Source organism: Triticum urartu, chromosome 7A (assembly GCF_056163025.1).
Source record: "Triticum urartu cultivar PI428250 chromosome 7A, HENAU_Tu73, whole genome shotgun sequence".
Lineage (NCBI taxonomy): Eukaryota > Viridiplantae > Streptophyta > Magnoliopsida > Poales > Poaceae > Triticum > Triticum urartu.
In genome coordinates, this window is record NC_141879.1 from 96,380,700 (window position 1) to 96,451,733 (window position 71,034).

Sequence of the window (71,034 nt, forward strand, 5' to 3'; positions counted from 1 at the left end):
AACACCCTCGATGCGACTATATCTCCCACGTGTCGAGGCACGACTTAGAGGCATAATCGCATTGAAGGCATATGTCACAAGTCAGGTAATCATCACAAACATTCCATGTAACATAGATAATAAAAGGGATAACATAGTTGGCTTACACTCGCCACGTCAATCAAGTACATAAATAACATACATCATCCAAACACTCATGGCCCGACTACGGCGCCAAAATGAAAGATAACCCAACAAGCGACATGGTCCCGATCACCCCCAACTGGGCACCACTACTGATCATCAGGAAAGGAAACATAGTAACGTTGAGAGTCCTCGTCGAACTCCCACTTGAGCTCGTACGCGTCACCTGGAGCGGAATCACCTGGACCTGCATCTGGTGTAATAGTAATCTGTGAGCCACAGGGACTCAGCAATCTCGCACCCTCGCGATCAAGACTATTTAAGCTTAATAGGAAGGGTAAGGTAAATATATGTGGAGCTGCAGCAAGCGACTAGCATATATGGTGGCTAACTTATTCGCAAAAGAGAGCGAGAAGAGGAGGCAAAGCGCGAGCGAGAAACTAGAGAGCAACCTGCGCAAGCATTACTCCAACACCGTGTCCACTTCCCGGACTCCGTCGAGAAGGGGCCATCACGGTAACACACACGGTTGATTCATTTTAATTAAATTAGGGTTCAAGTTATCTACAACCGGACATTAACAAATTCCCATCTGCCCATAACCGCAGGCACGGCTTTCGAAAGTTCAATCCCTGCAGGGGAGTCCCAACTTAGCCCATGACAAGCTCTCACGGTCAACGAAGGAATAGACCTCCTCCCAAGACGTTCCGATCAGACTCGATATCTCGGTACAACAAGACATTTCGACAGGTTAAAACAAGACCAGCAACACCGCCCAAATGTGCCGACAAATCCCGATAGGAGCTGCACATATCTCTTTCTCAGGGCACACTCAGATTGTCTTAGGTATGGGTAGGCCAGCCCAGAGTTGCCCCTGGTGGCCACCGGCAGCTGACAGGTGGACCAACACTCAGAGGAGCACTGGCCCGGGGGGGTTTAAATAAGATGACCCTCGGGCTCCAGAAACCCAAGGGAAAAAGAGGCTAGGTGGCAAATGGTAAAACCAAGGTTGGGCATTGCTGGAAAAGCTTTAATCAAGGCGAACTATCAAGGGGTTCCCATTATAACCCAACCGCGTGAGGAACGCAAAATCCGGGAACATAACACCGATATGACGGAAACTAGGGCGGCAAGAGTGGAACAAAACACTAGGCGAGAGGCCGAGCCTTCCACCCTTTACCAAGTATATAGGTGCATTAAGATAACAAGATAATATGATGATAACCCAACAATTAAATAAATGTTCCAACAAGGAACGGCCTCCAATCTTCACCTGCAACTAGCAACGCTATAAGAGGGGCTGAGCAAAGCGGTAACATAGCCAATCAATGGTTTGCTAGGACGTGGTGGGTTAGAGGTTTGACATGGGAATTTGGGAGGCTGACAAGCAAATGGTAGGCATCGTAGCATTGGCATAGCAAAAGAGCGAGCAAACTAGCATAGCAAAGATAGTAGTGATTTCGAGGGTATGATCATCTTGCCTGCAAAGCTGTCAAAGTTGACTGGATCCTCGAAAGCAAACTCAACAGGCTCCTCGTTAGCGAACTCGTCTCCCGGCTCTACCCAAACAAGACAAACAAGCAACAAGGATACAATCAACCACGTGCAAACTCAAACAACACGATGCAAAGATGATATGCTATGCGGGATGCGATGCGGGATGCATATGCAAGATATGACAGGAAATGCATGAACCTGGCCTCAACTTGGAAATCCAAGTGTGCCACTGGAAAGATGAGATGAAATCTCTTGAAAACGATATAAAGAACGCCGGAATCGGAGTTACGGTTTGGAAATGGCAAACGATTCAAATATGACACCGGTCTGCGATTTACAGCAAGTAGGCATCTAAATGCAATGAGATGAACATGCTACAGCACTCAAACAAGGCATAAAAATACATGGCAGTGAAGCATTCAAGATGCTTAACAAAAGTCTAGCACTGAGCCATGGCCAATTCATCCATTAACAGGTTCAAACAAGCATGGCAAAAACGCAAATGGTAAACAGATCTCAGACTTAGTGAAATTAACACTTGTCTGGAATTTCAGACCAAGTAGCTCTCTTCGGAGCAACAAAACAACATGCTACATGACCTGAACATGACAAAGTAAAACATGGCATGGAGCTACTCAAATAGCTTAAAAAAAGTCCCTTAGTGACCTTGAGCCAAAAGGGATCATAAAATATACTAACAAGCACACGAACATCGCAAAAACATAATCAGTTTTCAGACTTAGTGAAAACTGGCACATGCTGAAACATAACTCAAGTAGGCATGTTTACGAGCTCGATGCACTCACTACGGTGCAAGTCATGGCAATACAAGCATACATCCATCAAGAACACATAAAATGCAAGCTAGACATGGCAAGAACAATGGCATAGCATGCGCGGATCAACTACAACAACATCGGCAAAATCACAAACAAGTTGACGATCTTCCCAGATTCACAAAGTAGCAAAAGTAGAGCTCGATTGACTCAAGCTAGGGTGCTCCATAATTGCAAACAAAGACATGGATAGATAGAGCACTATAAGATTAACAAAACTCCTTTACTGATCATCCTCAAAAGAGGCACGGATCACTAGGAAACAACATGAACATAAGGCATCATGAGATAAACGATCCCATGACTTAGTGAAATTACTGTCCCTGAAAACAGAATTACCGAGTGCACCACTTTGCAAGCTTGCACTAGTCACCACACACATCACAAAAATGCATGGGTTGCACCTCTGGAAAGATGACAAAACCCTTAACAAAACATATGTAGAACTCAGGGCATATCATGCACACAATAATCATGGCAAAAATGACAAATGTGTAAGATGGAGTAGCAGATCTGACAACTAACTCAAGTAGCCTCCTTATAACAGCATTTCGGGCATCAAGATGAACTCAAATGAAAATGATGCAATGGAATGGAATGATGTACTCTCTGAGACAACATTTTGATATGCTATATGCATGAATCGGAGCTACGGATGCAAAGTTACGAGGCCTCGAACAGGAGCATATGGACTGAAAATTTAGGGACTTAGAGAAAAAAAACAACCCCAGATCTAGGGTTTACTCTAGCCGCCGGGTTGCACTGTAGCAGATCGAACGTCGCTGGAGTTCGTCGCCGGAGATGGGGGCGCCGGTGGCCGGACTTGGCGAGGGGGAGGAGGAGGCGGCCGAATCTGGTCCCTGGGACGGCGGAGGAGCTCCGGGAGCTCCGGGCGGCAAGGTGGGGCGGCGCTGGTGCGGCGGAGCGGCGACCGGTGCGGCGGAGCGGCTCGCCGACGACGTGGTTCCCGGGCGGCGCGCGGGCGGCGAGGTGGAGGAGGCGGCGGGGCGACGCGGAAGGAGGCGGCGCGGGCGACTCGGGCCGCGGGGGCTCTCCCCGGGCCGAGCGGGCCGGAGCGGAGGCGGGTGGCGGCGCACCACATGGCACCACGCCACTGGCTGCGGGCGGCGGCGGCGATTCGTCCGGTTGGAAACGGACGTGTCCGGTGACGGCGGGGGCGATTTCTAGGGTTTCGGGGGAGAAGGAGATCCGAAATTTCGGGGGTCCTATTTATAGGCATAGGAGGAGTTAGGAGAGTCCAAATGAGGTGCGGTTTTCGGCCACGCGATCGTGATCGAACGCTCTAGATGATGGAGCGGGTTTTGGGTCAAATTGGAGGGGTGTTGGGCTGCAACACACACGAGGCCTTTATGGTCCCTCGGTTAACCGTTGGAGTATCAAACGAAGTCTAAATGATACGAAACTTGACAGGCGGTCTACCGGTAGTAAACCAAGGCCGCTTGACAAGTCTCGGTCCAATCCGGAAATGTTTAATCCCCACACACGAAAGAAAGGTAGAAATGACCACCGGAGGAGAACGAAGTGCCGGAATGCAAAACGGACAACGGGGAAAATGCTCGAATGCATGAGATGAACACGTATGCAAATGCAATGCACATGATGACATGATATGAGATGCATGACAACGATAACAACACACGGAGACAAAAAAACCCAAACCTGAGAAAATAAAATAACTTAACGCCGGAAACGGCAAGAGTTGGAGTACAAATTGGGAAAATCATATCCGGGGTGTTACAGCATCCATCGGCCTTGAAGGTCAGAACCGGACATTGTTGAAGGTCTGAGGCGCCCGGAATCTGGAGCCTAGGGTGTTGGAACTCGAGGCGACGGGCGAACTTGTTTTGGGATTGGAGAAAAGGAGTAAGGCCCTGGTCTCTTTATAAGAGGTTGAATACCGGGAGCCCTCCCCGTAACCGTTTGGGACTCGCCTTTAATCGAGAAAACATGCTAACGGGCACGATTGGGTTACCCACGTCTGTATTGATGAGAATCCCGTAAAAGGGGGGCACACGATCTCTGCTTTGACAAGACGTGCCAAGGAAACCGCCTCGCAAAACACGCTGAGGTGGAAAAGTGAAAACGATTCGAGTGAAGGACTTGGCTGTAGTGTGATGACGCACTGCGGAATACGTCAGCAGATTTGATTTGTGTTAATATTATTCTCTCTACGGCAATATGTGGAAGCTTATTTTGCAGAGCCGGACACTACTCTTGGTGTTTACAATCTTCTATGAAGGACTTGGAGGAGGAACCCGCCTTGCAATGCCGAAGACAATTTGCGCGCCGGACTCGTCGTCATTGAAGCCTGGTTCAGGGGCTACTGAGGGAGTCCTGGATTAGGGGGTGTTCGGGTAGCCGGACTATACCTTCAGCCGGACTCCTGGACTATGAAGATACAAGATTGAAGACTTCATCCCGTGTCCGGATGGGACTTTCCTTGGCGTGGAAGGCAAGCTTGGCGATGCGGATATTCAAGATCTCCTACCATTGTAACCGACTCTATGTAACCCTAACCCTATCAGGTGTCTATATAAACCGGAGGGTTGTAGTCCGTAGGCAATCAACTCCATACACAACAATCATACCATAGGCTAGCTTCTAGGGTTTAGCCTCCTTGATCTCGTGGTAGATCTACTCTTGTACTACCCATATCATCAATATTAATCAAGCAGGACGTAGGGTTTTACCTCCATCAAGAGGGCCCGAACCTGGGTAAAACATCGTGTTCCCTGCCTCCTGTTACCATCCGGCCTAGACGCACAGTTCGGGACCCCCTACCCGAGATCCGCCGGTTTTGACACCGCCAGCGACCCTTGCCGGGAACAACGACTCCCTTGCCGGGAGTGGGCCGACTCGGTCGTGGGCCTCGTCAAGGCCCACGACTTTCTTCCTTACGGACTATATAAGAAGTCTCTGGCCAGTGAAGTAACCTAGTTTGGTTCACTCATTCCCTCTCGCGTGACCTAGCCGTCATCTACTGTTCCTCACTCTGTGCTGCCTCCGGCGATCCCATCCCGACGACCGCGTGCACGGCTGGTCGGGAGAGCAGGTGCCTCCGGAACCCTGTCGTTCGAGATCCTGCCCGGGAGAACGGCAATAAGGTTTTTGGGGAGCGTCTCGACGCGACTGCTCCTGATCCGTCCCCAACTCTGTTCGCCTCTGCTTCCACTACTTCCTCTGCATCGACACCATGGCCGACGACGCCGCCGCTAAGAAGAAGGCCACGAACGACGCTGAGGCTGCTGCTGCAGCCGCCGCGTTGGCCTGGCCAACCGGAGGGTATGATCTGTTCATCCCTCGTTTACTCGTATTTATGCTAGCCGTATATGTGTTGCTCATAGAAGGTTCGGTTCTATGTTCTGCACGCGCTAGTATGCTTAGGTATCGCTGTGAGATGCATACCTTTTATGCCATACTTACTGTTTACTCGTGGATTAGTCTAATCAGAAAAGTGCTAATATTTTCAACAAATATTTCATGTGTGATAGCTGCATTTGGACCAAACATCCCGACCTATACTCCGCCCGGGGTGGCCCAACCTAAACCAACCAATGCGAGATTGGCAGCGTGGAGAGGAAAGCGGCTACATTTCATGGCACGACGACGGAGGGAGAAGGCGTGAATCGATAGTAGGGGCAAAAAAGAAGGGAAGGGCTCGACAATTTACAGTCGCGGAGTTAGCCCAAAAGATGACGACCCATGTTGTAAACCAGAAGGCGGAAACAAAAGAGTAAGTTCGCGCCAACTCCTGTTCCACGAAAGCCACTAATCAGCGAGTACTCCTTTAGGAGCCCCTGTAAGAGTCAGTTTTAGTGGGCTGTGAGCGCGCCACTTAGCCGCCGCCACATGTCGCGCTCTGAACGCTTCCTTCAAATTTTGTTCTTTTTTCTGTATGTTTTTTCGACTTTTAGACTTTTCGGTTTTCCCTCGGTTTTTCTTTGGTTTTGGACCAAAAAAATTTGGCAACAAAGTGCATTATGTTTTTTTCCTGCGAGAGCACAAATTTACTTCTCGTGGAGGCACGGATTTGCTTTCGCGAGAGACACAGTCGTGTCTTTTAGAAAAAGAAAAAAATAAGTATTTTATTTCCTTTTGGAGAGGCACGGATTTACTTCTTGTGAAGGCATGGATTTTCTTCTGCGAGACACACAATCGTGCCTCTTGAAAAATGAAAAAAATGTGTTTTTGTTTTTTTCGTGAGAGGCACAGGTTTACTTCTCATATATGAAAAGATTCGCGAGAGGAACAGATTTGCTTCCACGAGAGGCACATCCAAAAAGGAAAAGATGTCTTTTAAAAAAACTTCAGGGAGAGGCACTAATTTACTTCTCATGTATAAACAAATTTGCTTTTGCAAGAGGTATAATCGTGCCTATCGTAAAAAAAAAGAGCTTTCTTTTTCTTTTTTTTCCGCGAGAGGCACAGGCTTACTCTCTCTGTTCCATAATACTCCGCGAGAGGCACATGTTTTTTTTTTTGAAAAAAGTTCGTCGAAACCTATCAACATGGAATCAAGTTTTGAAAATCTCAACGCGAGGAATCCAACGGTGAAAATAGTTTGAAATTTGAACACACGGTTTAAGAGATAAAACATTGAAATAAACGAATCTACAAAAAAAAACTCACAGGTTACGACAAGTGGCGCACATGTAGTGCGCCACTTGTCTCAATCTAACGAGGTGTGAGCCACCTTTGCAAAGAGTATTTCTTGATTAGTGATTTCGTTGCTCCGCGCTTAAGCACCCTCTTTTTTTCCTTTTCCTTTTCCTTTTTTAAAGAAGCGCCAGTTTTAGTTTTTTTTTGAGTAATCTCGCAAACTTTATTGAATCAAAGTAATGTCCATAGGTACAATAGTTGGGTCATGAGGATTGCCCAACCAAACATGCCCACCTAAGGAAAGATTACATGCATACTTTGCGAGATTGTGTGCCTCAAAATTGAAGTTTCTACACTCAAATAAAAACTTGCAAGAAGAAAAACTAGAGCTACAAGCTAATATTTCATGTGTGATAGCTGCATTTGGACCAAACGTCCCCTGATTGATATCCTTGACTACACCTTGGCAGTCGGAGGCAATAACCACGGCCTGAGCTTGAAGATCTTCTGCAAGTGCTATCCCCGGTTGACCTTGGGCATGGCCCGTTTAGGCCCCGTTCGGAGCAAAGGATATTAAAACGTAGGAATTTGACAAACCGTAGGAATGGGAAAGGAGAAGAAGAGCGAAACAGAGGATCTAGAAAGCGTAGGAAGCTTGAGAAAAATGAGTTCGGATCGCTGTAGGGAAAACACAGGAGGCAGCTTATGCATGGGCTGTGAAGCATAGATTAAAGTATATTTTATTCGGCGTACAATGCCTTACCTCCAAACTGAAGCAGGCACACAAAGGTATTACTATATTTTACTTGGATCCTCCATGCCGAACGCAGTTCATGGTATTTCCTTCGTTTTGGATTCCTGTGACTTTTCCTTTAAATTCCCGCAAACCGAACAGGCCCTTAACTTCTTTTTTTTATCATTCCCTCAATACGCATGCGTGGCGACTCTATCACGCTTAGTGCGAGTGCCTTTCCGTCTAGCAGAAGGTTTTGCCCCTGCGCTGTAGCTACTGGCCTGACCCACTTTCATCGGTTTTTTTCCTTCGCTGGGACTCGCTCGATCGAGCTGGTTGGTTCGTTCACCTCTCTGGGTGGGTTGGTTGCTGAATAGTTCGTTCCGTTTTCCTTTTTTTTTCCAAAAAAAATAACCTTTTCGTTTTTCTTTGTTAGTTCATGGGTTTTTGGTTTTGTCTTTTCTTTGCTTTTTTTAATCCGTTTTCTTCATTTTTTCTTGGTTTTATTAGGCTTTCTTTTCCTTTCCTTTATTTCTTTCTTAGAAGTTTTTCTATTTTTCTTAGTTTTCAGCATTTTTCTTTGTTTCTTTCTCAGTTTTCTCAGTTTTCATTTTTTTGAATTAGTTCCTTCGGGTTTTGCTTTTTTTTATATAGAAAGACTGTAAGGGAACCCCCTACAGTATAATTGGTGCAACAAACTTAAATTGCGAGTATCATGCCTTAAATCTGGGTGGGTGGAAAGGCATCAGCCCCTTCCCACCACTAGGCTATGCATTAGTCTGCGTTTTAGTTTTTTTAGTTTTCTTTGATTTTCTTTTGGGGGGGTTCCTTTTTTTAGTTTTCTTTGCTTTTTCTTTTGGGGTTTTTTGTTGAGTTTCTTCATTTTTCTTTGTTTTTATCGTTTTCACAGGTTTCTTTTTAGAACACATGTTTCATTTTTGTCAGTACACATTCAATATTTTTTGTATATATCTAAAACATTTTTCACATGCACGTTAACATTTTGAAATACCCCCCCCCCCCATCCAGAATTACTCTTAGATTTGTCTACATATGAATGTATCTAGACACGTTAGTGTTAGATATATTTGTATCTACACAAATTTAAGACAACTAATTTAGGACATAGGTAATACATGATTAACATATTTTGAGAACTTCTATTATTTGACCTTTTCCATACACATGTGCATCTTATGTATATATCAACATATTTTTCTAATACACATTTAACATTTTTGAAATACAAGATTAAGATATTTGTAATACATGGTCAACATTTTTCTATACGCATTTAATATTTTTTCAAATGCTTTATGGCCATTTCTCAAATACAAGATTGACATTTTCTTATTATGAGGTCAACATTTCTTCTATTCGCATTTAAAAAAATTCAAGTGCTTGATTTACATTTTTTAGTATACATGAGAAACATTTTCTCTATACACATTTACCATTTTCCAAATGCTTGGTTAACATTTTTTAAAATGTTTATATAAAGTGTTTTTTGTAATATATCTATAATGTTTGGAAGGATAAGTAAAACTAAAATAAAGCAAAAAAAACGAAAATGAGAAAATGAAAAACAAATGAGGTTGCGGCCTCCAGCGCTCCTGGGCTGGCCCATCTTGCGCTCCACCTTCACGTGAGGCTTCCCTACGTCTCGCTCTAACCATAACGCAGTTCTTTTCAGCCAGTCCTACCGGTTTTCGAAAACTTCTTAAAGGTAGAGGTTCCACCGGTTTTTTCTAGAATTATTTTCCTTTGTTTTTCTTCTTCTTATTTGTTCTTTTCTTTTTGTTTTTCATTTTCTCCCTTTTTGTGGATTTCTTTTCTAATTCATGATTTTTCCCCAAATTTATGGACTTTTATTTCAAATTTGTGAATTTTTCGCCCGTGAATTTGTTTTCAGATTCATGAACTTTTTTTGAGTGCATTCAATTTTAGGTCTGAATTTTTTTCAACTTCGTGAACTTTGTTTTCAAACTTCATGGTATTTTTTAAAGTTCCACAAAGTTTTCTCAAATCTCGTGAACTTTTTCAAATTTCCTGACCTTTACATTTGAACTATTTCCAAATTTGTTAACTTTTTTCTATTTCATTTAGTTTCTCCAATTTTTGCAAACTTTTTTCGAATTTGTGAAGTTTTTTCAAATATCGTGATCTTATTTAAAAACAAACTTTTTCCCAATTTTCATGAACTTTTTTAAAATTTTGATTTTTTAATTATTCAAACTTCTTTGTTCAACTTTTTTAGAACTTAATGGTTGGTGATCAACCCATCAATAGGCGGCGGTCAAAGGTTGAGTCAAATCCGTGAATTTTTTTCTTTGTAGAATTTATGATTTTTTATATGTTTACATCTTACGAAACAAGATCCTGTTTTTTCTTTTAGCGAACAGTAATGGGACGGCCTGCAAGCACACACGTGAGCGCCAGGTTGCGCAAGTAGCGCTTAAGGCACTAAAGAGAGGCTCTCTGCGTTGGCACCATATTGCCCTCATCTCGTCTTCTCGAACTCATGAAAAATCGAACACGGCGGCCGACGGGATCCGCGCCACCTTTCCCCGCTGGCATGGCCGGAGAGAATTAGGAATGTTTGGCATCGAGGATGGAACGTGAAGGATTCTAGGATGGCCATGTCAGGCGCATGCCGGTGATGCGCTAATTGGCCTTTTCACTATTTATTGTAGGATGGCCATGTCTGGGTTCAAGTCTTACACTCGATATTGGTGTTTGCATTATTCCTGGATTTATTTTAGGCTTCCGGCGATGTGCATTCAATGGGAGGAGAATTTTCAGTCGACTACGAGACGTCTGTGGTGACTTCGTAAAATCTCAAGATGTTATGCCGGCTCAGTCACTTGGAGGTGCTCAACTGCTCATAAGGTAGGGTGTGCATGTGTGCGTTCATAGAGAGTGAATGTATGCTCGTGTATGTCAGTGACTTCAATTGTACCGTGTTAAAAAAAAGACTGGTATGAACAACAGTCGGTGAATTGTGCCATTCACACAGGGGAGGGCTTACTCCTACATTTTTCAGAATCCAGCGAAGCAAAGAAGCCCAAAGGTGCAGGTACCCATTTAAAAAGTTAAAAAATATCCAATTTTGTTAATCAATAGTCATTCTTGGATTAGAAGATTTTTCTTCATAGTGAAAAAGTAGAATGAGAAAGCTAATGAACCTTAAATCCACCCTCGGAATTTACAAAGTCGACGGATTTTCCTTTTGCTACGCTCTGCACGTGCAACCTCGGGGATTTTGCTAGTTCAATGTGGAAACAGGGCCTTTATGTCCAACAAAAAAATTTAGACACGATGCAACCGATCCACTGATTCAGCCACGTCATTCAAAACCATGAACATGTGCAGAAACAACCCAATCCATGTGCAGAAACAACGCATTGGATCCTATCTATACAATGGCATCCTTTCCTCCCAAGTTTCTTTCTCAAACAGATCACAGTGCTCTGTCTCCAGTGTACAAACAAAAGCAAATACTCCGGATATGCATCGCAATATAAATAGGCAAGGTGCTTTCCGTTGGAGAAATACATCGACAACTGAAACCAATCAGATATATTTACATTGCATAGCCTGAAACCTCATGTATAAAGTCGACGCATTCAGCACAAGCTTGCTAAGCTGCTGTAAATGATGAGGAAGTGAATGCACTATCTAGTCGACAAAGGACTTGACCAAACACGTATCTGAAACTCGTATCGCAGGCAGAGGTTGCAGATTTGAAGTCCCTCCAATTTAGCGTTCTATATTTTATTACTGGAGCAAGGAGAAATCTTCAGAGATTTACTCTGTTCAGCTTCACCAGTCCAGCGTATTGCACAGAATTTCTGGTAGCAATAGATATCAAACGAAATTTTCAGGGAACTGACCAATACTCATTGACCAGAGATCAATTCAGGGATTATTGTATATCTTCAGGCATAACACTTTTTCCTAAGAGCTGATTTATCAAGTGAGCAATCAAAATCTGCAGTCTCTTCTAAATATCTGTGTTCGATGTGTGTGACCGGTACTCCTCGACCAGCTTGCGAAAGAGAGATCCTTCAGTTTCCATGAGCTTTGTAGGTTTGTCATACTCCACTGCTTTCCCTGGAAGTGTTCATATATAACTCATTAGTATGGGAAAGATCCAGAATACATTTCGCTTCAACTACAGTTTGTACATTCCATATTAATTTCGGGTCAATAAGACGATGAGTTCTACAAACAGGTCACTGTATGTTTCTTATAAATTGCTGGTAAGAGAAACATACCGTCGCTCATTGCAAGTACCAGATCGCAGTCCATAACTGTTGGTATACGGTGGGCCACTGTAATAACAGTGGAATATTTGAATTCTGTTCGGATCGTTTTCTGAAGGATAGCATCTGTTGCATTGTCTATAGAGGCTGTCGCTTCATCAAGAACCAAGATGCGGCATCTTCTCAGAAGTGCGCGTCCCAGACAGAAGAGCTGCCTTTGGCCCATACTCCAGTTCGACCCGTCTTGCACAACTATTATAGCCAGATCTTGATCAATACTATGAATGAGATAGTTCCAAGCATCATGCTAGCAATAGGATATAGCTTGTCTAGGACTACTAACTTTTTCACATATTTATTGTCAGGTGTATTTTCGTACCTATTTTGAATTTCTGAAATCACTAGTTAGAGCAAAGTGCTGTTTACGAATTTACTCCCTCTGTAATAATTAACAAATGAACTACAGAAACAACAAAATTTGATGAAGTGAAGTTTCCTACCATGTGAATCCAATCCCTGTTCCTTCTCCCGGACAGCTTCAAAAAGTTGACATTTGTCAAGAACCTGCAGCATAATAATTAACAAACAGAGTAACCACTTTAGTGATTCCTTTTGAAATCTGTCATAAACTCAGAAAGGGGAGCACTAAGCATTAAGAGGTGCGAGATAGCTTCAAGATGTGTGGCTCTACACTCCTACCAGGCCATCACCCTTGTTTGAGTACTGCTCAACTAAAATTTGGGTGCCCAGTTCTTCAATCAGTGAAAAATTGTCTAGTTCCTCCTAGGAAATCCAGTTTTTCTATGAGAAAGGCTGCTTGTCATTTCAGATTCCTGTAATTCAATTTATCCGCCCAATTTTTGTTAATGTCCTGAACTTTCTGAAACTGTTAGGTATATATTAAAGTAAATGATCTGAATTGCGACAGTGCTAAAAGAGGACTGCCTCATGATTAAACATTACATCAGGTTCTTTTGTTGTGATACCTTGTCATCATAATATTATCTGATCACTGGGCAAGATGACAAAAAGCAACATCATTAGCTGTGTAGAACCTTACCTCCCATATTTGTTCATCTGAGAACTGCCCAAGAGGATCTAGATTGTATCTTATTGTACCTTGAAAAAGTGTTGGATCTTGTGGAATGATACCCAAACGCGAACGCAGGTCATGCAAGCCTATCGTACTGATGTCCACAGAGTCTATAATTACTTTCCCTTCGGTAGGTTCAACAAGACGAAACAATGCACCAATTAACGTTGTCTTGCCACTTCCTGTTCGACCAACTATACCAATCTTATCTCCACCTTCAAACTTGCAAGTGATTCCGTGTAGTACAAGTGGAAGATCTATCCTATACCTGATCTGTCAAATGAAAATCAATTGCATACATTTGTAAGAAGTGTTAATAGGATTTTTTTGCCTTGTAAGATGTACGTGTAAATATTTATATCTGATTACCTTCAAATCCCTAATATCCACATTACCATTCTGGGGCCAATCTTGTAATGGTCGATTTTCTTCAACAACTTCTGCTGCTTCACTTTGTATGTCCATGTACTGGTTCACCCGCTCGACCGATATTATTTGATTCCCGAGGTTGCATTGGAATTGAATAGAGGCAACAAACATTATATTTAGGGAAAGACCATAGGACAATGCCATTCCCACAAAACCTTTGAAGGCACGAAAGCGAGGAATTAGTTCTACTATTTTTAATGTTAATGCAATTGGAATTAATTCTACTATGATAGTATCAAATACTTTATTTAGTTAATTTCGACACATGAGCATTAGGACTAAAACTGCATCTTCATAAAAGATACAATCCTATACATAAAATCGTCAGAACAAGTGTAGCTTGAGAACATACAGTGTTTTATACTCACCTTATTCAGACTGGCAGAATGCAGCAAATATATTTTTCTTGTAACGATAAACATTATTACCTTAGTTCATAAATACAAGGCGTTATAAAAAGCATTCAATCAAAGATTTATAACTTTGACTACTAGTATTATATAAGTAAGAAGTATTTGGACTGGTAGGTCAAAATACTATCATTAAATTTTTCATCGATAATATTTTCATACTCCCTCCGTCTAGGTGTGTAAGTCATCTTACGAAAACCAAATATTCCCAAAACACTAAGGCGCGGTGCATTAACTTTTACCTCGTTTCTTGTTTCTTGACATATCAACCAATAAGAGATGATGAGTGTGTATGCTTTTAATGACTTGAGACTTCCAAACACGACATGCAATGGTTAGTTCATTGCATGCAATGCTATTAATTAGCAAATAAACATTAAGGTCTCTCGTTTTCCCCTCCTCCTTGGTCACGGTGCACAACCTAAGATGACTTACTCACCTAGACGGAGGAAGTACTATAATTCTCTTCTAGTTTTCTACAAACATATACATATAAAAAGTACTGTTCAAATAAATTTGTGAGACACCCATGTCCTGTGTGAAACGTCATCTATTTACGAGTGGAGTCAATGAAAAGGTAGCAATATTTACATGTCAATGCATCTAACATCTAACACCTTTTACAAATCAGATGCAAGCAACAATGCCCATAGAATGAGCTGGCTACTCCACTTTGTCCAAATATTTCAATCACCATGGTGTTCATATAATTGCTTACCAGGGCTAAGGGTTCCTTGAGGAAGAAGGGCCATGACGAAGGCCGAAAAAGAAAGAACTGCGGCGGTCATTATCTCCAGTCGTTGAATCAACCATTCAGTTGCTGCAAAATTATAGAAATATGGACTGGCATTCTTGTCAACAAGATCCAAATTCTTAGCAAAGAAACGATCTTCTTCCTCAAAGGCCCTTATTGTTATAGCCCCTGAAATCGATTCACCTAAGTGATTTGCTAGAGCAGACATGGTAGTACCATTGATCCGCATCAATTCCTTGGCCGACGCTAGATAGTACCTCTGCATGAGCAAACATAACAGGTTTCGGTTAATGAGAACACCAAACTGTAGGCTCATTCACTCTCGGACGAAAATAGCAGCACAGAACATCAATTGGTGATTGAAATCGAATAATCCTACACATCAGCCTTAGCCACACAAAAACAAAGTCATACCAACTACCTGCAACCAAATTGCCAAAACTATCATTGGCACGGATACGGACAGAACTTGCCATGTAATAACAACCAATACCCCTAGATTGCCATATGCGATCAAGCTGCCACCAAGGCTAAGCGCAAAGGCAAATGGAATATCAAGGTCAACAATACACAAATCTGAAGAGACCTGCAGTAGAAGAAAAAAGGAACGAGTTAATCTATCGTAAGAAAAATCTCTGGGTGTAACACATAACTGAAATTTATTGTATTTTTGATTCATTTAGAATTCCTACCCGGCTAAGAACCCTTCCTAGAGGAGTAGAATCAAAAAAGGACATTGGTGCTCGGAACAATGAATTGAGCAATTGGGAAAATAAGGATCTTGATGCATGCATCCCGAGAACCACGACTAGCAAAGATCTTGATAGCAAGAAGAACATTGTGCAAACTCCGATAATAATGTACACGGAAATTAATTTCAGCGCACTAACATGAGGATTTTGGACATTAGCAGCCATCCACCAATTCTGTAATATTTGCCCAGCTACAAAAAATGTGTGGGAAATCATAGACAAAGAGAAATACAGGAGGCCTTTGTTCTGGCACAGGTAAAGCATATAAGGCTTAACTCCTGCATCCCCTGTTTCTCTTTCCTCTTTCTTGATCAGTTGATCTGCCGGTGATGGTTTCACAGATTCTGTATATCCACTTCCATGAATACCATATGTCTCCTTTATTGATACTCCCTCTGTAAACTAATATAAGAGCGTTTAGAATACTAAAATAGTGATCTAAACGCTCTTATATTAGTTTACAGAGGGAGTACTTCCTTAGATCTTTGAGTGGGTTTGCTGTTATTAAGATCCGAAACACCAATAGTATCATTATCGGCACTTACAAGGTCTTTAAATTCTTTACAATCTGCCAATAGATCTTGGTAAGGTGCAGACCGAATAACCTCTCCATGTGACATAAACTGCCAAGAATCATCAGTAGTTTTAGATGACATTAACAATTAAATAAAGTTAATTACAGAGAAATAGCTATATCTTCGAAGTGGACAGAGGTACCAAAATGGAGTCAAATACAGGTAGAAAATCCACTTGGTGCGTCACCAAAAGAACAGTCTTCTCTGATAGAGCACTCATGACATATTCCTGTTAGAAAGAGCTTCGTAAAACAGTTCATGGTCAAATAGAAATAGAATCTGCATCTGCTGATATCATCCTTACATTGAAAAGACTTGTGGATGTATGGGCATCAACAGCACTGAAAGGGTCATCAAGAAGATAAATTTCTGCATTTTGGTATAGTGCACGAGCAAGCTGGACCCGCTGCTTCTGACCACCACTAAGATTTACCCCTCTCTCCCCAATTTGAGAACAATCTCCATATGGCAACATCTCAAGGTCCTTGACCAACGAGCACCTCGTGAGTGTGTTGTGGTATCTTTCCTCATCCATCGACGATCCAAAGAGAATATTGTCTCGCACAGTTCCTGATTGGATCCATGCATTCTGAGAAACATATGCCATTTTCCCGCAGACTTGGATCTGGAAATTTTATGCAAAGATCATGAATTTGATATAAGGCTGTCAAAAAATGAATTGATTAACATACTTCATGTTAGCAAATATAGTCAAGCATAATTTTCATAAATTCCGAACCGAACATGATGCTTGTCAACAGGATATGTTTCTGTCCGAACATGGCATCTATTTCATTAACATATGAAGTTAGTAAAAAATCATACCATGCCTTCAGTTTTGGGGACCTCTCCGAGTACAGCAGCCAAAAGTGTCGACTTTCCTGATCCTACCTCTCCACAAATTGCAATCTTTTCTCCACCTTTGACTATCAGATTTATATTCTTTAGAGTATGTTTTGATGAGCTGTCATCCCATGAGAAGCTACACGAATTCATCGCTATAGGGTAATCAATGCCAACATAATATTTCTTCCTAACTTGCCCGTTTAGCTCAGGTGCATCAAGAAACTTTGATATCCGAGTGAACGCAACCTTAGATTGTATCACGGCTGCAATAACTTCTGGTACTAACCTTATTGGCTCTTGCACAAGATGTAGAGTTGCCACAAAGGTGAAGACATTGCTAGCATCAAGAGGGATTTTCAAAAGATAGCATGTCAGAAAGGTCGCTGCCGAAACCAGAACAGGTGAAGACCAGAACATGAAAATGTTGTATGCCCTCCTAAGCTGGAATGCTGACAACCACTTGTACTCAACCTTTCTCAACCCCTCAATGACCTTCTTGAAGTGAGATTCCCATGCATAAAGTTTCAAGACCTTCATATGAACTAATGACTCAGACATGGCCTTCAATCTCACATCTTGTGCTTCCATAAGTTTGCTCTTAGATTTGTGTTGCAGCCTGGCCAATGGAACGTTGGACAGTACGGTCATAACGATAACAACCAAAGATGAAATCATTGCAGCACCAACCACATCATATAGAATTGCCAGAGAAATGCAAATCTGAACACTTGTTGTCCATGTTTGATGGAACCAGTATGGGGATTCCCCAATCCGATACGCATCGATGATCACATAGTTCATAATATTTCCAGAAGAGTGCTTCATTTTTGCTGCATTTGATAGCTTCTGTTGTTTCTTATAAATAGCCGCTGACAGGAGTGACCTCACCTGCAGTCCTAATCTCCTAGTGCGGAAATACCACTGTCTCTGTGACAACGATTCACAGCATTTGCAGACGAACAGTAATGCAGCAAGCACATAACCTTCATGTTTAAAGGTCCCTTTCCCAAGTGATACATTGATGAATGCCTTCAGAATTATCGGGCCAGCAGACACAGTGAGAACCTTGAGCAAAGCAAAGAAACCTGAGACCAAGATGGCACACGTGTGACAGGAAACAATAGTCCAGAAGAATGATGGTGTGGCTGGAGATGGCGACAGGTTCTTGCCATTCAGCTTCTCCATGAGCATCGAATACTGGTTGCATGCTCGATCTGTGGAGCCTAGAAGTGGCATGTCTTTGTCCTCAAGGGGTTTCTTGTAGCCCATCTTCATTAGAGGATTCAACCACCAAAATGACATCTTGCTGAAAAACCCTGCTTTAGCAAAGGGACTCACCTGACTCTCAGAGTCAGCTAGCTCATCGCCTGAAAAAACCTGCTTTATTAGAAAACGCAGCAGTAGCGATGTAGCTTGCTATGTAAGTTGAGGAAGTTGAGGAGAGAATTTACTTGTGAGGGAACCCATCTGTGAGTGCAATTTGTGTTGCTCCCAGGTGGATAAGCTCCAGTTGCAACCCTGCACCAATCATGAACAGGGGACTATTTAGGACTTAAGACAGAAGAGATACTCTTTCTTTATGAAGGAGCAGGCAAAGAACAGATACTCTTTCTTTATGAAGGAGCAGACAAAGAACAGATCCTACAAATACTGCTACTGGAGCAACCTCAGAGTCCAAATCCCATGAAATTATTTAGAGGGACACACAGAAATTTGAACCCTCGCTCAGAACACAAAGATCACATTGCCACATAAAAAAATAAAGGAATCCCAAAGCTGAAGAAGAAAACTGGACGGTTTTGTTTGGCTACAAGAAACTACAAAAACTATTTTGTTTGGTGCCACAAATGAAGCAATGATGCCAGTGTTGACCTCTCTAGGCTGGTGAGTATGCAGCGTCCTCCTCCTCGCCCCAAACTATGCCGCGGGGCTCGACGCCGCAAGCTCTTTTATTGCTACTATGAGGACGACAATGACAACGTGCGGACGTGCTATGTGCGTGCGCGCAAGTTTTGTAATATCCTGCGATATGCTGAGATTGCAGCTTGAGAATCAAATCTTCTGCAACCCATTCCGGTGGTATTAATAGATGCAAACGGAATCACCTCACATGCCACATTATCTACTTCTGTTCAACTGCATAGAAACGGAATCACCCCATTCCACAATAATGTTACTCTTTCTTAAATGAAGGAGCAGACAAAGATCACACAGAGTGGCCGGCACTGCAGAGTGGAACAGATACCCAAATCCCACAAGGAACAGATACTCTTTCTTAATGTAGGAACGGATACTACAAATACTGGTACTGGGGCAACCTGAGTCCAAATCCCATGAAATTATCTAGACGGTCATACGGAAATTCGAACACTCGCTCGGAACACAAATATCGCATTGCCACATAAAAATCAAGGAAACCCAAGTCAGGATGTGTTTGGGCGTTTGGCTACAAGAAACTACAAGAACTGGTTTGCTCGGCTAGGAAACTATGAAGCAATGATGCCAGTGTCCAGCGCCGCAAGCTCTTTTATAAGTAACTACAATAGTGTATTCCAAGGCCCCCTCATCATGGAAAGCAGTTACTTGCTACTTTGAGCCACCCTGCTGATATGATGTGCGTGTGTACAAGTTTTCTAACATATCCTGTGGTATGCTGAGATCTAAGCTTGAGGGTCAAATCTTCTGCAAACGATCAATATAAATATACACCACGGGCAGTGGCCTCCATATGAATATACTACTAGTACTATGCAAACAGAATCACCTCACATGCCACATTTTTCTACTGTACTTATTACTGTGTGTCCCACTGCATAGAAACGGAATCACCTCGTTCCACATTGATGTGGGTCAAAACTGGGCCAGCTAAAGCAGCATCCATCGGCGGCGCTGGTGCGGACGAGCTTGGCGTCGAGGGGGGCGACGTCGGCGGTGGAGAAGCCGGGGCCAGGCCTTGAGTGCCTGGGCTCGGGTGAGGCCGCAGGTCGGTTCGGACGAGGTAGTCGTCGACGGAGGCGGTACGGTGGTGGTGGGAGAAGAGAGGAGGCGGGCCATGATGCAGCTTCGGAGGGCGGAGATGAGAGGTGGGTCGGAGCAGCCGGCGGCGGCGGCGGCGGCGGCGGCGAGGGAGGGAATGGGGAAAAGCCGATGGTGGTGGCGTGAAGATGAACTATGTGGTCTGGCCGGTCTGGTTCAGCCAAGTGTGTGGCTCCCACTCGTCAGCCTGATGCTGCTAGTTTTTTTAGAAGAGTCCCAGGAAGAGCTCGCCCACAAACGGCAGCAGTCCTGGGCAAACCTGCCCGACTGGGGCCGCAAAGCGAGGCCCACGTGCCAGCACGGTATGACCCGTTTATTATTTTATTATTTTATTACCCCTTAAAAATTATTTTGTTTTGTTTTTTACTTTTTTTTCTGATTTATTTTTTACATATAGACCCAAAACAGCCAAAAAAACAAATTAGCCCAAAAACATGGGGGCCATCAGGGATAAATGTGTCTGAGGGCCGGCTCATTTATTAAGTGTGTCGTGCCTGGGCTAGGAGGTGCAGCCCGCTTGCCATCCATTGATATCCTCGCAGCCCGCTTGCCATACTGGTGAACGGTCTAATGTCGAGCCTGATGTAAAAGAAGTGGTTCTACAATATGTTCATTTCTCCGATGTTTCTGGGGAACAACCCCTCCTTTAGATAAGACGTGTGCTCTTGTTAAAGTAATCTTGGAGCATATTGCCATAATAGAGGAGTAAGTTAAAATAGGTTTATTTATGGTAAATGAATTTTTTAATTTGGGCATTCATCTTATTCTCAGTCCACCCAAGATTGACTACATGATGAGGACAACAAAGAGATCTATGTTGAAGGAACGCACAACCGCCGGGCCGGCAGAGGTCGAAAGTTTGATCTTCTAGTGAAAAGGGGATGGATCAATCCCAAACAAGAAGACCGGTGGAATAGCTAGGGGGGTGTACAGGGTGGTCCATGGACCATCCTAAAATTTTTCCTATACCCTATATATTAAAGCAAAAGTATTGTTTTAAATATATATACTTAAATCCAAATGGAAAGCTCTATTGTTGGACCACCCTAGCTTCTTGGGCTGGCTATGGGTCTGCCGGCGTCATCCACATGGCAAGGGCCTATTCATACGTTTTCTAAATCCAGAAACCAAAGAAGCGTTAAACTTGCAAGTACCCATTTGTTATTTGTTAGTATTGCATATCAGCCCCTCGGACGTTGCCACCTTTGAGGTTCTGCTAGTTAGTATTCTATATATGTGATGAATATCAAGTGATACCATTGCTAGTTAGTATTCTACATACGTGAAAAATATGGTGATACCATTCGTTAAATGCTCTCATGATACCAACTTTGAATAAACAAATTTAAATGTTTCAAAAATTCTGATTTTCTATGTTCGCAAGGTATGTCTCTATGGCCCCTAAAAAATCAGATCCAAATTTGAAATACACATTAAAAAACAAAAAAGGCCAAATCTAGCATGAATAGTGGCACAAAAAGGCAAAAGCAAAATCAACACTGTTCACATCAGGATTGACTTTTTTTCTCAATGCGCATGCATTTTGTATTTGGACCTGAAATTTTTACAGGTTATAGACACATTCCTTGTGAACATCCATTTTTTTCCCAGAATTTTTTTAAACATTGAAAATTGTTTTTTCTTGAAATAGGGGCATGGGAGCACGTGGCAGTTGGTATCACTGGATATTCCCCCTCTACATGCGTTCAAAGCGGAAACAGAGCATTTACGTCCAACAAAAATATTTAGACATGGTGCATCCAGCCAGAGTGATTCATTCCGTGAACATATGCACCAACAACCCAATCCATGTGAGCAAATACAAACACTTTGTATATACATTGCAATACGACAAATGCAAGCTGCTTTCCACTGGAGAAATACGTCGACAATGGGAACCAATCGCATCTATTGACATTGCATAGTCTGAAATCTCATTTATAAAGTCAATGCACTAAGCATAAACTTACCAAGCTACTGTAAATGACGCGGAACTGAAGGCTCGACCATAACACTGTCAGCAAACACACATGCTGAAATCGCATCGTATGCGGAAGTTTGCTCTGTTCAGCCTTCTACTATATCTTCAGGGGTTTACTCTGTTCAGCTTCACCAATACTGAAGGGCAGAGGCAGCCCACCGTGTATTGCACAGAATTTCTGGTAAAAGAATTTCCAGACAATAACAGACAGATAGTACTGTCTTTCTTCATTCCAAACAGATGAATTCCTCTGAGGTAGCATAGATTACTGTGTATCTTCAGTCGTGGCGCTATTTTTGTAGAAGCTGATTTATCTTTTATTTCTTTGAAAGCTGCAGCAAGTAAGCAATCAAAATTGACAGTCTCTTCTAAATATTTCCGTTCGATGTGTATGACCAGTACTCATTGACCAGTTTGTGGAAGAGAGATCCTTCAGTTTCCATGAGCTTTGTAGGTTTGTCATACTCCACTACTCTCCCTGGAAGTGTTCATGTATAGCTCATTAGTATGGGAAAGATCACAATACATTTGGTTTCAAGTATAATTTTCTCGCAAAAAAAAAAAGGTTTCAAGTATAATTCAAATATTCCATATTGATTGATTCAGGTCAATAAGACAACCAGTCTTATAAGAAGATCACTATATTCCTTATAAGTTGCCGGTAAGAGAAACATACCGTCGCTCATTGCAAGTACCATATCGCAGTCCATAACTGTCGGTATACGGTGTGCAACTGTAATAACGGTGCAATATTTGAATTCTGTCCGGATCGTTTTCTGAAGGACAGCATCTGTTGCATTGTCAATAGAGGCTGTCGCTTCATCCAGAACTAAGATGCGGCATCTTCTCAAAAGTGCACGTCCCAGACAAAAGAGCTGCCTTTGACCCATACTCCAGTTTGACCCGTCTTCCACAACTATTAAGATAAGATCTTGATCAGTATCATGAATGAGATAGTTCCAAACATCATGCTAGCAAAAAGATGAGAGCCATTAAGAATCCGATTCGTGGTTGGAGATAAGTCTATTGGTGGGTTCGAAGTACTTGGGACCACACCCTCCTCTATTGCTGAAGAATACGCCTAGGACTAATAACAGTTTGACATATTTAGTGGCACATGTATTGTCACAGCTATTTCAATTTCTGAGATGATTAGAGCAGAGTTTCTGTTTGCCCAAGTTATTAGTATCAAAAATGAACTCCAGAAAAGAAACTATAGATAGAAGTGAAGTTTCCTACCATGTGAATCCAATCCTTGTTCCTTCTCCTGGACAGCTTCAAGAAGTTGACATTTGTCAAGAACCTGCAGCATAATAACAAATAGAGTAACCACTTTAGCTAGTGATTCCCTTTGAAATGTACATATGCCAGAAACTGAGAGACGGGGGCTCTAAGCCTAAGCTCAGTTTCAAGTGGTGTGGCTTTACACTCCTACCAGGCCATCACCCATGTTTGAGTTCTCCCCAACTAAAATTTGGGTGCCTATTTCTTCAGTCAGTGAAAAGTTGTCTAATCATTAGGTAAGACAAGAAAAGGCAACATTTATATCTGTGTACATCTTACCTCCCATATTTGTTGATCTGAGAATTGCCCAAGAGGATCTAGATTGTATCTTACTGTACCCTGAAAAAGTGTTGGATCTTGCGGAATGATGCCCAAACGCGAACGCAGGTCATGTAAGCCTATTGTACTGATGTCCACAGAGTCTATAATTATTTTCCCTTCGGCGGGTTCAACAAGACGAAACAATGCACCAATTAATGTTGTCTTGCCACTTCCCGTTCGACCAACTATACCAATCTTATTTCCAGCTTCAAACCTGCAAGTGATTCCATGTAGTACAAGGGGAGCATCTTTCCTATACCTTATCTGTCAGATGAAAATCAATCGCATAAATTTGTTAGAAGTGTTAATAGGATTTTACCGTGTAAGGTGGACATGTAAATATATCTGATTACCTTCAAATCTCTAAGCTCCACATTACCATCCTGGGGCCAATCTGGTGATGGTCGATTTTCCTCAACGACTTCTGCTGCTTCACTTTGTATGTCCATGTACTGGTTCACCCGTTCCACTGAGATTATTTGATTTGCCAGGTTGCATTGGTTTTGAATAGAGAAAACAAATGACATATTTAGGGAAAGACCATAGGACAATGCCATTCCCACAAAACCTGTCCAAGTACGAAAAAGGAATTAATTCTACTGTTTGTAATGTGATATTCATAAACTGTATATAATATCAGATAATTTATTTAGTTGCTCCGGCACATAAGCATTAGGACTAAAACATGATTTCCATAGAAGATACAAACCTATCCATAGAATCATCAGAACAAGTGGTAGCTTGAGAATGTTAATGTGTTTTATATTCACCATATTCTGCCAGGTAAAGTGCAGCAAATATAATTTTCATGCAATAATAACATTAATATCTTAATTCTCTAATCAGGACATCCTAGAAAGGATTTAGTCAAACATTTATAACTTTGATTACTATATTATAAAAAAATCTGGACTAGCAAGGTCAAAATACTAACATCAGATTTTTCATCGATATTATTTTCGCAATATAACTCTCTTCTAGTTTCTACAGATATGTCATTGGAGACCCATGTCCTCTCTAAAACGTTATCTATTTACAACTGGATGGAGTATCAAGTATGTTCTACTAACAAAAGGTGACTACTAAACTTTGTCCGGGTATTTGAAGTAACGTGACGTTCATATAATTGCTTACCAGGACTAAAAGTTCCTTGAGGAAGAAGGGCCATGACAAAGGCAGAAAAAGAAAGAACTGCGGCGCTCATTATCTCCAGACGTTGAATCAACCATTCAGTTGATGCAAAATTATAGAAATATGGGCTGGCATTCTTGTCAACAAGGTCCAAATTTTTAGCAAAGAAACGATCTTCTTCCTCAAAGGCCCTTATGGTTATAGCCCCTGCAATCGATTCACCTAAGTGATTCGCTAGAGCAGACTTGGTGGTACCATTGATCCGCATCAATTCCTTGGCCGAGGCTAGGTAGTACCTCTGCATGACCAACCATGATAGTTTTCAGTTAATGAGACACCCTAGACTACTGACAGGACAAAAACAGCAGCAGAGAACATCAATTGGATTGCTGAATGAAATCAAATAATCATAGACATGATGCTTAGCAATAAAGAAACAAAGTCATACCAATTACCTGCAGCCTAATTGCCAAAACTATCATTGGCACAGATACAAACAGAACTTGCCATGTAACAACAGCCAGTACCCCTAGATTGCTATATGCGTTTAAGCTGGCACCAAGGCTAAATACGAAGGCGAATGGAACATCAAGGTCAACGATACTCAAATCTGAAGAGACCTGCATTAGAAGAAAAAGGGAGCGAGTTAATCTATCATGAGAACATTCTCTGGGTATAAAACGTAACTGAAACTTGTTGTATTTGCCATTGGTTTAAGAATTTTTACCCGGCTAAGAACCCTTCCAAGAGGAGTAGAATCAAAAAAGGACATCGGTGCACGGAATAATGAATTGAGTAGCTGGGAAAATAAGGATCGTGATGTCTGGATCCCAAGAACAACGACTGCCAAAGATCTTGATAACAAGAAGAACACTGTGCAAACTCCGATAATAATGTACACAGAAATTAACTTCAGCGTACTAACATGAGGATTTTGGACATTAGCAGCCATCCATGAATTCTGTGATATTTGCCCAGCTACGAAAATTATGTGAGAAATAATACAAAAAGAGAAATACAGGAGGCCTTTGTTCTGGCACAGGTAAAGCATATAAGGCTTAACACCTGCATCCCCTGTTTCTCTTTCCTCTTTCTTGATCAGCTGATCTGCCGGTGATGGCTTCACAGATTCTGTATGAATACCATCTGTCTCCTTTACTGATACTTCCTTAGATCTTCGAGTGGGTATATTGTTATTAACATTGGAAACACCAATAGTGTCTTTATGGGCATTTACAAGGTCTTTAAATTCTTCACAATCTGCCAATAAATCTTGATAAGGTGCAGACCGAATAACCTCTCCATCTGACATTAACTGCCAAAAATCATCATTAGTTTTAGATGACATCAACATATAAAAAAAGCTAATTACAGATCAATATAAGTCAGAGACAAATATCATCATATGGTGAATTTTCCGAAGTGAAGAGAGGTACCAAAATGGAGTCAAATACGGGTAGAAAATCCACTTGGTGCGTCACCAAGAGAACAGTCTTGTCCGATAGCGCGCTCATGACATATTCCTGTTACAAAGAGCTTCGTAAAACAGTTCATGGTCAAATAGTAATACGATCTGCATATGCTGATATGATCCTTACATTGAAGAGACTTGTGGCTGTATGAGCATCAACAGCACTGAAAGGATCATCAAGAAGATAGATATCTGCATTTTGGTATAGTGCACGAGCAAGCTGGACGCGCTGCTTCTGACCACCACTAAGGTTTACTCCTCTCTCCCCAATTTGAGTACAATCTCCATATGGCAACATTTCTAGGTCCTTGACCAACGAGCACCTCACGAGTGTGTTGTGATACCTTTCCCTGTCCATCGGCGATCCAAAGAGAATATTGTCTTGCACGGTTCCTGTTTGGATCCATGCATTCTGAGAAATATATGCCATTTTCCCACAGACTTGGATCTGAAATGTTTATGCAAAGTTTAAGAGTTTGATATTAATCTGTATGAAAAAAATAACATCATGTTTCCAAATATTGTCCTTTTTAAGGAAGTGCAAAAGCTTTGCATCTCATTGTATTGAAAAGGCATGAACAATGTTATTTACATGCCCAAGCAAGGCAGGAACAGAACAAGAAACAGAGCAAGGAAAGGAAAAGGGGCGAAAAAGGTGTTGCGCAGTCCAGCAACAGTTCATGACGGCCAGCTAGAAGAAGAATTTCACCTTCCTGGGCGCTCAGGACTTCCATGTGAACTTCCAGGAGCTGCAGCTCACAGAGCCATGGAAGGTCGCCTTGTAGCATGACCGCGCAGAGTAAACTGCGTACTCTGTCCAGCGCCAACTTTCATAACGACTTTGCAAACTGAATATGATGCTGTTGTCAGCAGGCTATGTTTCTTTTAAACATGTCTAAATGTCTACATTCTGAATATGGCAACTATCTTCGTTAACCCTAAGAGATTAGCTCTTAAGTTGTCAAGAAATTAATTGCCACGATTACGATACATTCTATATAGTACACAGATGTATTATGATTAATTGTACATTTTGGGATATTTTTAGTGTATATTTTGAGATTATTTTTTAGTTGCAAAAACTAGAAACTACGACGACCCAAGAGTTTAAACAGATCATGCAATAAAAATAAAATTCTTAGTAATGCAGAGCAGTTAACTTCTGTAGCAATGCATGAATGCTAGCTAGTTTCATTAAAAGATGAAGTTAGTAAAAACATACCGTGCCTTCAGTCTTGGGGACCTCTCCGAGTACAGCAGCCAAAAGCGTGGACTTTCCTGATCCTACCTCTCCACAAATGGCAACTTTTTCTCCAACTTTGACTGCCAGATTTATATTCTTCAGAGTTGGTTTTAATGGATTCTCGTCCCATGAGAAACTGCACGAATTCATCGCTATAGGGTAATCAATGCCAAAATAGTATTTCTTTCTAGCTTGCCCGTTTAGCTCAGGAGCATCAAGGAACTTCAATATCCGAGTGAACGCGACCTTAGCTTGGATCACGACGCCAATAACATCTGGTATTTGCCTGATTGGGTCTTGCACGAGACGTAGAGTTGCCACGAAGGTGAAGACATTGCTAGCATCAAGAGGAATTTTCAGAAGATAGCATGTTAGAAAGGTCGCTGCCGAAACCAGAACAGGTGATGACCAGAACAGGAAACTGTTGTATGCCCTCCTAAGCTGGAATGCTGTCAACCACTTGTACTCAACCTCTCTCAACCCCTCAATGACCTTCTTGAAGTGAGCTTCCCATGCATAAAGTTTCAAGACCTTCATATGAACTAGTGACTCGGTCATGGCCTTCAATCTCACATCTTGTGCTTCCATAAGCTTACTCTGGTATTTGTGTTGCAGTTTGGCCAATGGCGCATTGCAAAGCACTGTGATGATGATTACAACTAATGATGAAAGCATTGCAGCGCCGACCGCATTGTATAGAATTGCCAGAGCAATGCAAAGTTGAACACTTGTTGTCCATGTTTGATGGAACCAGTACGGGAATTCCCCAATCCGGTAGGCATCGACAGTCACATAGTTCATGATTTCTCCAGAAGAGTGCTTCATTTTTGCTGCATTTGATAGCTTCTGCTGTTTCTTATAAATAGCTGCCGACAGGAATGACCTCACCTGCAATCCTAATCTCCGAGTGCGAAAATACCACTGTCTCTGTGACAACGATTCACAGAATTTGCAGACGAACATTACCGCAGCAAGCACAAAGCCTTCATATTTAAAGGACCCTTTCCCAAGCGATACATTGATGAATGCCTTGAGAAGCATTGGGCCAGTAGATAAGGTGAGAACCTTGAGCAAAGCACAGAAACCCGAGACCAAGATGGCACGCTTGTGACAAGAAACAATGGTCCAGAAGAATGATGGTGTGGCGTGCGATGGCGACTGCTTTTCGCGGTTCAGCTTCTCCATGAACATCAAGTACTGGTTCTGTGCTCGATCTGTGGCGCCTAAAAGCGGCATGTCATTGTCCTCAAGTGGCTTCTCATAGCCCATCTTCATCAGAGGATTCAACCACCAAAACGACATCCGGCTGAAAAAACCAGCTTTAGCAAAGGGGGTTACCTGACTGTCAGAATCAGCTACCTCACTGTCTGCCTCCGTGTTCAGGGGCTTGTATAAACCATTGCCACTTCCTCCGTGACCCTCTTCATGATGGCTGTGCCGAATGCCGTAAATAAGCATGAGAACTGCACCTGGTAGGGACAAAATATCTAAACAGGCCTTCACAGTCAGCGCCTTCTCTGCAACAATATCAACGACCGAAGAAGAACAGATGAATGCCGCATAGACGGTCAGCAAGACCGGCCAAAATTGAACAAATGCAGCCCCAAGAAACCGAGGCCTGATGCTGAAAGCGAAGCTGGTGAGGATCAAATTCAACCCCTGACATACTGTCACAAGCCACCAGTGTGGAAGATAAGCAGAATCATCCTGACTGAAGCCACTCCCCAGCATCCACAGTCCAAGCCCAAGATAAACCAAACCCAGGGTGCCACTGAACACCACAGCAGACGAGTGCAGCGGTGAGCTGAGCGTGACGAGCTGCCGCGCCGATGCTCTCCTCTTTGGAATTTTCACAAACAGCTGGAGCGCGAGCGCGAACAGGAGCAGCGCGACGATGCCGGTCGCCGCTAGATGATTCATGCAGGTGGAGGCGTCGAATATCTCCTTGAACGTACATGAGGCCACATCTTGGTGGGAGCATATTGGGCTCCCACACAAGCTCATCACCCAAGAAGAACCTGGAGCACAGTTACAGAGCACCCGAGTGAGACGAGATTTCAGTTTTGGCAACCGCCGAATCTGCAAAATTACTTAGCCGTGTACTAGAGTGCTAGTTGTTGATGGTCAACAAGGTAGCAACAATTATTCAGGTATATGTGCAGTCTGAAAAACAGAATTTTAAAATGGGGAAGTTGGGGAGGCGAATTACCTGTGAAGGAACCCATCTGCGCGATGGATCTCTACTGATGTACTGCTGCACTTCCTTGTGGATCAGATGAGCTATGGTGTTTGCAGCCCTGCAGCGACCAAGACATGGTCAGAGGAAGACAGCAGTGAGGACAAAGAGCAGATACTGTTTTTAATGGAGATACGGACAAGGAACAAAATCCCCTGAAGAACTAGTATTGTGCTGGAGCGAGATCAGAGAGTTCAGATTCCACGAAAAAACAATCCAGGTGTTTCCTGGCTCTCACGGCACAAAGATCACAGCGGCAGCAGCGATCATGGAGCGCCTCACCGTTCGCAATCAATCAAGAAGAAGAAGAAGAAGAAGAAGAAGAAGAAGAGTGGGTGCAGCTCTGACTTGGAGAAAAAGAAAATCGACAGGAGCCGCAAATCGCGGGCCTGCGATGAATCCGCGGGGAACCCGGGCGGAAATCTTGGGCAATGCCCGACCGCCGGGCGCAGAAGAGAAGGCGGCGATCGTCCAAGAAACAGGGGAGAAGACCGAACCCCCTGCCGCCGCATTGACCCCCGACCCCTGCCAGTCTCAGAGCCAAGAACAGAGCAGAGCAGGAACCCACCCCGGACACCCGTTCCAAGAAGACGAATCAAATACAGTACTGTAATAAAAAGGAAATCCCCCTTTCCCCTGGATCAAGCACGATTCCCGAGAACGAGCAGACCTTTCTAGTCCAAGCGATGGTGCCAGTGTTGACCTCGGTAGCCGCCGCCGCTGGGGGTGGAGAGCTCGAGACCGCCGTCGCCCCTCTTCTTCGGCGCGAGCTTATCAGTGTGTTGACGAACGGGAGCCGACCAACGGTCCTTCCGTCCGTCCAAATAGTTGCTGCAGAGCTCGTCGCCGCGAGCGAGTTTATTTACGGGGGCGGCACGAGGTGTGCGCTGCGGGCGCGCACGTGACGGGGCCGGTGAGCTTTTCGAGCCGACGACGTGCCCCGCATCGCTTCCCTTCTCTCCTCTCCTCTCCTCGTGTCTGTCGTCACCGCGGCAGGGGTGGATGGATGGCCCGAAATAACTGCGATCGAGCGAGCGGGCGTCGGTCGTGGTCACGACGACGTGTCGTCGCACGGCCGCGATAGAAGACGATCGGTCTTGCGACGCCTGGCTATCGTCTGCGGGGTGTCCGGCCACCGTACGTACGTACGCCTGGAGCGAGCGGGCCAAGCGCGACGTGAAAGTATTCTAACACTTTGAACGAACTTTGTCATAAAATAAACTTGACATAAAAGTATTTCATGATCTGACCCTTTTAACAACGCCATAGCCCGCGGCATTTCTGTTAAAAAAAAACGCCGAGGTACCTAGTTTCTGATCAAAGAAGAAACGTCGAGGTAGCTAGTGTTTCTGGCCATCATAGAAACGCAAAAGAACCATGGCGTTGCTGCCCGTTTTCATGTGCATGTGCAACATGGATGAACAACCTAATTAATAAGGCTAATTAATTATGATCAAAAAGGGCAGCAATGTCATGGTCATTGACGTTTCCATAATGGGCTGCAACGCCAGCGCCTTCGGCGTTTCTTGCCTGGTCCGCAACGCTAGCTACCTCAACGTTTCTTCTTTGGTCAGACACGCTAGCTACTTTGGCGTTTTTATGTTGCACAAAAACGCCGCGGGCTATGACGTTACTAAAATGATTAGATCATAAAATACTTTTACGTCAAGTTTATTTTGTGACAAAGTTCGATCAAATGGTCAGAATAGTAATTTCGTCCTCCATCGACTGTTCAGTGTCGAGTGCCCTGTATAGTTCTTCACCGGTAATTAAAAAAGTTAGGCGTCAATCACGTCCAAACTACCGTACTCCATCCGTCCATATTAATTTTCGCAAGTTGTACAAAATCAGCGGCAATTAATATGAATCAGGTGTAAGAGTAACTTCAATGGGGCGAACCATTTCATCCGCGGCCGTCCGTTTGGGTCGGCGCGGACAAAAAAGCCGGCCTAACGCGCCGACCCAAACGGACGCGCATCCGCTTTCGTCCGCCTGCCGACTCATTTCTGGCCCATTTTTTAGACTGATTTGCGTCGGCGCGGACACAAGACGGACGCGCGCGCTTGCCCTCTTTTCTCACCGGGCCCGCTGGTTGGTGGCACATTGAATTCACGCACTCGCCCCGCCTGCTACATCGCCGATGCCGCCGGCAATTTTTTCAGATTAAAATGGATACATAGATAGTTCTAGTATACAGAGATAAAAGAAAAAGATCACTACTCGTCGCTTTCTGACTCCGACTCGGTAATGTCCTCCTCCGACGTTTGAAGGTAGGCGTCAGCAAGCTGCTCGTCTTCAAAGTCCTAACCCGACGTTTCTTGTAGCTTCAGTTTCAATTGAGCTACCTGCTTCCGCGAACGATTGTCCTCCCGATAGGCGGCTCGCTCCCTCCTCCTCGCGTCCCTCTCCGATCTCAATTGCTTATAAAACTGGCGCTCGTCGACGATAGTTCCGGAGAAGGCGCCGGAACGGCGCTCGCGGACTCCGCGAAAATCCGAAGCGCGTAGGCGGCGGATCGACATGGTGGCGCAGAAGCGGCGAGAGTGGGCGGCCGACAGAGTGTGGAGGGAGCGCCTTCTTTTATAGCGAGCGCCGGCCGCGGCGCGCACACGAACCTTTCCCGCGCGCTGGAGCGCCAAAACCAGCGCACGCGACCCTTTCCCGCGTGTTGGAGCGTCAAAATTAGGGCGACGGCACGATATTAAACGCGCGCGGTCATGAAAATGGGTCGGCCCGTTGGGCGCACTGCCGACTCAAAACTAAAAAAGGACGGACGGCGGGCGGACGGCCGACCCAAACGGACAAAAACGCTGTCCATTTGGATCGGCCCGTTGGAGTTGCTTTAAGGAAGTAACCCATTTTATACTGATTCAGGGAAATGCATGTGGGCACAGCCTTTTTTTTTCCTTCGAATATTGGTAGTTGATCTATCAAATTCAATTTATCAGAGGGAAAAAAAATAAGTACAGGCGGACAAGAGAAGACACAAGTGGGCAAGCACCCTGAAAGAAAAACTAGGTGGAAACCAAGAAGAATACCACCGGAGCTACGCATCAGTCAATCACACCTGTAACAGCATCTACGGCCGGATTTTGGCAAATCCGGCCCTCTATACGTTCGTGTATGGCCTTCATATATTGTGTCGCACATTCATGTACCACAAATACCGATCCTTAAATTCATGCAATCCATGCGCGTGAATCATACGATATAAATTGTTCGAATTCAACCGTTCGAAACAAAAGCAAAGCAAATCACAGTTCAACAAATCGGACATACCAAAATGAAATCAATATCCAAGCGTGGCGAGTGGCTCGCTTGTCGGATCACTGGCCGGACCCGGCCATCCATGCCGCCTGCTCCGAACCCAGGCGGGCTGCGTCCTGCTCCACCGGCAACAACGCCTCCTACATGATCATGGTTTGCAAGCATTCATCATATGTAAAATGAACTAGTGGTCTATGCAAAACATTGAACATGTCGTATATAACTTTGATCAGACAGGAGCAAACAAAACGTACCAACTTTTGTATGTCATTCCGTCGAACATGTCGAGTGCAGCCCGGGCGCCGCCGGTGCGCATGCTCATCCGCGCCCGAATGAGCTGCGGCGAGTCACATACGTCAACCGCCGACATTTGCGTGGGTGGAAAACTATTCGGAATGGCCCAACCGGCTGTCGAATCCTTCTCCGTCCCAACGGGGTCGGACGGAGTAATCCGCGTCAGCGCTCGGATGGAAGGGGTGCGGGGTTCCAGGCACGGCGGGGGAGACAGCTGCTCGAGCATGTCCGCACCTCCCTGTGCCGCCGCCGCCTCCCTCTCTCACTGCCGGCGTCGCCGCATCTTTGTGGCGACGCTCTCCGCCTTGCAAGACGCTGCCAAAGAAGGGACACGGAGGGACGAGGTGGACTGTGTCTCCGTTGCGGCGTCGGGGACGGGCTGGACGACATCAACGACAGCGGATCGGGACCAATGGTGAGGATGGGGAGCAAGGGTGGCGGACGACGAGGGCTCAGGCGCGGGAAATGTTGGAGGGCGGCGGGAGGAGGAGGAAGAGTTTGGTGAATTTGATGCAATTTGTGGTGGGTTCGGGCTGTCGGGTACGACGTCGCGGGCGCCCCATATCCGCCTCATATTTGGGCTGGATATGCGGGGTGCTGGTCAACCCGGACATTTGAGTCCCGTTTAAGGAGCATGTCTGGGTTGAAATTTAATGACCAGTCAGTGATCGGGTAGCCCGTCCGAACATTTGAGACGAGTTTGATGCGTCCGGCTGTAGATGCTCTAAGATTCCATCATGCAAGGATTCCGACCGAACTACCATTCTTCATGTTCTCCTCTCAATTTTCCTCAAATTAAGCATTTGCGGCGGCTTCCTGAAGACTCCTCTATAATCCTGATTATTGATGACTTTGATCTTATCATCTTACATTAACTTTAACGATATATTATTATTGTGCGTATCTACGAATGCAGAGACCGTGAGGTTTAACATTCTCATTTTCTTTTCTTTTTGTGGCTTTCGTCAAAAGAAATAAAATGTGTTTCACCGGTGTGACCAGCGACGTCGCGATAGTGATATATATGGGCATACCAAAATTGTCGTCCCTCGTGTTTATTAAAAATCAGCAGTGTTGTGAACTGGACGACCGGAAGAATGGCCGGGTGAGCGTCTGGGGCGCCTTCAGCCCGCAGGACGTGGCCATCAAGATCAGGAAGCGGACCAACCGGCGCGTCGAAATACTAGAGCTCTGGGAGGCCGCAGGGCCGGGGGGGCGGCGACGAGCAGGGCGTCGGCGGCGGGCAGATGCCCTGAAACCCACCTTCTATGCGCCGTCAGAGCACTCGGATACTGCTCCCGTTAGCTTCTGTGCCTGAAACATTCAGAGGATTTACCCTTTCTTGTGTGCGAGCTTATAAATCATCATTTTGATCTGTACTCCTCATGACCTGTTTTGAGTGACTTTACCACTTAGTTATTTCCCCACTGACGGCCTGCTTAATCTCGACTTCTTGCTAACCAGCATCATCCAAGCTACAAACAAGCTTTTTTTTAGTTTACAAACAAGCTAGTCTGAATGTAAAGATCTTTTGCATTATTATGAACACCCCAAAGAGTGTAAAATTAATCAGGGTATCTACATCCAAAAAAGAGGAGTATACAGAATTATCTGTGGCTATTCTACAAATGTAACGCCTTGATCTGTACACCCCAAAGTGCTCATTTGTGCGGGTTGATTCACAGCAACGCCAGGGGCCTTTTTGCAAAAGAGCACGCGCTGACCGGGTATGCACCCACACGTCCACATGGCGCTCTCTAATTCGTCAGAACCAAATTTGCACATTTTATGCAAGTTGAGGGACTGGTTAGGGTCGAATTTCAAGTTGTAGGACTAAAGCATCACATTGAGAGCAAGTTCTAGGACTCCTAGTGCTTTTAACTCATTCAAAATATAGTGCGCCCGCGTTTTCTGAGGTCTAACTTTGACCATAAATTTAACCAATGAGACCAACTACGACGGGAGAAAAAATTATATAATTGAAAACTTCTTTCGAATACGAATGCATTAATATAATTTTTGCTCCCGCTACAATCAGTTTTGGTAGTTAAATTTATGGTTAAAGTTAAAACATGAAGATAAAATAAGCACTACATTGTAAAATGGAGAGAGTATCTGAAAGGGTCAATTAATGTGAGCAGTGCAGCCACAAAGACGTGTGGTACGTACCTGTCGCGAGGAGGCAGCGATCGACAGTGATCAAAGCCTCACAAACCGATGCTCCCGTCTATAAGTTACTTTCCTCGTCCTATAATATAAAACGTTTTTACAGAGGGAGTAGTAAGTACGAGCCAACAGATCGGTTAGCAGCGATGCGTCGTCGCTGTCACATGAGCTCGGCGTGGTAGACTTGCAGCAAAAAATACGTAGTTGTTAGTTGTTAGGTTTCGTGGGCAGGTTGGCCTGGGGATCACACGTCTCAGCAACGGACATACTCACTCTGTTCATTTGTATTACTCCCTTCGTTCCAAATTACTTGTCGTAGAAATGGATGTATCTAGAACTAAGATGCATCTAGATACATCCGTACTTGCGACAAGTAATTTGGAATGAAGAGAGTAGACGTTTGCATAATTTAAAGCTCAAAACAATTCAATGTCAACTGTTGAAAAGGTTTTACGGGAAAGAATGGAGCGAGTAGAATCTGCTGGCCGGTGATGCGATCATCAGGCGATAGCGATGCGATGGTCGATCATTGGACGGCCTGGATTGCATTGCACTGTAATTCAAAGCTTGTTTGTAAAGTATTCCCTCCGTCTGAAAATAGTTGTCTTAGAATGGTTGTATCTAGACTTATTTTAGTTATAGATACATTCATTTTATTCATTTTCAAGGATAAGTATTTCCGGACGGAGGGAGTACTCCGTACTTGTAAATTGCAGGAGAGTAGGAGACGGCGTACCTGCTCTGCTGATTGATACCCTGATAGTGATAGGATAACTATCAACGGCCTTTCGCCACGAAGCCTTTGTCCAGTCCGGCGAGTCGATAAGTACAGAAGAGTGGTTCAGAAGAGAAAAGGTGTGCTACCTTTTTGGAGTTTCGTTGTCGGCTTTAGTGTAAGCTGTACTAGGTATCGGTCATGAACCGTGACAGCCCATTGAGAAACTAATCAAGTGCAAGCCACGGCTAAAAATGCTCCGTAAATTCAGGATCTTGTTATTAGATCAGGATCAACGACCTCTGGAGCTACGAAATAGAGTAGTACTATTGGCCACCTAGAACCTGTCCTGGCCGTCAAAAAAGAGTGTCCCTGTCACTTTAGCTGGGACAATCACTGTTAGTTTTTACTCTGTGTATAAGATTTGTGTCTCAAGTTAAACTTCATAAAATTTAACTATATTTACGGTAGAAAAAATAACATTAACAACACTAAAGTAACACAGTCTGAAAATTAAGTTCATTGAAGAATCAAATGATATTGATTCGTATTATGAATGTTGATATATTTTTTATAAAGTTAGTCAAACTTTGTGAAGTTTGACTTCATGCTGAGTAAAATGGGACATGATCATCTCAGTTGACTAAGGCATCTCCAACACGGCACAACCAGTCCAGACATGATGATCGCGGATTCTCATTTTGGGCTGGATCGGTACCATGTTTGAGATTCCTGAGGCCAGCCTTAAACCGAAGGGCGGTCTTCGGGAGTTCGGATGTTCACCACATAGCATGTGACAATCCGGTCCCGTATGAAACCTATGCTAGCTCTAACACCCTCGCCACATTAACACAGCCTCAGTGGCCAGCCACCTGCCCGCATTGAAGCCGAACCGGCCGACGCGTCATTCGAGAAGCCTACTTCAGCTTTTAAGTCGGTTGGCTTCCCTCTCCCCGAACCCCATCCATACGCTCCACCCTTTTCCACAGCCGTCAAAAACCACAACTCCATCAGACGACGCAATGGGCAAGAAGATGATGGAGGCGGAGAATGAGTGCCAGATGCCAGCCATGGTGGCCGCTTGGCCCAGCGTCCCACCACACTAGGATGATGGATCCGAAAGAGAACCGGATCCAATCCGCGTCGTCGCCTGGTCCGTCTATGTCCACCACTTCTAGTCCATCGTGAAGGAGGAGTTGGTCGACGATGACAATATCAATTGGGTCCAGTGTCGTAATACCCTCTGCGCAACGCAGTGTCCAGATCGAAATTCACATGTGGCCATCCCACCACATCGTCGATGTTTTGGCCTTGATTTGTCATGAATTGGTTCTACCATTGTTGTCCATATAAGGTAATATGTTTATTGCATTTTCTGGTCCCATCACTTTTACACCAACTTTAAAACTCCCTCCGTTTTTAAATGTAGCGCACATTAGGTTTTTTTTAAAGTCGAACATGCATGTCCATGTTTGATCGAGATTATAGGAACCATCGACATTGATGACTTCATGTTGAATCTAATGAATACTAATTTTGTATAGTGAATGTTTGTTTGTTTTTCCCCTATAAATTTGATCAAACATAGAGATGATTGATTGACTTGAAAAAACTACTAAGAGCAAGTACAATAGTATGCTTACAACCCGCTTACATGGTATTTTTGTCTATGTGAAGAAGAGAGATGTGAAAAAAATAAGGAAAGTGGACTCTCATGCAAGAACCTAACTATATGCCTATTCTTAGACAAATACAATAAATGTTAAGGTAGATAAGAGAGAAAATAAAGAAAAAGTATTAATGTCATAGCCAACCTTATAGTCCATACTATTGTATGAGCCGTCATAGATGGCAGCGAGCTTGAAAATACAAAGGTGAACATGGATGCGCGCGCACCCACGTGAATAGTAAATTCATAAAAAATACTATAGAAAAATTAAAATTTTCTGGAATTTCACATTATGAACCTTAGTCGATCATTTTACTCACGTGTGAAGTTTCATGATGTATTGACACCAATGATATTCCTAGTGAAGAAAATACAAATGCAACCATACTATTCATTAAACGGTGTTTTTTAATATAGCTTCCATTAGCTTCGATTTTGTCATTTTTGCCTAGATTATCACGGATGTGATTTCTTCATGAAAATACATACACAAGTATACCGGTTGACTATATTAAAAAATAAATTCACATATTTTTATTTTTTTCTAGCATTTTTTGAATTTACTATTCATAAAGGGTGCGCGCGCACCCATGTTCATCAAATCCGCGTCCGCAACTAGCTGTACTATTAACTTGCTCTAATATACACGGCGTTTTAAAACAGAGTAGTTGTGTGCGCATCCGAACAAAGACCGTAATTTAACCTTTCATTTGGAAAAGAAAGTACTCCAAGTCGTCGTGGTTCACTGGTTCTTAAAAGCCACCAGTGCCTCGCAGTACGTACCACAAGTCATACTACAACTTATTGCGACGAGGCAGCGATCGATAATGATTTGTTTGCTCGTTGGTGTAAGTCAATAAATAACTAGAGTAAAATACAGTACAAGCATGGCCCAAAACAGGCCGTAGTTGTTGAGAAGGCACTCGTCGGTCCGCGTCGATGAGGCCATGTAAAACTTCTCCACTGCGTAGCCCTGTTTCTGTTTCTGCCACACACACGCATGCATGCCTCCTGTGGGTCGTCACGACTGACGACGCTATAAAGTTTCATGGACGACATCGCTCGGCGGGCAGTTCGGGACCACGGTGACAGTGATCATGACTTGATTCTCACAAGCCCACGCTCCGTCCAGTGAGCTACGAGCCAACGGAGCAATCGGCAGCGTCATTGTCACACGAGCTCAGCATCCTGGACTTACTTTATCAATCTTGGGTTAAGTATATTCTTCCTTCGTGAGATCTTACATCAAGACCCATCTAAAATAACATCAAAAACAGCCGGCTACGTGCATGCTTGACCGTCGTGGTGATCCACCGCTCGGCTCATACTCTCTCCGTCCCAACAAAATAAATGTCTTTTTTTTTGCGGGGAACAAAATAAATGTCTTAACTTAGTATGAAGTTGACATACTTATTTTAAAACGAATGGAATACTTCAAATTGCATTAGAACATACTCTTCAGCCGCCCTTCCTTATTAAGCACATACTCCCTTCGTCCTGAAATTCATGTCGCACGCACAGTACAATGATGTTTTTGCAGAAAAGCCCTTAAACTTCTAAAGCTCTGACAAATAAGTCTCCATCTCGTTCTTCCTCCTCCGTCCGTCGCCCGCGCGGCGCCATGGCCAGCCGCCCGTTGCCCAAGCAGGTCCTGCTCTGCCGACGAGCCCGCCCAGGAGGCCACCCACAACAGGCCCTGCACCGCCGACGAGTCCGCCCAGGAGGACCTCCGCCGCCCACCCACGAGCAGGGCCTCCGCCACCCACCGCCGTTGCGCTGGTCCACTTTGCCCCTGATTCTGCCGTCCACCGCCGCCACTCTGGTCCACTTTGCCCCCAATTCTGCCGCCCACCGCCGCAGCGCTGGTCCACTTCGCCCCCGATTCGGCCGCCGGCTACTGGTGGTGGTGGTTGTGGTCGACAGCCACTAACCCGCCCACGAACAGGATCTTAGTAAGATTGAGATCTCTTCGTACTGCTGTAAACAAAGATTGCAAGAAGATCTTAGTAAGATTGAGATCTTACTAATTATTGTTGCATGAGTATTACTAAGATCTTACTGATTGTTGTTGAGCATTCTGTACAACAACAACATTGATTTGAATTTTTCTACTGAATTTAAATGATGGGACTAACAGAATTTTGTTTACTGAATTTTTCTTTCTAAATTGCTGCTGATCATGGTCATGGTCAAAGACTACTTTCAAAAACGTTGGATGCATTCAGTAGATGCATAATGCATGATCATGATCAGAAACTGCTGAAAATGCAGTGCCTACACCATTCTATACCAACCACACCACAATTCAGAGAAAAATGAAGCATAGACCTACTCCCGACACACCACAATTTACACAGGATCCACCACATTTTGGAGTAATTTGCAGTAAGGAATTGACATCACTAAACATCTTGGAATTGACCTGCGAAGAAGACAGCAGGCGCTGCCGTCGAGTTTGCAAGGGGGAGCCTTTGCTTGTGTCGTCTGGCTCGTCGCAAGGAGGAGTACATAGTTTCAGATAATACGTATACCTGTGACTGGAAACGCTGTTGGACCCCATGGAAGAGCTGCTCCTCTGATGGAGTACCTGAAAACACCCAGTTGTGTAAAGCCCAGTTTTATACCTGAAAATTCAGATTGTGAAGAATTTCCAATCAAAGTCCATACGAATTTCCAATCAAAGTACTCCAACTTAAATGATTCAGAATAAAACAAGGTTCAGAAATGTTGTCTCCAACTTAAATTCAGAATTCTACTCCTTACAGCACACCAGCGACAGATCTTGACACACCGGCACACCCATCTCCTCAAGCTCCTGCACGCACATAATCGATCACTTCCCCCAATCACTACGGCATACCGCATCCAAGGAGTCATACTCAGCTCGATTTGGTACCTTCTAGAGCGACTCACCGGCGGAGCACGCCTGCTTGGCGTCAGCACTCACCAAGGTAGGACCTTGATGAACAGCTCCATGGCGTCCGTCTCCTGACGAGCAGGCGTGGATCTGGCCGCCACCATGGCCTGCTCGATGGCGGACATGGATGGAGGCAGCAGGGAGGAGCTCACCATGGAGAAGGAAGGAGGACGCAAGCCATGGCGACGAGGGACTCAAGGAAGGGGCAAAGCCGTTCCTTGAGCTTCGCGGGGGAGCTGTGGCGCGGCGGAAGCAGGATTTGCAGGGTAGGGAGGAGAGAACTGGGCGGGGGAGTTGCGCGGGCGAGCGGCGCCGCGGCTCAGCGTGGGGGAGCTGCGAGGCGTCGCCGACAAGGGGGTGAGCGAGCGTGGGCGAGCTGCGCAGTCGGAGGGGAACGGGGACTGCGGGTTCTGTCGGTATAAGATAGAGGGGTTTTCTGCAAAATGTAGCTACAACATGAATTTTCGGACGGAGGGAGTACTTAAAAAAACTCAAGGTCCTTCTCCTTTCTGCTCCTCATAATTCCAACTGTCGTGTCAGCATCACCATTTGCAATGAGTTTTATTTTCTCTCGGCAGCATAGATTATAAATGTCCCACCTGATAAGCCCGCACTTATCGTACGAATCGTACCTGCTGATGAAGTTGTCCATTATTATATGATTTCTTATCCCGGCCGCTTCCATCACCAATATCTCCGCCCTCTTGCCATCTCCAATCCATCTGTGCGACCACAGAAAACAGACCTTGTCGGGCCGAGCGATCGCGTGGTTGTGATCATCCACGAATGACACGATGAACCAAACACCACGTTCTCTGTCCAGCTTCACCACGATATGTGCACCGCAGTCGCAACGAGTCTCCGGTCTAAGCCCGCGCTTGCGGCCCTTCATGGTTATGAACTTGCTCTGCCTTCTCCCTGCCCAGGAGCAAAGAAACCGCCGGTATCGTATCATTCCTGAAGCACCTCGTTTGACCTTCTGTTTCCTAATGCTAAACCCATGCTCTTTGGCGTGATTGTTGTACAATATGTACGCATCCCCTTGCGACCGAAAGGTCATAGCCATGACCTTCCAATGTGTCTCCAGCATGTGCTGCTGCCTTCGAGCCTCCTCAATGTTGATCCCTCCCTCATCGTGATCACCGCTAGAACCATCTGACTCCTCCTACAAAATTCATATGAACATATATATGTCAATTACTATCATTTAATCCATACTATTGATGGATGTACAACATCTATCAACGAACCTGGCTCAAGTTGTCTGCGAATGATTCCTGCAAAACTATTTTGCACGTTGTCAACATCCACATCTTCCTGCAAATTTGTATACATAGATAAATAGTTAGCCCAGCCATACTTTGCAAACTCAAAAATGAAATCAAAATACACGTCACTTACGTTTTCAACATTTGCTGGCATATGACGAGACCGAATCGTTGTCGCTGATGTAATCATCTTCGTTAAAAATATCTTTATCACTATCACTCCGAGTCACCTTATCAATACCATTCTCATCCCCCGTGAATGAGGTTTGTTCGTTCGTGGAAACATGCCTAACTCGCAAAACTGCACAACATTGAAAATTTATCATCTGTTAAGTTTCGTACAGTGGATATAGCCCAAGTGCAACACTAGCTCTCTACATCATGCGGTCGTCCCTGGAGGCGCCGCTGCGACAACATGTTTACATGAACCCTAAACCCTAGATCACTACATGAACTCATCACTTCCATCGTCTAGCATGCTAGGTTTAGATGACGAGATTAGATGGCAAACCTTGGGCCGCGGTGTAGACGTTGCCGGCGTAGGACGACGGGCCTTCAGGCAGGGGTCTAGCCGGCAGCGACGTGCAAGACGAGGGTGAGATGCAAGACGAAGGCCGCAGTGTAGACGTCGCCGGCGTAGGTCGACGTGCCTTTAGGCACGGGCCGGATCCACGACGGGGGACGGCAGCGCGGTCAGTCGCAGCGGAGGCGCCGTCGGACGGCGACGTTGAGATGCGGCGTCGGATGGGGTTCAAGTGGCGGTGATCGGCCGCGGCAGCGATCGGACAGTTCAAAAAATGGAACGTGACGAGCGTGATCGCCGAGCAGGCGAGAAGATCGTCCAGACGCCTTTTTTACCGTACACGCGCGGCGGCCTTTTATTTTGCATGCGTGCGGGTATACATACGTCGGTCTATACAGTACGATAGGAGGTGGGTATACATTTCTTCTGTATAAGCATTATACCCTTCTACGTTTTTTTTGGGGGGGGAGGTGTTGTCTACCGAAGCACATCTCAAAGTTAAATTATATACCCTAAAAATAGTATCATGAAAACCTCTTTCAAATATTCAACAATATTTTTTTTTTGACATTAACTTACAATTTGTTAGTCAAATCTATAATTAAAGTTGGGCACAAAATATGAAAAAGACCAATAAACCCAGGCAAAGGTAGTACGTACTCAACAAGTCAGGCGGGGACGTGTGGTGCCGACTTATTGCGAGGAGGCAGCGATCGACAATGATTTGCTGGTTGGTGTATATAAGTAAATAAATACAGTACAAACATGGCCCAAAACAGGCCGTAGTTGTTGAGAAGGGCACCAGCCGGCATCTCACCGGGTCCCTGTCGACGAGGCCACGTAAAACTTCTCCACTGGATGCTTACTATAGCCCCATTGTCCTGTTTCTGCCACACACGCATGCATGCCTCTTGTGGGTCGTTACGACTGACGACGGTATAAAGTTCGACGGACGACATCGCTCGGCGACTTGTTGGCGTACAACCACGGTGACAGTGAGCATGACTTGATTCTCAGAGCCGACGCTCCAGTGAGTCCATAAGCTACGAGCCAACGCAGCATCGGCAGCGACGCGGGGCGTCACTGTCACACGAGCTCTGCATCGTGGACTTATTTTATCACTCTTGCTAAATCTTACTCGACTAAGGCTTGATCGATGCTATACTTGTGAGATCTTATGTTAAAACTCATGTAAAAGTACACCAGAAACAAACTGCTAGGCTACGTGCATGCTTGACTGTCGTGGTGGAGCCTTGATCGACCGCTCGGGTCGTACTCCCTCCGTCCCAACAAAATAAGTGTCTTAACTTAATACAAAGTTAAGGTAATTATTTTGAGACGGAGGAAATACTTCACAGCTCATTTATAAAGTACTAGTAGGATGCAAGCGATGGGGTAAATGTTCTGTAAACTCGCGATCAGGGCACCATCGTTACTAGATCACAATCAACGGCATCTGCAGCAGCTAGATCCTGTCCTGGCAACCAAAAGGAGTGTCATTGTCAGCTTGGCACCAGGACAATCACTAGCTAGTACTGTAGTTGTTGGACGTGTCTAGTGAACGGTCGGCTGTCCACTAGTGCAACCGAGCGGCCGGCTGAAAAGGAAAACCCTCTATCCCCCATGAAACAGAAAAATAAGGGGCCATCAAACCGACCGATCGACCGGTCACCAAACAAACCGATCAAGCGGCCACCAAACAGAAAACGCCCCATGTGGCCAGCTGTCCTCAGCTCGCACCCACGCCCCCGCTCGCCCCCACGCCTCAGCCGCTCCCACGCTGCCTTCTTCTTCTTCTCCACGACAGAAGCAAATCCAACAGAATCGCCCCCAATCCTTCTTCCTCCTCCTACACAGCCGTCATGGGAGCCCCAAAGTAGAAGGAGCTGCTTCAAAAAAGAAGATCTAAAGGGCAGGGTGGTCAGAGCCATACCAGGCAGTAAGATCAAGTAGGTAAGCCCCCTCTGCCCCTCTTCACTTCCCCCTTTCTTCTACTGCATAGGCATATGTAAACCCCCTTCTCCATGAATCTAGGACAAATCCATGAAGAAACTGCTTCAAAAAAGAGGTGAATCTGGCACATCACACCAGCCTACTTGATGTTACTGCTGGATGTGTTAAACATGTGAAAAACTACTTGATGCATGCCAAACAAGTTTCTACCACCTGGATGTGTTAAACAAGCCAACTAAAAACAAGTTCTCTGGCCAATTAAAACATGATTAAAGCCAACTCAACAAAGCATTGTAGCCAAAAACTAAACATGCATTCTACCAACTTCTAGTTATTGTTTGCAAAATGAACAAAAAATTGACTGCCCAATAGATATGTGCAACGAAAAATTCATAAATGTGCAACTGAACATGCATCCTAGCCAACTGAACCTATATTCTGGCAACTCGGCATGCATGCTAGCCAAATCTAAAACATGCATTGTACCCCACGTGTTTTCTAGCCAACTAAAAAACATGTATCCTGACCAAGTAAACATGTATATTTGGCAATACATGTTTGTGAGTGAACATTTTAGAAAAACTGTAGTATATGTGCAAATAAAAAACATGTTTTTTGCTCAACTAAACATGCATGTTGGCCAAAAACTGAGAAAATGTATCCTGGCCAACTGAGACATCTATTCTAGCCAACTAAATGCATTAACTGTCCAACTGAACATGCATGTTGGCCAAAAACTGAAATAAATGCAATCTGGCCAGCTGAGACATCTATTCTAGCCAACTAAAAACATTGAATGTCCAACTGAATATGTATGCTGGCCAAGTGGAAAAATGCATCCTGGCAATTGAGACGTCTATTCTAGCGAAAACCAGAAATCTGTTTATGCTGCTGGAGCAGGTGCTGGAGCATCACCATCTATGCCGAGGTCAAAAGATGGTGCATCGCAGAACCCGTCACCATGATAAGACTTTGATCTTCGTAAGGGCTCAAGGACCAGGGCATCTCCTTGCGGCACAAACACGGGTGCATCGTTCACTAACTTGGTTCGCAATAGTGTTGTAGTTGGCGGCCTTGGAGGCTTGCACCTATTTATAATGTTGAACACCTCCTCTTGTGTTAATGGTTGTTGAAAGTCAGCTCTTGGGGACGGCACTTTGATAGTTGGATCACCTCCTTTTGTGTTTGGCATTGAAGCATCTCTATGAGTAGGCACCTTGGGGCTTGCAGTTGCAGTGGTGCCTTCCTGACCAGCTGTGGTGGTTTTGACTGTGACCATGCTGCTAACTGACACATTAGTTGGCACACTGGTATCTGTAGTTGGCATCTTTTCAGTCTGAGTTGGCAGCGACCTAGCAGAACTTAGCACCCCTGCATCAATGGCTGCGGCTCGCAGTTCTCTCTCGTCTCTGAACCCCAAACCTTTTGTGGCCTCTTCCCCCTTTGTGCCCCTGTCAAACTTGACAATCTTCTCCTTAGGTGGTTTTGGTGGAACTGTTGAAAGGGGAGTCTTCCCCTTGATCTGTTGAACTTCTGTGACATTGGTTGGCTCTCTGCTCACTACAGTTGGCATATCAGTTTGAAGCACAGCTTCCTTGACCATATTTACTTCAGCATCTGCACTCATCATCTTCTCCTTGGTTTGAGGCAACTGCAGATTCTTCTTCATTGAAACTGCTTTACGCTTCTGGACTACGTGAGGGTTTGCCATGGATGCTGCCTTGCTCTTGCTGGAACTTAGGTCTGGGAGCTGCTTTAAATATTCCTTGTATTTTTCCTTTGAATGAACCCAGTCAAGACCCTTTCCTGCTTCCTCCATGTCAATTTGATTCTTTTCAGCATCACTTGATAAGAACAGGCTCTTGTCAATGGCAAAGTTGATCTTCTCACACATATCTTTGTCACTGAAATCTGGCACGGGAAAGGTGGTTGGCAAAGCTGGCTTCAAGTTGCATAGCTTGAACATATCAATGCTGCCCTGAGACTCTGCTTAGTCATTTTTCTTTGACTTCGGCAAATCCTTGTCTTTCCAGCAAGTTTTGTCAATCAACATCTGTAGTGTGCTCCTGCTACTCAATGAATTGCTGCTGCTGGCAGGGGTGGCAGAAGTGCTAGTCCTCCTGGATGTGTTGCCATCTATACCACCAGAACAAGGGGCGTTGTCATCATCATCGTCATCGCTGCTGTCGCTGCCTCCATTGGATCCCCTTTATCATCACCATAACCATCCTCGTCTTCTTCATCATCGTCTTCTTCCCTCTCACTGCCATCAGCTGCTGCGCCTTTGTCTTCTCCCCTCTCACTACCATCAACTCCTGCCCCTTTGTCCCCGTCCCCCTCTTTGGCCTCACCTTCTTCTTCCTCCTCCTCTGCCTTACTATCGTCTTCCTTGTCCTCCTCCTCTCCTTTGTCCTCTTCTTGTTTGTCCTCCTCCTCCTCCTCATCTTCCTCTTCCTCCTCCTCCTCCTCCTCTGCATCTTCTTCATTGTCATCCTCATCCTTGTCCTCCTCCTCTGATTCATCCGCATCTGTGTCCTCCTCGCCGTCAGCATCTATCGCTGCTTCCATTTCCTCATCTTCTTCTGACTCATCCTCAACAAACTCTTCTTCTTCCTGTATAGTTGATCCCCGTCTCTTTCTTTTTGGAGCATGGCATGACGCTCCAGTTTGCATTGATGGCTGCTGTACGTAAGGATCAATATCTGGTTCCTCGTCATCGATCTTGGCAACTGCTTGAATGAAGGTGCCAACCTGTTACAGCCTTGCATAGCTCATTGACCACTTTCGCAATCTTTGACTTTTTCTGCATCAACACAAAAAGATTCAGTACTGATTCAGTTAGAAAAAAATAAAAAGTAAAAATGTCTGTAACTGACCATGATGTGATAAGCAAAAATGACTAATACACACTTTCTGGCCAACTAAAAACATGATTCTAGCCAACTACACATGCACTGTGTCACAAACTAAAAAACATGCATTCTGCCAAAAGTTGATGACAATGGTTGTAAATGAACACTTTGACTGTCCAAAAGAACATGTGCAACTACAGAAGCTTATATGTGCAACTGAACATACATCACAGCCAACTGAATTCTTTATTCTCACAACTACAAAAGTTATACATGTCCAACTGAACATACATCCCAGCTAATAGAAAAAAATTGGTAAGTGGTACAAGTTTCTGTATGCAAAACAGTAACCTGCGGATTGTAGGTTATTGGTAACTTGGATGCCACGAATGCTTCAGCTTGCAAAATTCCACCAAACAGTGGTGTCTGCTCCGTGCCTCTATACTCCTCTTTAAGCCGATGCGGAAAAAAAAGAGAAACAGAAAATAACAAAGGTTATCAAAATAGATTTGTATATTGAACGAAATCACACATTACAACCTGTGCAACTACAACAAGATACTGGGGTAGACAAATTCAACTATACATATATGCAACTGAACAAAGACATAAAAATTGTGCAACCCACATGGCATCTAAAAAAAAGTTTCTACCAACTGATGCAACACATATGTGCAACAAGATTAGTAAAACTATGCAACTTAAAAAAGATGGTGTGCCAATTTAAAATGAACATGTGTGCAGATTGCCAAACTTAAAGCTACAAGCTGTGCAACTACATGCATTGTTGTGCCAACTGATGACAGTTTTCTGTGCAATTTCCAAAAAAGTGACCAGACATCAAAAGAACATAGAAGGAAGACACTGTTGGAAAAAAACAAAAAAGAACTCACTTGTAATTTGCCGAACACACCAGGAGAGATAATATCCTTCTTGATCACCTTGGCAATTAGAGTGCTATCCCATGCATTCCATCGTATCGCGCAGTTGCTTACTGGGATGTCATGTACGAGCGCATCAAGGTATAGTATCTGCACCAGACCCAAACAAAAAGAAAAAAAGCCAAGTTCAGTTATTGTTATTAGTATTTCAGCAAACTATATCTACACAGAAAGAACAAGAACAGATGGAAAAAGTGGTCGTTTTCACTAACCATCAAGTGATACAAGCAGTAGCAGACAGTTTGCTTCTCCTAGTCCATGTTCCGGAAAGCTTCATTAATGTGTTCTGCTACAAAGAGGCGGATGTTTGTATTCTTTAGCATTTGATGATCTAGCACAAGTTCATAACACTTTGGGCTGAGCTTTAAGGCCGTGGTTGGTGCTAGAAAAGTGCTGAAGGCAACCGCAAGCCATGCCATAAAGAATGTGGCATCTGTTCTTCCAGCCATATCCTGAATCATCTTGAGCCATGTAGTGATCTGGGGATGAGAATTTCCAGTTATGTTGAAAGCCTCTCTGAATCTCCTAGTGGCATCCTTGTCAACTAAATATCTGACTTTTTGACCCCTGTTTGGGAAATCAAATACCCTCTGAACACTGTCAGCATCGACACGGATCCTTCCCCTTCCTGGGAAAACCATTTCAGAGGTCTGTGGCTGATAGGACTGCACCAGGAACTTAGTGAGGTCTGCTGGAAGTGTGTCTGATAAGTTCAATAGCCCCCCGAACAACCTTGAAACTAGCTCTGACTTCTGTGGTGGGGTTAGAGAGCCGTTGAAATTTGCAAACCGCGCTGGTGATGCCCTTATCCTGCCTGCTTGTGATGGTCGCTCCACACCTTCCCCTGCAGCCACCTCAACTCCTTCACCGCTGGCCTGTTGATGAGAAAATGAAAACATTACAGAAAAATTAAACACAAGAGAAAAACAAGAATGAAAAAAAACTAGCAATCATCATTTGGATCAGTACTAGAATGAGCTATATATTCATAAAATGGATCATGCCAACTAATATGATGTATTTGTGCAACTAATACAGCTCATGAGGACAACTGCAACACTGCCAGTGTGCAACCTTCAAAAAAAATAAAAAAAGTACGAGACCTGGCAGCTACAAAAAGTTCTAGTGGATGTGCAACAATAAAAAATGATATTGCAAACAAGAAAAACAGCAACTAAAAAAAGGTTTGCAAAGAACTATTCAAATAGATCATAAACACACACAAAAAACCCACATACCTCAGCATCTGCTGCGGAAGATGCGACAGCTTCTCCAACAACTGCTGTCTGCACACAAAAATGACCACTGATGTCAACTATGAAAGATGCCACAACTACAAAAGGTTGTTATTGACAAACTAAAAACAAAAATAGTGGTGCGAACTGCTGCATAATTTCATCACTATCTAAAAAAGCGAGAAAAACACTTATATTCAAGATTTTACTTACCCTAGAAGATGACTCAGCTCCCTTACCAAGTGTTGCACGTCTAGTCCGCTTTACAACACGGAACTAATCAGCATCCTAAGAAAAAAATAAAAAACATGACCATGGGAGAAAACAAAAAAAATGTTATATGACCCAAACAAAACCAAAAAAATTGGACTTGTGTCATCAGCATGCCACTTACCTCAACATCCTCTCCCTGCTCAACACTCTGCGCAGGTCGTGGCTAGCGATTAGCAGGACGCTTCGAGTTCCGGCGAAGCGGCTGACTTCCAGAACGCTGATTAAGCAACCAAAAGAAAACATGAAAAAAAGAAGACATTAGCATACATGCATAAGTTGAAAACAACTCAAAAACAAAAGAAAAAAAAGTGAAAAAAATACATCTCCTTCATTGCCATCCGCATCTCCTCCTATTATAACCATTTTTGCCCTGTGGCAGGAAATACAACAAAAAAACATAGTTAGAAGATGTGGACAACCAACCAGTACAATGATGCAGCCAACTGGGCAGTAAACCTTGTGCAAACTAGACATCAAATAAGCCAACTAACTTTTTTCTGCCTAGCTATTACTTGCCAACTGTGACAAGTAATACCTAGGCATCAGGCTCAGATTTACTTGGTTTGAAATTCTATGCTCCTTGGGTAATGAGACTGATCAAGCTTCACTCTGCGATCTCATATCAGCCCTCAGCCCGCAACCATCGGATCTTCTTGCCAGATGTGGATACCTCTGCTGAAGCTATATATCCTGAGCCTGCCAAGCAACCTTTGAGTCTTCAGAATGCAGAACACCAGAGCTTCACTCAGAACGTTGAAGGTGTTGAAGCCATCTCCAGGGTGTATCCTTTGGCTGGCACTACACGTGCGCCACACCCTGCTTCAACTGAAGACACTGACAGTGCCACTGCTTCAAGACCCAAGAAGCGCACTCGTGTTCTCAACGACCGAGAGCTTCTTGTGGCCCTTCATCAAAAGCAGGATAGGCATCATGACTGGTTGAAGAGACAGATGAAAAGCCTCTTGGTGGATGTAAATCGCATCCGAAATCTTGCCACCAAGAACGCTTTCGTTGCCCATGAAACCTGTCGCCGCACATGGAAAGGGCTAACGATGATGCTTTCTGAAGCTGATCTTCAAGAGGATGGCTTCATTGAAAGATTCAAATTTGACTCCACACCACTTCGAAGAGCTGTGCTGCTGGGGACTCCATCTCTTGAAGACTCTGAGTTTTCTTCATCTACCGCCACAGTCACTGCCAGAATCATTGATGAAGAAGACGATGCTACCTCACCGCCACCTGCTTCAGCACCTCCAAGCTCTTCTACACCGCCAAACAACGCCAACAACCCTGGTACTTCAACTACTCCTCATGGGAACGAGTAGAGACTCTCTGTCTTCAAACCTTTTTGGTCATTACTGACAAAAGGGGGAGAAGCATATGAGAATGATAGTCTTCAAGCGGGTTCATATGGGCGGGTGCCTTATATTTTGCTTCGTGCTTACAACTCTCGTTTTCTTTGCTACATTTGGTTCTTATGAGTTGTAACACTTAAACCAGATGGTCGTCTGCTACTTGTTTGCCACCCTGTTTTGCGAAGATAAATTCCGCATGTGCGATGATAAATTCCACACTTATCTCATTCTGCAGACGTCCATTTTCCATTATGCATGTCATTATCTTCATATATTTTCACATGCATAGTGGATTGTCATCATAAGCTGAAGTGGATCTCCACAAGTACAACCTGCCATGTGCATTTGCATTCCAAAAGCAAATTAACTTATATGCACATCTTCAGGGGGAGCCCGTACAACTTATGAAGACAATTCCTTATCCTTTACAATTTCACAGACTATATTCCCCGTTGAAAACTTCAACTAGTTTGTCATCAATCACCAAAAAGGGGGAGATTATAAGTGCATCTAGTGCCACCCCTAGTTGGTTTTGGAGTATTGACGACAAACCTAGTTGAGGGACTAATGTGTTTGTGAGAATTGCAGGATAACACAGGTAGAAGTCCCTCATTGATTCGGTTTTACTACCAGAGATGACCCCTAAAAATGTATGAAGACATTGAAGTCAAAGGTGGTATATGAAGATATTCACATTGAAGACTATGACAAAAGAAGACACGTTATGAAGCCTATGGAGCTCGAAGACTTAGATCTTTCGTAGTTCTTTTTCTTTTGTGTTGAGTCATAGGAACCACCGTACTGTTAAGTGGGGTCCAGGAGAACCAGTCAGAATGACTGAAGTGATGCCTAAACCAAAAACCTATGTCTTCGAGTGAAGACAATGAGAGCGAATCTTGTCCAGAGCCGGACAAGTCAGCTTTGCTTGTAGCCCAAGTAAAGTTGCCATGAGAGTTTGAAATCTGACCGTTGAGACACGTGTCGGTTCCTTAGTGACTCAGGGTCATTTCGGACAAATCAGGTCGAGTTGCCAAGTGGCTATAAATAGCCCACCCCCTACAACCATAAACGGTTGGCTGCTCAGATTGAGAGTACGGCTTTTGTCGTTTGAGAGCAACCCACCTCGAAGCCTTTGAGAGAGAGAATTCCTTGCGAGGATAAAGCCCTAACCATCCAGAGCCAGAGTACATTGGGCATCACTTAAGTCTTCTTGTCTGTGTGATCTGAAGACTTATTACACTTGAGGACTGTGCATCCCCAGACGGTTAGGCGTCGCGTTCAGAGCATCCAAGAGACATTGTGCATTGCCAGTGAACGAAGTCTGTGAAGGTTTGGGAGTCTACCTTGAAGACTTACCAGAGTGATTGGGCGAGGACTATGTGACCTTAGCTCAAGGAGAATACGGTGAGGACTTGGTGTCCTGAGCTGCATGTTCAGGACTGGGTGTCCGGGACTGTGTGTCCTAAGGTTTAAATACCTAGCCGCTCCAACCAGACGTACAGTTGTCACAGCAACTGGAACTGGTCCAACACATCATTGTCTTCAACGAGTCACTGGTTTCATCTTCACTTCCTTTTACTTACTGATCACTCATTGTGAAGTCATTGCGTGTCTGTTCTATCTTTTGTCTTCACAACGTAAGTGTATGATCTGTTTGGTTTCATAGTATCTTCCTACATGATCCTAATTACACTTCAGCTATTTGTCACTGTGCTTTCACTCTGTTGATACTTGACCATGGCTTGCCTAGTGTAGTCTAACTTCCGCTGCATAGTAATAGGCATATCTCTACTGTTTGTCTTCATAACTTTCACGTTTTGAAGACTTTCATAAAAATCGTCTATTGACCCCCCCTCTAGTCGATATAACGCACTTTCAAGCGGGGGTAGTTCGCGTCGTTCCCGAACCCTAGAGAGCATTCCCCTCGCATTTCGGCACCATCCGCGCTCCGCGAGATAGAGAGAGGGAGGAGAAGCATGTAGAAGTGGAGGGCGAGCATACCTCCGACGGCGAGGAGCACCAGCGATTCCCCCGCGAGGAGAACCGCCCGCAAGCCGCCGCCAATCTAAGCACTCCGCCCGCCACGCCCCGTTCGGTGGAGAGGATGGCGAGGAGGAAGACGAAGACGGAATAGGGAGAGAGAGCACGTTGCGGCGAGGGATTTCAGGCGCAGATTTCGAAAACCGCCGCCCACGACCCCCACTACTCTCTCCTCTACCGCTTAAAGGTGGGCCTCCCACGTCCGGATGCGGACAAAACCGCCCACGACCGCGGTGCGTGACCAATCCAGACCAGGTGGCACCTGGCGGATCTGGGCGCGATCGCTCGCGCGATCGAACGGCCACGAGTCGTCCGCCCGACTCTATTAGTTGGTGGCCGGCCACTTTTTAGATTTTAGGGTAGTTGTTTCAGGGGAGTGGATGATGTGTCAGGTTTGGTCTCAGGTTGATTAGAGCTCTTCGTTGGTCCTTCCGTCTTACGGCTCCGTTGCAGTCCTGCACCAACCAACGCATGAACAAGAAACCATTCAGGACAATGAGCATGAGAAAATTGCACAAACCATTAAGTTGATTTTGCACAGAACACTTGATGAGTGCATCCCATTTGTAAGTGGACATGAGGTAATAAGACCTGCTAATATCCGCAATTTTAGTTAGCCGGAGCGGACTATCTTTGCATGTTTTTTATACCACGTTTTCAGTTAGAAGCAGGACTCACATATTAGAATAAGAAACAGATAGTGTACAAGAGAGTTTTTACGTCACCTTGATACTCCCTAAAGCATCTGCAGCGTATCCCTTTTAAAGAAAAGTCGTATACAATAAGTTGGTCCAAAAACATGCTCCAGCATACTTTTGATGATAAAAAAAAATCACATTGGCTGGCTAGCGGGCCGAGGCGCAACTTGCCACTTCACTTGGCTGGACATGCTAGCTTACCTGCTAGGTTTTTCAGAAAAAAAAAAGGTTGCATCACGAGTAAACTGGGGGAAAACAGAGTGTCGGTATACTGAAAACAAGGAAAAGAAGATACTCTGGTTTTTGTATATAAAATAATTTCATAAATTCGAAAAAAATAAAGAAAACTCATAGGAGCTTAAAAAAATGTTCATGAATTTGAAAAGTAGCTCGCGAATATAAAAAAAGTTCACAAATATCAAAAAAAAGTTCATGGATTTTAGACAGTTCGTCTATTTTAAAAAAAAAACATGAAATAGAAAACAAATTCATCAATTTAAGAAAAACAAAAATTTGAAAGAAAATCATTGACTTTTTTAAAAGAATATGGATTTTGAAAAAAATCATCAATTCTGAAAAAAGGTTCACAAAAAATGAAAAAGATCATCAATTTTTGAAAATCTTTCTGAATTTGAAAAAAAAATCATCAATTTTGAAAAAAGATTAAAAAATGAAATAAAATCATGAATTTGAAAAAGATCATCAAATTTGAAAAAAGTTAATAAAAATGTTCATCGAATTAGAAAACAAGTTAATCATTTTTTAATATATTCAAAAAAATTGAAATTTTTCATCAATTTTAAAAAATGTTCACAAATTTAGAAAAATAAAGAAAACCCCGGTGAAAAACACACAAAAAAACTAACAGAAAGAATATGAGCCGGCCGGGGGTTTCGCCTTGTCAAATACCATAGCACCGCCATCACCGTCCACCGCGCCACCCCATTGTCAACGTGTGCCTCCCCTCGTCGCCGCCGCGCACAACCTCGGGCTCATTGCTTCGCCGCAGATATTGCCACCACGCGTGCCTCCCCGCTGCCCGACCACCTGCTCCGCCACTACCGGCCCGCCTCTCTGTGGTCCGAGGACGCTGTGGACTTCGGATCGGCGGGCTAGACACGGACTATAGGATGAACCATCACCTTGTTTTACTTGTTTGCAGGAGGAGGATAGCGTGGATCACATCCTCACACAATGTTCATATGCTAGAGAGGTGTGGGATCAGTGCTTCAAGGCTCTGCAGATTAACATCCAGGCTCCTACACATACGGGCATGTTCATAGATTAGTAGCTTGTTAAGAGAAAGAGTTTCACTGGACAAACTAAGCGTGGCTTTGACTCGTTTGTGATTGGCACATCTTGATCACTGTGGAAGCAACGGAATGTCAGGGTGTTCAACAGAGTTCACGAGTAGAGATCGCCACCACAACTCATTGAGCAGGTGCTTCTGGAGGTTCGAGATTGGAGGCTTGCTAGCTTGGGCGTTGGAGGATTATCCTTTTGTGAGAGAGTGACCTAGCTTGTTTAGCTGGTGTTGGTGTGGGGTGCTTGCCAATCGAGATGCTCACATCTCGATCTGACATCTTATGATTATACTTTCTGCTTTTTATAAAAATATGGTACGTTATTGACGTACTTTTGAAAAAAAAAGCAATAAGCATGACTTGATTCTCACAAAGCCGACGCTCCAGTCCAATAGCTACGAACAAACGGAGCAATTAGCAGCGATGCGTCGTTAGAGTTTGACGAGCATGGCTTGTGGCAAAAATTAGTTGTTAGCTTGGTTACGTGTGTCGCTTGATCGTCGTGCGTGCAGACAATCGAGTGGTTCAGAAAAGTGTACCAGTTTTGGAGGCTTGGGTGTAAGCTCTACTAGGTAGCATGGGTCATGACCACGACAGCCCATTGAAAACTAATGAAATGCAAGCGCAGCTAAATGCTCCGTCCGTAAACTCGCGATCAGGGCAGGGCAACCTTGTCATTAGATCAGAATCAAGGACCTCTGCAGCTACGGGATAGCGCCACTGGCCTGCCCTAGATCCTGTCATGTCCTCCAAGAACGGGCGTCGTTGTCAGTTTGGCACCAAGGACAATCACTAGTGGAGTACTAGTAGTTTCAGGGACGGACGGACGTGGAGGTGTCAGGGTTCTGGTCGCGGTTGATTAGAGCATCTACAGCTGGGTCTCTCGCACCCGTCTCAAATGTTCGGACAAGCCGTCCGGTCATTGTCTGGTCATAAAAAATCGATTTAATCGAACCTCTCAAACGTCCGGACTAACCGGCACCCCTCATATTCAACCCAAATATAGAGCGGATATGAGACGATCCGGGCACGTCCGGGCGCGTCCGTCTGACAGTTCCGGTCCACCACGGACCCCACAAAAAAACCCAATCCGGACGGCGAGCTCAAACCCTAGCTCACTCTCTCCCTCTCTCGCTCCGTCCGTCCACTCATCTCCCTCTCCGGTTCTGGTCCCATCCACCACCATGAGCAGCTTCGGCAGCAACTCCGACTCAGAGCTCGACTACGAGGAGGAGATGGCCCTCCGCATTGCGCTGTAGCGGTCCTAGGTCAAGACCGGCGGCAGCTCCGGATCTGGAGCGTTGCCGCACCTCCCGCACCGGCGCAGCGCGGACGCCAGAGCTAGACCCTCCCGACTCGCGCGCAGCGACGCCCCGTTAGTACAGTCCGCGTCGGCTCCTTCCCTTACTGTCCACTCCCGCAGGCGGCCAACGCTGGGTGCTTCTGCCCGCGCCTCCGGCTCGCAGGCGCACTCCAGAGACGGAGGCGCGCGCGAGAGGCAGCGTGCATGGCAGAGGGAGGCGGCGGAGCAGTGTGCGCGCCGCCGCCTCGGGACGGAGCCGGGCGCCGGCCAGGACGCCGCGTCTCCTCGCCTGGGTGTACCGTCGCTCCCTCGGGACGGCGAGACGGACGCTAGCCGCCTCCGACAGAAGAACGCCAAGGCGCTCCGGCGAAGGAGGCAGCGGCGGAGAAGACTCGGGTGGCAAGGCTGAAGCGGGAGCAGGACAGGACGGATGAAGAGGCTCATCGTCGTCTCCGACTCCGACTCCAATGGCGGCGACAATTGCACCTCGTCGTCCGACTCCAATGGTGGACGCATACAGCTGCGCCGGCGACCGGAAGGGCAAAGGCCCGGCGAGGAAGTGGTGATTCCGGCCCCCCTCCTCCTTAATGTTTATATCGTTTTAGTTGTAGAAATTTATAAACTTGTCCGTGGACGAACTATGATCTTTTGGATGTGATGAAGTATGTTTATCTGTTTAAAGCCTATCTTGTATTCCTTTGCAGCTTGATTTTAGGATAGGTCAACGTGTTCATAGATAGTATGGATATAAGACGTCGGATATGAGATACGCCGATACAGAATGGTAAATATGAGGGGTAAAATGGAGCGTGGATCGTCAGGACTGACGACGAGGCATGACTTGATCCTGACAGTGCACCGCTCGGGTCCATCAGCAGCGACGCCGACGCGTGTCACTGTCACGCTAGCTCAGCGCCATAGACTTCTTCTTCTTTTTTTCTTTGAGCTGCAGCGTCGTAGACTTACAGGCTTACAGCAACGCTACGTCGCTTGTAGAGAAAAGAAATTCATCATATTTATCGGGCCGCGTCCGTGCACGGGTGTCATACTGACATACTACTAATACATAACATATTCCTTCTTTTGTTAATGATCTAAATACTCTTATATTTCTTCACAGAAGGAGTACAAAATAGCGGTTGAAAAGGGTTCGATAGAATGTGCCTAGCTTGGAATCTTGTTGCCGACCGGATGTTGTCCGACGCACGTTACGTACTGGCGAAATACGTTTGTGTAGGAACCGTGGTCGACCCAGAGCATCTGTAAGCCTTTTCTTTTCCTTCCGAAGAGCAGGACCCTTCTTCTCTATACGAGGCAGGCAGAGTAGCTGCGCGCGCGCGTCGTCGCCGGGTGGAGGAGGGCGGCTGGTGCCACCAGCAGTCCGGCTCAAGGAGCCTCTCCTCGCGAGCAGAGGGATGGATGCCGCCAGGTGAACTGGCCAAAGAACCTCGTGCAGCACTACAACTGGGCAAACTAGACAAAGATTCGGCTAAAGTTCGACGAACATGACATTACATAAGAAAGTTTAGTAAAAAAAAACGACCGCACTACAACTACGGGCCCAAGAATGCGCTGAGCGCCGCGAAGTCGCCGACGTTGCCGCCATCCCCGTCGTTGTCCTCGTCGTCCTTCTCCTCCTTGACGCGGCCGCCCCTGCTGGACCCCTGCCCGGCATCGCCCTGGCGGACCGCCGGCGGCGGCGCGTCGTTGTCGAGGACGACGACGCCTCCCTCGTCGTGGCCACGGCACCGATCAGCGAACTGCTCGTAGGCGTGGCACTGGCGCTCCAGCTCCGTCTGCGCCCAGTCTTCGCGCGCCCACTTCAAGGCCGCCGCGTCGTCAAGCTCCTCCTTCACGCCGCCGGCGAGCCCTGACTCCGTCTTCGGTTTGACGTAGCGGGGAGGACCCGAGGAGGAGGCGCGCCAGCCGCCCTCGTTGATGACGATGTCGGCGCTGTGGGTGCGTCGGCCGAGCGATGTCTTCACTGCGGGCTCGGTTTTGACGCCGAACACCGCTGGCGAGCCGGAGGAGTGGGAAGAGGAGCGGGAGGAGGAGTGGGAGGACGAGGACGAGGAGGAGTTGAACCTCCTGGGCATCCACTGCCCGGCGGGGGATCGGGGCGGCGACCGCGGCAGGGTATGTCAGCGGCGGGTCGTTACCGCCCTCGAGGTGCTGGAGAACCTCGTGCAGCGTGCGACCGGGGGCGCCCCACCACAGGCGGCGTCCCTCGCTGTTCTTGACGACCCCACCACCGGCGCCCTGTTGGTGGAGGCCAGTCGCCGCTCTTGCCGGTGCTGGAAGTACGCCGCCCACGCCTCGTGGTTGTTGGCGGCGTACTGTGGGAGGGCGTGCTGCTCCTCCGTCAGCAACGCCCACACGCGGCCGACCTCATCGTCGAAGTAGTCGGCGCATGCATTGAAGCCGGGCATCGGGGGAATGGGGACGCCACCGGCGCTGATCCTCCACCCGCCCTGCGCGCATGTCGGGAGGCGTCGGGATGTTCGCCTCGAAGAGAAGATACGCCTCCCACCCATGCAGCGAGCGACGGCCGAAACCGTTGGCCGCCGCCGCGTTGCCGGGAAATCGCCCGCCCATCGTCGATGCTGGGCTTGGGGAGAGAGGGGAGGATCGCTGGCGGCAAGTGTGCACAGGGAGAGAAAGGTAGAGCACGGCGGGGTGTGGCCAGAGGTGAGGGGGGCGTCGTTTTTATAGCGGGGCACCGTGTCTGCGCGTGGCGGGAGAGGGGGCGTCGCCGCGCCGCCCGTGAGGAATCAATGGAAGGCTGATCGGCGGCTGCCTTGGCATTGATTCCCAGCAGAAAACTGAGGTGTTGTGAGGACAACGAGGCGAGTGTCACTGACGCGGCGGGCCCGCGGTTAGTTCGCGTTAAAATCGCTCGCCCGGGAGCGCTCCTAGGCGCCCCAGCGCGACGGGTTCGACCTGGGTCCGCCGGCCTTAATTTGGGCCTAACCCAACGAAAAACGGCCAATTTTCACCCGTCAGCGCTAAAAAATCGCCTGAGAAGTGGCATGTTGGGGGCGCGGCTGGAGATGCTTTTACAGGCCAAAGAGGCATCCATCTGGTAATGCTTATGTTTTTTCAGGCGCAAACAATGTATTTTGTAGATTTTTTTTTGAACACGGTATAGACGCAAGCGCTCATATATACAAGCATACACTCAGTCTTATAAACGCACGCACGCACATCCATGTATTTTGTAGATACTAGGACATATGCCCGTGCATTGGACCGGGAAGGATAAATTGGCGTGCATCTGCAAGCACAACACCTTGTGCTTCGGTACGAAGAAAACACTAATTGCCCGATCGTTCAAAACGCCCACCCACGCGGTACGATATCCAGACGATGCCACTGCCGGCAGACAGGCGCACGAACCGAGGTTTAGAAAAATCGTGACGGTCATGTTATACTCTCTTTGCAAGGTATTATTAGACTGGTGGACCACTTGGTCTCAGCTGCACAATAATCACAAAATGAGTTTTGATGCCGATGGTAAGGACATCTCCAATGCGAGGTAATACATATTTTGCCCTTATGTAGTTTTGGAAGGTAACGCACACGTTCGAACCGAAATGCTTCAGATATTTTTAGGACTCTCATGCTATCCCTTATTTGTTCGCTCGGCTTGCGGTTAGACCATGTTTTCTGTTCTCGGTATTTCGTTGTAAACCCACATTACCCAAAAAAATAAGGACTATGTGTTAGAGGACCTCTTAGGAAAAATAGTTTTTTTGGCAATCCAAGTTTAAATGCTCTAATGTTTGCAGCCCTGAAATCCTGGAATGCATCCTTTTCATATAAGTGTCTTGCAACATGCACACATCCTCACCTTGTGCATCTGCAAGCACAACACCTTGTGCTTCGGTACGAAGAAAACACTAATTGCCCGATCGTTCAAAACGCCCACCCACGCGGTACGATATCCAGACGATGCCACTGCCGGCAGACAGGCGCACGAACCGAGGTTTAGAAAAATCGTGACGGTCATGTTATACTCTCTTTGCAAGGTATTATTAGACTGGTGGACCACTTGGTCTCAGCTGCACAATAATCACAAAATGAGTTTTGATGCCGATGGTAAGGACATCTCCAATGCGAGGTAATACATATTTTGCCCTTATGTAGTTTTGGAAGGTAACGCACACGTTCGAACCGAAATGCTTCAGATATTTTTAGGACTCTCATGCTATCCCTTATTTGTTCGCTCGGCTTGCGGTTAGACCATGTTTTCTGTTCTCGGTATTTCGTTGTAAACCCACATTACCCAAAAAAATAAGGACTATGTGTTAGAGGACCTCTTAGGAAAAATAGTTTTTTTGGCAATCCAAGTTTAAATGCTCTAATGTTTGCAGCCCTGAAATCCTGGAATGCATCCTTTTCATATAAGTGTCTTGCAACATGCACACATCCTCATATAGATCCTCCCATTAATAGCCCACAATTCCTTTTTGCAATGCATGTAGACGTCATATGCATCTCATTCCTTTTAATCATACAATTCCTTCCATCCTTTCATGTATGGCAATATCCTTGCATCCCATAAATAATCCTTAAATCCATCCTTCCTTTCATAGCCCGAAATTCCTTTTTTTTTACAATGCACGTATGCAACGTCATGCACCTCATTTTCCTTTTAATTATCCGTTTCGACTGTCTAATCCCATACCTCATCTTAGGGCTTGTTAATTGCCCACATACCGACGTATATAAATTGGTGCGTTCTGATATACTATAGCGAGGTGGGACTATTAATTCAGAAAAGAACATTATAACACAAAGGAAAAGCTAGCTTGCTGATTGCCTTCTTAGAAAGGACGAAAAGGTTGTGAGTTCGATACCTTGACGGCGCAATAATTTTTGCCTAAGCCCACTCTCCTATTGCCGGGCTGCCACTTCAGCTCGGCCCGAGGCCCACGAGAGGAGGGAGATTTAGGAACGGAACAACCTAAAAGCTGGGTCTCAGAACAGAATTTGTACCTCATATCGAAATATTCTAGTCTTTTTGTTAACGTGAACTCTTTTTTTTTGCGCAGATTGTTAACGTGAACTCTTGGCGTGTTGGTATGGCATGTGTCATCTCATGTTTTGGTTGGGGGTTCGATTCCATGACCTTTTCTTTTTCTACCGGAACGAAACCTTTTATCTCTTGGCCACTTAAAAATAGTCAATTGTAAAAAAAAACAGAGACCTTTAGTACCACCTTGAATATGTCTTAAATTCAAACTGAAAGCGTAAAATCACGGAAAGAAGCGTATTGTGACAGTGAATCCGACAAAGTCAATCCATGCTTTATTATTAGGGAGATATATATGTGTTCCAGAACATTCTTGCATGTTTCTTGGCTCAAAACATTTAGCCAAGATAGCCCATTATGTCCCATTTGGGTCAAACTAACTTTTGAGCTTTGCCGCCTTGTCCGCTTGTATCAGACTCCTTCCCATCCCTCAAAATAAAATAAAATCAGACTCCTTCCTCTTTTTTCTTTTCAGTATACTTGTTATAAAATTAGAAGGCGCTATCCTTGGTCAGATAATATAGTACATTTTTCTCTATTTGGAACTACATGTTTTTGCTTGCCTTTTCCAACTCTCCTTTAATGTAGCTCGTGTCCAAACTTTATTCCTATGCAATTATGCATGCCCGCCGTTTCTACGAACATATTTTTCGAGAAATAGAGCTCTACAAAGATTGCATTGCATTTTAGTATATGTGAAGAATAAAAATATGGAAAATTAGATGACATCTAATTTAGGCACCATTGCGGAATCATAACAGTTTTCAGAGCACTTGAGTGTGAATATCAAAGCAGGTTGTATCATAAGAAGAGTGAACTGGACTGTATTTGAAGCTCCTAGATGATAAGTAAAAAAAAAGAGGTAATTACACCAGTGGTATCTCAACTTGCCGCCAATGTTCACTTTGGTGCATAAAGGTGAAAAATACACCGAACTGGTGCTACAACTTGGCTATTTGGTTCAAATACGGTTCAATTCACGTTTTCATACATCCGGGCTGCTGACTAGGATGACAGCGTGTCTGCGGGACCCGTTGTCAGCCACTGCAAGCACGCACAGGGGCGTGTGGCTGGAATGTTATGAAAAAACCTTTCATGTTTTTGTTTTTGCACAGAAGCCCCTGAGCCGGTGGGATACAACACCAATGCTTTGGCCCAGCCCCCAAATCCCTAACCCCGTTCCCCTTTCAGCCGCAACAGCATAAGTAAACGGCGGCGGGGAGCCCTGGAGCTGGTCGTCGGCGGCGAGCCTTCGAGCTTGTCGGCAGCGGCGAGCCCTTGACCTGGTCGGCAGCGGCGAGCCCCTAGAGATGGACTGCGGCTGCGAGCCCTAGAGATGGACGGTGGCGGCGATCCCTAGAGCTGGACGGCGGCTGCGATCCCCTAGAGCCGAGGTTAGTGACGCCGACCACCTCTCTCATCCCTTCTGTCACCCATATTTGACTCCCTCTCTCCCATGTTTCATTTGTTGTCCATGTACAGATGGGTGGCACCGGCGTACCGCGAATGGTCGACGTCGGGCGAAGATGGAGGAAGACGATGAGCAATGGGTGAAGATTCTTCTTTCTATATTGGGGCAAAAATCAGGTATTCAATTCGTATCCCCTCTCTAGTACTCTGGTTCATAAAAAATGGGTCGTTTCGATGATTGCGATTGGAACATAGGACCATGAGCTGCCGGGTGTGCTCGGTTGCATGGCACAACAATAGCTAGACGTGCATTTCAGTGGGCTAGATCCCAAGGGCGACTTGTGTGGGCACAGGAATGCGCGTGCTCGATGATTTTTGGTGTGGTAGTACTCCCTCCGTCTAAGTGTGTAAGTCACCTTACGAAAATCAAATAGTCCCAAAACACATAGGCGTGGTGCATTAACTCTCACGTTGTTTTTTGTTTTTTGACAGAAATAAAGGAAACAACCAATAAGAGATGTGAGGCGTGTATGCTTTTAATGACTTGAGACTACCAAACATGACATGCAGTGGTCAGTTCGTTGCATGCAATAGTATTAATTAGCAAATAAACATTAAGTTCTCTCGTTTTTCTCTCCACCTTGGTTGCGGTGCACAACTTAAGATGACTTATTCATCTAGACGGAGGAAGTATGAGGTATAAGCAAGTGTTAATTCTGGAGGTCCTCTTAATTATGTGATTTGTACATAATGCGAGTACATCACATCAATTATAATTGGAGCCTCTTATTACTATGTGAATTGTTGATTAACAGGATGAGAAGAAGCTGACGGACAAAGATGGTGATATAGAAGCTCTGAAGGAGAAGCAGAGAATGGAGAAGAGATCAGTTGCTGTACAGAGATAAAGGATGAGAATGTTTGTCGTATTGTATTTTGTTTTAGTCACAGTAATGTTTGGAATGGCTGGCGGGTCCTAATGTATTTTGTATAAATGTATTTTGGTTTAGTCGAGACAAAACTCAATGAGATGTACTACTGAATTGCTTGGTCTGTGTACTGACTGGAAATAGCAATTTGAGATGTTTTGTTTCCTGTACTGGAATAATATAATCACAAACTGAGATGTTTAGAGATGTTTAGCTAACACGATATTTTCATTTTGACATGATTGTAAAACATGATGCATCTCAAACACAATACATCTTGTAGCAAACCGAACTGAGAGTATATAGCAAAAATTGAGAAATTAATACAAATGAAAGCAATGTTGACAACAAACATGATTTGAATCGAATAATTCATGTGCGTTCAGATATGCATGATAATTAACTGTAACTTTGACAGTAGTACATGATAATTAACTTCACAGCAGCACTAAATATTATTGCCAAATCTTGGCATGCACATTGTGAAGAGATACAAATTTTGACAGCAACAATGATATTCGGTACCAAATTTTCGATAGCAACACTATGAACAAGTCTGGTACATAACATTGCAACCAAATACTTAAAATTTAAAGTACGTAACATTACATTCGAAATGTTCGTTACAGTAATAAGAAAATAAGAATAGGTCCTGTAATCAAAATAGGCCTCTAAGCAAAAGATCAAGTTCATTATTGCATTTTCAACAAGTTCAGACATGAAATTGTGTATCAAATTTCCCATCTACATGGAGAGGAAGTCATCAGGCCATTCATCCCCTTGTGGTGCATTTTGTGTGATGGGCTCCTCCTCTGCTCCCACATGTGAGTTATCTGCATTTGCTCCTAACATCAAGTTCCATAGTCCAGCCTCTGGTTCTGTCCTTCCTCCATTGTCGTATACTCTTCCAGCACCTCTTGCACCTCCTGTAGCATTGCCTCTCCCGGCTCCTCTCCCACCTCCTGTAGAATTTCCTCTCCCATTTCCTGATCCACCTCTTCCTGTAACTTGTCTCTTCCTAACTCTTGCATTTCAATTTACCTGATGTTGCGATCTTCTCCGAGCTAGGGAAGGTTGGTCGTGCAGGGGTAGTCGCTAAAAATTCTGATGGCCAATCTGTTGTTGTCCGCCGAGAAGCGACCAATGGAAGGCTTGTACCTGAGTTGGCCGAGGCCTTGGCTCTTCGGCGATCTGTTTATCTTGCATGGGAGGAAGGATGTGACTCGGTGATCTTCGCCTCCGACTGTCCATCCCTGGTGCAGAGGGTCAATTCTTCTGTCCCTGTCCGTTTGCTGGTGGGCTTAGTGGTATTGGACATCAAATATGGCGTGTCGAGCATCTCTTCTGTGTTGTTCAAGCACATTTGTCCGCAGTCTAATGTTTTAGCTCATTATTTAGCCAAGTCTTGTATGGACTCTAATGGTTTTTGTGTTTTTCATTCTACTCCGGTTTGCATCCGGAATACTCTATGTAACTACGTTGCTTGATTAATAAAGTGTTGACGTTTTCTCAAAAAAAAACCACCAAAAAAATACGGGCAAATATGCATTTTGATCTACTAGCAGCAGTACGTTCGAAATGGCAGAAAAGAAAAAGGAAGCTCGTTCACCAGTGTGCCAAAACGGAGCTCATCCACAAGTCCGCGGCATCGCTCACAGAGCACGCGGATCGCGATCCGCGTGACGCAGCAACTCCAAATCGCCGCCCTCCATTTGGCTTCGATCCAACGGCGCCCATCCCACCCTCCTCCTCCCAGCCCGCCAGGCCGAAATCCGGAGCCCCAAATTACCGCGCGCGACGGCGCGAAGCGCCAAACCCATCCTCGTTCGATCCCCTTTAAAACCCACCTCCATTCTTCCCCAATTCCACCACCGCCAAGTGAAATCCCAATCTCCAAAGCCAGATCCGCAGCCCCTCCATCCCAATGGCCCGCACGAAGCAGACGGCGCGCAAGTCCACCGGCGGCAAGGCGCCGCGGAAGCAGCTCGCCACCAAGGCGGCCCGCAAGTCGGCGCCGGCGACCGGCGGCGTGAAGAAGCCCCACCGCTTCAGGCCGGGAACCGTCGCCCTCCGGGAGATCCGCAAGTACCAGAAGAGCACGGAGCTGCTCATCCGCAAGCTCCCCTTCCAGCGCCTCGTCCGTGAGATCGCGCAGGACTTCAAGACCGACCTCCGCTTCCAGTCCTCCGCCGTCTCCGCGCTCCAGGAGGCCGCCGAGGCCTACCTCGTCGGGCTCTTCGAGGACACCAACCTGTGCGCCATCCACGCCAAGCGCGTCACCATTATGCCCAAGGACATCCAGCTCGCCCGCCGCATCCGAGGGGAGCGCGCCTAGGTTCGTCTTGGTCGCCGGTAATACTGGCCAGTTGTTCTTGTCCTGTGATCCGGGTGTGTGTCCGGTGCTTCTGTTTGTTTGTGTTGATATGATGTGTCGTCTGGTCCTATGTATCTCGATGCTCGAATGAAATCGCAATGGCAACGGAAAGATCAGTTATTGATCTGATGCAATTTTTTTACTGCAGTGTCAATGTTTGATTATAAATTGCTCCGTGATTCTGCAATGCGGTGCTCTGTTATTTTTGTTTTGTCGCTGTGTGATTCAGTTTTATTGCGCCTGTTTTTTTTGCACGTTTCTACAGGCATCAGGTGAATTCAATTGAGCCTGTGGCTCTGTTCGATGTGATTCTGAACTTGGCTGGGCTGAATTAGCTGAAGCTGAATCCCGCATCACATCAACATATCGCCACTTGACCTTCATCTCCATTTCAGACAAAATAACTGTTGTGCTCTGTTGAAAATTTGCAATGGATGTCATCTACTTTATCTCCATTTCTCAGATCTTATTAATTAAATTCTGTGAATTGATGTTATGTTTGCTGAATGATATCCTTCTGGGGATGATTCTCGTGCTGTTTTTTCTGGTTGAGATTGTTCATGTCTTCATGATGATTCTTGTGGATCAGAAGCTTGCGGTTGACAATTACAGTAGATACTACAGTTATTTTGTCTGATCCTTTCAGTACTATCCATTTAATCTAACAAGTTTACAGCATGCAGTTTCTACAAGCTGATTGCTTGTTGTACAAAAGAAAAAGAAAAAAAATTTAAGGCTATTGTTTAAGGCCATTATTTTCTGTATCATCCTACACCGCTGTTAACTGACAGAATGCACAATTTGGTGTCAGAAGCACTCTCTCCAAATAAACTCGTGCTGTGATCAGCCTATGAGAGTATGAGACTATGTCTCAAAATTTTCTTGAAAGATTAAAAGTGGTTATGAGTACAAGCCACTCATCACTGCAGTTGCTATGATATTGTTTGCAGCTTCTGCGGCATGAATCCCATCCCGGCTCATGTAGTTCTGCGGGTCTCTGCAGGCCGTCGCGCTTGCAATGTCGCCGTTTACAAACTTGCTGGCACACATTTGGGTTAAAATTGTGAGCTCTGTTACTGTATCCGGAGCAAGCCTTGGTGTAATGCGGAAGCTACACGAGGAAGGCCAACCAGTTTCAGTAGTACGAGTACTGAGTACTGTGCTTGACATTTGTATTTTCAGATATGGATATGAACCAAAACGACCGATGTACTCATTGGATGGCAGACATGATTCTAGAGGGAGATTACCATGAGCTTCTGGATGCCTTAACATCTCAAGCATTGATCATTGGGCTCTGTTAATTATTTTGGCCATTTCATCAAGTTACAATAACCATCATATGTACTACCCCCAGTTACCTGTATTGTCCCCTATATATATGTGTCTGGCAACTGAAGGAAGAGTTTGCCTGGAAGTCTATCGTGTACAGAAAGCTGCTTGAAACACCACGTCTACCCGGTCAGAGAATGGTGGAATGGAAACCTTCAGCTCCGTCTTGACTCGCCCAAGGCGCTTGCCTCTCTTATGATGCTCATCTCTTGGGAGGTTTGGTCGGAGCGCAATGCTAGAGTCTTCCGCAACTCGGCGGCCCCTTTCATGGTCATCATCAACAAAATCAAACAGGAGGTGTTACTTTGGGCTATGGCTGGAGCGAGACATTTGGGTGTTGTAGTGCCGCGAGAGTAGGCCTCTTATTTGCCGCTTTGCGGTTTCTGTCTAAAACTTTTTTCCCTTTAGCAATGAAATGGTAAGTCTTTTGCCTTGTTTCAAAAAAAAAAAAGCTGCTTGAAACATGAGGTGAGTTTTATAGTCTCCTGTACAGCAAACAAAATCCATCTTGGTCTCAACTGTAAAATTCACGAAATTCAGACAATGTTGGTAGTGTCATTCTGTCAGGAGATTTTTTTTTCACCACAGGTGCGGACCGATCCGATCGCTGTGTTGCCTAACTCCTTCATCTGTCGGAGCTGGATGGCGAGGGAGAGGGGGCTGATCCCGGCGACGAACAGCGACACGTCGAGCGTCAGCGCCGTCAAGCCAGCGTGGCAAAGTTCATGTGCATCGCGTGAAGCATTACGAAATCAAGCGTGGGTTCAGCTTCAGTCACCACCACTCACAAAGGAACCAATGTTCTTCATTTGACACAATCATTTAACATTTTCATCATCCTTGTTACATATTGCTCCGGGCTTGTGCTTCAGAAATTTCTACTAGTTGTACATCAGAGTGCCATCGAATCAATAAGTTTCCTTTATTCGACATGAGAGAAACCAAATCATATAGATATATGGAATTATTCAGTCAGAATGACTTGATGAGAGCGACCAAATCGCTGAGATGCGTGTGGGACGACCCACGCTCGCCGATGCCATCCTCCGCGGCCATCTTCAGCGCCTTCATCCTCTCCCCGATCTCCCGCCCCTCCCCGCTCTCCATCATCCTCCCAATGGCGGCCTTGATGCTCCCTCTCTCCAGCCGGTGCGAGCCGTCGACCTCCACGCCCACCCTCCACACGTCGGCCACGTACCTGGCGTTGCCGTACTGGTCGCCGTGCAGCGGGTGGCAGATCATCGGCACGCCCTCCGCTATCGCCTCCACCGTCGAGTTCCAGCCGCTGTGCGTGAAGAAGGCGCCCACCGCCGGGTGCGCCAGCACCTCCTCCTGCGGCGCCCAGCTCACGATCACGCCGCGCCCGCGCAGCTCCTCCCCGAGCCCGTCGGGCAGCTCGCCGGACTCGAACCCGCGGATGAGCTTGGGCCGCACGACCCACACGAACGGCCGCTTGCTCAGCGCCAGCCCCCACGCCAGCTCCACGAACTCGTGCGGGTCCATGGCGGCCAGGCTCCCGAAGCTCACGTACAGCACGCTGCCGGGCTCCTGCGTGTCGAGCCAGCCGAGGCATCCGCGGTCCGCCTGCGTCTCGCCCAGGCTGCTGGACTTGGCCGACGGCGCCAGCTTGTGGAGAGGCGCGACGGCGAACACCGGGACGGAGAGGTCCTCGCGGATCCGCTCCAGGTTGGCGGCCTCGATGGCGCCCAGGGTGTTGATTACGAGGCCCGAGGACTGGCGCGCCCCGGCGACGGTGTGCCGGAGCAGCTCCGCGAAGTCCTCCAGCTTGCTCGTGTCGTGCCGCAGCAGATCCTTCACAAGGTACGGCGGCAGCTCCTCCACCGGATCGTCCTTGCGCGCATCTGCACAGATCCATCCACATCGAGCGAACGGTCTCAGCTCGTGATGCATTCCCAGCTTGACCGATAATGAATCCAATAATGTGTTTGCTGATCGATCTAAAAAAATGGCGAATGAATGAAGGGGAATCAAGCGAAGGCATCACCTTGCACGGGCAAGTAGGCCTTGTCAATCAAGGTCTGGTACGCCATGTAGACGCGGAAGATGGCGGCGCTGGCGGTCATGATCCCCAGCGCCGGCACGCCGAGCTCCCTGGCCACGGCCTGCGCCGAGTACCACACGACGTCGGTGATGACGCAGAGGACGCCGCCGTCCTCCGCCTCCTCCTCGGCGAGCAGCGCGGCCAGCCGGTCCCTGAAGGGGGCCTCGGCGGCGTCGTTCATGGCCATGCCCATCCTAGCGATGTCCTCGGACGCCGCCAGCTCCGGGGGCACCTCCACGGGGAGGGACACGAAGCGGTAGTCCGCGGGGTAGTCGGCCGGGTCCGGCACCCGCTGCTCGGTGTGGAACACGGTGACCGCGAGGCCGCGCGCGTGCAGCGCGCCCGCGAGGCGGAGCACCGGGTTGAAGTGGCCGAGGAACGGGAACGGGAAGAACACCACGCGGCGGCGGCCCGCTCCGGCCATGGCTGCCGTCGACGTCGTCGTCTCTAGCTCTCTCTCTCTACGTGCAGCGGGCGGAAGGCTCGCTCTGAGACCGATGAAACAGCCAGAAATGGAGGAGAAGACTTTATTGTCGCTCGCCGGGAGTGCGGACGCGCGACGAGACCGCGCGAGCTGGCGCTGTCCCTGTCGGCCGGTGAGGCTGCGCGGGGCGTGGGGCGCTACCCTATCCATCGCCATCGCCATGTGGGCTACCATCATGGGGCGGCATGATCATTGGGTCACGGAATCTCACGCTTGCCACGAGATGAATTAAGATGATTATCTCATGCTTACCCGAGTTGGATTGATAAGATTGATACCGGAGTTTAGTATAGCAGTCATTGTACTTTTTTATAAAGGACATTTTTATTAACTCAGATGTGTATAAAACATGACGAGCACGTCTGGGCTCTACATAACTAATAAGATGCACACAGCTAAACAAAGCAGTTTGATAAAAAAAAAACTGACATATCGGCAATGGTAGAGTTGTATAAGACCAACGCTATGGCCCGGTTTGGTTCATAAGTTCTAGGACTTTTTTTAGTCCCAACTTATAAGTCATAAGTCCCTAAAAAGTCCTTATCTGTTTGGTTCCTGGGACTTATAAGTCTCTGTAAGACTATATTACAACTATAAGTCTCTCCTTAAAAGTCTTATTTCATAAGTCCCAAATGCCCACTTTAAGTCCCTGTAAGTCCCTCCTGTTTGGTTTAGATGGGACTTATTGGGACTTTTTTAAGTCCCTAAACTAATAAGTCACTGGAAACAAACACCATCTATGTCTATATCGAAAGAGTTGGCGGTCCGATCCAGAATTCTGTTGCCAACCCTGACGGGTGAAAACCACCGAGGCCACTCGCTCGAGCTGCATACACACCGCTTTAAGCAACGTTTGATATTCCGTTCTAGTAAGTGTAGACCATGTATGAAACGAGTGTGTACAATGAAAAATAACGTATAAAGGGAAAGTGTTTTCGCCATTGAAGGCCAGATCATACAGTTCTTGTACTTGTACGGCTGACTTCGCTTACTTAAAAA

At 45.6% G+C, this 71,034-nt stretch overlaps 4 protein-coding genes and 1 long non-coding RNA gene across 10 annotated transcripts; 1 reads left to right on the forward strand and 4 right to left on the reverse strand.

The window, feature by feature from the left end:
• Window positions 1-11,307: 11,307 nt before the first annotated feature.
• On the reverse strand, window positions 11,308-20,155 carry LOC125525171 (ABC transporter C family member 10). Of its 6 annotated transcripts, none has more exons than XM_048690187.2 (14): window positions 19,763-20,155; window positions 18,385-18,451; window positions 16,913-18,300; window positions 16,392-16,712; window positions 16,230-16,316; window positions 16,058-16,135; window positions 15,453-15,914; window positions 15,182-15,346; window positions 14,725-15,019; window positions 13,537-13,751; window positions 13,135-13,440; window positions 12,575-12,638; window positions 12,087-12,326; window positions 11,308-11,922 (listed from the first exon to the last, which is right to left on the reverse strand). In XM_048690187.2, exons 1-14 carry the CDS (start codon window positions 19,772-19,774, stop codon window positions 11,813-11,815), a joined length of 3,810 nt encoding a protein of 1,269 aa, XP_048546144.2. In that variant the 5' UTR covers window positions 19,775-20,155; the 3' UTR covers window positions 11,308-11,812. The 6 variants fall into 6 exon arrangements, 3 of the variants coding, with proteins under 3 accessions (XP_048546144.2, XP_087394084.1, XP_048546146.2); XM_087537958.1 differs by having other exon boundaries at window positions 15,453-15,905; window positions 15,986-16,135; XR_015612335.1 differs by lacking the exon at window positions 11,308-11,922 and adding an exon at window positions 12,774-12,907 and having other exon boundaries at window positions 12,311-12,326.
• A 1,558-nt stretch (window positions 20,156-21,713) lies between these two features.
• On the reverse strand, window positions 21,714-30,633 carry LOC125525170 (ABC transporter C family member 10). The gene is made up of 13 exons (XM_048690185.2): window positions 30,307-30,633; window positions 29,610-29,697; window positions 27,380-29,418; window positions 26,285-26,605; window positions 26,123-26,209; window positions 25,414-26,001; window positions 25,142-25,306; window positions 24,690-24,984; window positions 23,909-24,123; window positions 23,514-23,819; window positions 23,190-23,253; window positions 22,627-22,866; window positions 21,714-22,428 (listed from the first exon to the last, which is right to left on the reverse strand). Exons 2-13 carry the CDS (start codon window positions 29,623-29,625, stop codon window positions 22,319-22,321), a joined length of 4,446 nt encoding a protein of 1,481 aa, XP_048546142.1. The 5' UTR covers window positions 29,626-29,697; window positions 30,307-30,633; the 3' UTR covers window positions 21,714-22,318.
• An 8,524-nt stretch (window positions 30,634-39,157) lies between these two features.
• On the reverse strand, window positions 39,158-41,135 carry LOC125523531 (uncharacterized). Its single transcript, XR_007290283.2, has 3 exons — window positions 40,644-41,135; window positions 40,170-40,562; window positions 39,158-39,724 (listed from the first exon to the last, which is right to left on the reverse strand). It is a non-coding gene; the product is annotated as an uncharacterized LOC125523531 (long non-coding RNA).
• Window positions 41,136-65,627: 24,492 nt separating this feature from the next.
• On the forward strand, window positions 65,628-66,299 carry LOC125520851 (histone H3.2). The gene has a single exon (XM_048685884.2). It carries the CDS (start codon window positions 65,708-65,710, stop codon window positions 66,116-66,118), a length of 411 nt encoding a protein of 136 aa, XP_048541841.1. The 5' UTR covers window positions 65,628-65,707; the 3' UTR covers window positions 66,119-66,299.
• Window positions 66,300-68,273: 1,974 nt separating this feature from the next.
• Window positions 68,274-70,227, reverse strand: LOC125523142 (DIMBOA UDP-glucosyltransferase BX8). Its single transcript, XM_048688199.2, has 2 exons — window positions 69,495-70,227; window positions 68,274-69,351 (listed from the first exon to the last, which is right to left on the reverse strand). The coding sequence occupies exons 1-2, from the start codon at window positions 70,210-70,212 to the stop codon at window positions 68,462-68,464; spliced, it is 1,608 nt and encodes a 535-aa protein (XP_048544156.1). The 5' UTR covers window positions 70,213-70,227; the 3' UTR covers window positions 68,274-68,461.
• Between the last annotated feature and the right edge of the window lie 807 nt (window positions 70,228-71,034).

Bases quoted from the DNA above. Each gene is read 5' to 3' on its own strand.
- LOC125523142 (XM_048688199.2), bottom strand. From the start codon at position 70,212: ATGATGGTAGCCCACATGGCGATGGCGATGGATAGGGTAGCGCCCCAC. The intron at 69,352-69,494 runs GTGATGCCTTCG...GGATCTGTGCAG, and splicing joins GGCCTACTTGCCCGTGCAAG to ATGCGCGCAAGGACGATCCG.
- LOC125520851 (XM_048685884.2), top strand. From the start codon at position 65,708: ATGGCCCGCACGAAGCAGACGGCGCGCAAGTCCACCGGCGGCAAGGCG.
- LOC125525171 (XM_087537958.1), bottom strand. The intron at 16,713-16,912 runs GTATGATTTTTT...TAAAATTTCCAG, and splicing joins TCCCCAAAACTGAAGGCATG to ATCCAAGTCTGCGGGAAAAT. The intron at 12,327-12,574 runs GTAGGAAACTTC...TGGCTATAATAG, and splicing joins ACAGGGATTGGATTCACATG to TTGTGCAAGACGGGTCGAAC.
- LOC125525170 (XM_048690185.2), bottom strand. The intron at 22,867-23,189 runs GTAGGAAACTTC...TTATCTTAATAG, and splicing joins ACAAGGATTGGATTCACATG to TTGTGGAAGACGGGTCAAAC. The intron at 22,429-22,626 runs GTATGTTTCTCT...GAACACTTCCAG, and splicing joins GGTACTTGCAATGAGCGACG to GGAGAGTAGTGGAGTATGAC.